Source organism: Alosa alosa, chromosome 8, assembly GCF_017589495.1.
Source record: "Alosa alosa isolate M-15738 ecotype Scorff River chromosome 8, AALO_Geno_1.1, whole genome shotgun sequence".
In the NCBI taxonomy this organism is placed as follows: domain Eukaryota; kingdom Metazoa; phylum Chordata; class Actinopteri; order Clupeiformes; family Clupeidae; genus Alosa; species Alosa alosa.
In genome coordinates this window covers 26,903,088-26,974,745 of record NC_063196.1, presented here as the reverse complement: position 1 = coordinate 26,974,745, position 71,658 = coordinate 26,903,088, and the positions used below count along the sequence as shown (strand labels likewise).

Sequence of the window (71,658 nt, the reverse complement as noted above, 5' to 3'; positions counted from 1 at the left end):
AGACATGACCTTTCAGAGTGACAGACAGACACCCCACACACATACATGTACACACACACACACACACACACACACACACACACACACACACACACACACACACACACACACACACACTCGGTCCCCTCCTGTGGCCAGGGTCCCTGCTGCTCTCCGCCACACCTCCTGGGGGGAGCGGAGAGGAAGAAATGGCAGCAATCTTCACTGTGTCTGTCACTGTCATCTGTTTCAGTGCCCGGACTGCAGTCAGACTGTCAGCTTGCGTCAGAGGGGAGAGCAGTTCACCAAGTGATTTTTTTTTTTTGATCAGACTCCCCTCACTTTATGTCCACAAGCTGAACAATTACTAAGGCTGAGGATGACCTTGTGGTGACCCTAATAGTCTTCTGATGGTGAAGACTATCCGAACAATTGCACTTCATTATTGTTCCTTCCTTGCTACACAAGTATTCAAAGACAAGTCTTTGAAGACGTTAAGGATGGGAAGAATAAAGACTGGGTAGCCTACTCTAAAGTGACTCTTGAGGATATATGCTTTGTTGTATTACAAAACTCTAACTCTATGAACATGAATCAATGATTTCCATCAGTGGTCCCCTCCACAAAGCAAAAAGCATTGGTTTACAGTACACATACCCTGACTCTGGCTTACAGAACACATCTGTCTCTGTCTGTCTGTCAGCGCTTGGCAACACAGAGAATGGCGTTAATCAAAACAGACTATTCAGTCACATTTTGAAATCTTGCCATTCCACCTGGTGGACGTGGGCTAATCATTTTGTGTTGTCTCTCTGTTCCATTTTTCCATTTTTCCCCTCACTTTTTGCTCCATTCCCTGCTGTTTGATTTTCTTTTAGTTACTTTCTACTTTTAACAGTAATTCCCCCCAGGATGTCGCATTTATGGACAAAAGCATCCAGGGTTTTTCAGGAATCTTGGTCCTCTGGCATACGCAATGCAAATGACCCTGGTGGAAAATAACTTGAAACACCACAGACATATAGCGCTCTATAGCCTAGACTTTATTCGTATATATTGTCCCACAACGAATATTGCTTTGTCTGCATAATCAACAGAGCAATTAATCTAAACTTTTAATTGACGGTCATTCTAATTATTATTCTTCCTTTATTGTAAAGATCACCTCGGTTGTTTAGATTTAGTGCCATCGTGCGGTTGAAGGCAGAAGTACAACAGCAGCGATTAACTGGATTCTGTTTTTTTTTCTTTCAGTCGAAACTACTTGTAGTATACTGCCACTGCTACTTCAATCCATTTTAACAAACGAAATGTGCACAACTGTACAATTCGTTCATCATAACAATCGGTAAAATACATAGGCTACATATTAGATTCTCTGGTAAATCCATAATAATCCTTCATCCGCGCGTAGTCTCGCGCGGTTCTCGCTGCTAAGCAACATTGTAGTTGTGTAGTCACTCCAACCAATCAAATCGTCGGATCGTCTCCATTTAACTCCAATCGCAAACAAGCTTGAAAGGGCACCAATTTGAAACAGGCGTTCCTGTTTGCTTGCGACTTGGATTTACTGCCACATTGCCAAAACAATTGCTTCAAACTGAAATTAACGTTAGTTGTCAAGTGGTTGAGGTAGACTCATATCTGCAAAGAAAACTGCTTTAGTTTGCCCTGGGAGGATATTGGACATTTTAGTCAACCTGCCTAGCAGTTTATGCTAGTTTACCTGGTTAGCGTTAATGCTAAGCAGCAAATGGTCTAACTTCGACGTTAATCATCAGTCATTGATTAACTAATCCCGATTAGGACCAGTTAACGTTAAGGTAAAAACTAAAATGCCTTCCCGTGTTGATGATTATGAGGTATTGTACACAATAGGATCTGGATCATATGGAAAATGTCAGAAAATACGGAGAAAGTCCGATGGAAAGGTAACATTCACGCTTCAATTGGCTAACGTTATGCTATGCTAGATATGATATATAAACGATCCGTAAAGCTAGTTTAACACGCAGGTAACTTCGCTCCTAGTTATCAAGCTGTCGCTAATGCTCTGTGCTGTCAACGTTAGCACGTAGAAGCTCACATCTTATTAACAGCGAACTGGCTCCTAGCCAAAGTGGAAATTGAGTCTGTCTTGCCAGAAAGCACACTCGCAATTAAACCAACCATATGATGTTTAATAAGCGCTCATTTTGGTTTGCCTTTACTGTGCTCTCTTGCCGGATTCCACTAGATTCTCGTTTGGAAAGAACTGGACTATGGTACCATGGCGGAAGCTGAAAAACAAATGTTGGTGTCAGAGGTGAACCTGTTGCGGGAGCTGAAGCACCCCAATATTGTTCGCTATTACGACCGCATCATAGACCGTAGCAACACGACGCTGTACATTGTAATGGAATACTGCGAGGGAGGAGATCTCTCCAGTCTAATCACAAAGTGCATCAAGGAGAGGTAACTGGCCAGGAAATTGGGTACTGCAGTCTTGTATATAATTGTGGCAACACTGAAACGCTATTCTACATCACTCCAAAGCATCACCTAAACCTATAGTTCTGAAATTGCGTTGTGTATTAATTATATTGTTTATGACCTGTGCTATTATTGTGTATGACACTGACTACTTGACCCTCCTGTAGACGGTACCTAGAGGAGGAGTTAATCTTGCGGGTGTTGGCACAGCTGTCCTTGGCTCTGAAAGAGTGCCATCGGCGGACTGATGGGGGCTGCACCGTACTGCACCGCGACCTTAAGCCAGCCAACATTTTCCTTGATGCCAAGCAGAATGTTAAACTCGGAGACTTTGGTCTGGCACGGATCCTCAACCACGACACAAGCTTTGCCAAGACATTTGTGGGCACACCTTATTACATGTCGCCGGTGAGACGCGTTCTGTTACCAATGGCAGGCTAAAACCAGGGAGTGATTTCTTGGACCTCCATTGAAGGGAACAAACCATAATGGGCACAACTATTTTCCCTTTCTGCACAGGAACAAATGAACAGGATGTCATACAATGAGAAATCTGATATTTGGTCTCTGGGCTGCCTGGTGTATGAGCTTTGTGCCCTTTCGTAAGTATCCTTGACCATGATAAATTTATACACCCAAACCGGCATATTTTGTTTGTTTGTTTTGTCTGCCTTCTCCTAATGCTCTTGTCATTACTTTTTCTCAGTCCCCCTTTTACTGCATACAACCAGAAGGACCTGGCAGAGAAGATCCTGGAGGGCAAATTCAGACGGATCCCATACAGATATTCAGAGGAGCTCAACACGTTTTTGTCAAAGATGCTCAATTTGAAGGTCTGATTCTTCTGCATGGGAGTAATAGATTAAGTTTCCTCAATGTTTGTACTCCCCTGAACTGGTATTATTTACTTTAATTAAAATTCCTTGTGTACACCCCACTAAATTGTACATAGTACATTTGATGACCTCTGTCAACAATGTGTTGTTCATACAGCTGGATACGGCATGTTTGTTCAAGTCATCTTGTCATGCTGTTTTGAATCGTATAGTAGTATCAAAAGATCCTTGATTACTTCAACCCTCTCTGGTAGCATGAAACATTTGTGTATAGACTGAAATGTGAAGACCCCTTTTTTTTTCCCCCCCCTCTCTTTCCTCTTGGTTGCCAGGACTACCTGAGACCCTCGGTGGAATCCATCCTCCAAAGCAGCTTGATTTCCGAGATGGTCGCTGAGGAGCAGAGGAGGGCTCAAGCTCGGAACCGGCGGCGGTCCGCAGTGGGCCAGGGCAACCCTGAACGGCCCAAGACTCCGGCGGCCCACGAGCAGCGCGGCTCTGCTGGAACAGGAGTCGCTGCAGGGGCTGCCATCGCCGCTGCCTCGTCAGAGCTGCGTCTGAGGGTCGAGGTGCTCCGCGAGCGTGAGGTGGCCATCAAGCAACGTGAGGAGAGACTGGAGAGTGAGTATTCTCCAGTGTGAACGCTGAACTTCTGCGGCATGTTATGTGTGCGCTGAACTTCATAGGATTGGTATAGAAAATAGCTGCCATCGACGCAAAAAACGCAATTGGTGGACACAGGCCCTAATGCAATATTACTATCCTGTAATAGGCTGACTCGTGGTCACTTATTCTGATATACCTACAGTCTGCGTAAAAAAAAATGCCTCATCATTTGCTTATTAAATCTAGGGATGGTGTTGGTTTCCTCAACGGTCAATCCGGGTGGTTCCAAAAGCACAACATGTTACCGGTCTAAAAGTAGGTCAGAGGCTGCAGTGCCCACCTGGACTGCTATATTTATCAGCCTCCTAAACAGTCTATCAAAATCCTGAGCTACAGAAGGTTCAAGTTTTTCTAAGGTGTTGACCGTCTAGATCAGACCACTGCTGAAAAACTGTCCACCGCTATAGAATAAAATGGTCAGTTCTGCTGTCATGTGCTGCATGCCACTTAAGTTAATTAGCTTCTATGGCGGTGATGACTAATCCTAGCCATCCATTGCAGTACACCGTTACCTAAGGTACGATATGGTCAAATAAACGCAGGAAAGCCAATGCGGTTGGGAGCATAACAAGTTACTCAGCCAACACATTATAGGAGTCCATCTAAAATTAATAATCTGAAGTTATTACAAATAGCCTAAAGGAATACACAAGATCATACAAACAGTCAGAGAATGAACATAACTGTTCCAACGATGGTGACTACACACAGAAGAGTGTGGGGAAAACACACAGAATGTCTCCACAAGCCTTCTGCCAACTTCCCTTAAATACCCAGTTTTAGCTAGCATCAAATGGAAGTGATTGTTTACATTGATGGGGATCACGAGGTGAGTTGGTGATAAGACTGAGGATACATTCACACTAGACCCTTTTTTCCAGACTGGAGTGCGTCGTTGGTTTGGTTATTTTTGATAATGTGTGAATGCCGTCTACCAAGCTTGCAGTGGTCTGGGGTACAGTTTGCTCGAACTCCGGTGCGGATCATATTGGTAAATGGAAGCTTGTGTTTGACATTTTGGACCCGGGGACCCAAACTAAAATGTACAGTAATGAGACCAGCTGGGGCAGGGCTAGAGGGAGTGGCAATGGGGTTTGGTCCAGTTAGACGGACTGTGTGAAGGAAACCTGAGACCATTGTTCCAATGAGACCATCAGAATTAATCAATCAAGACAACAAGTGGGAAAAACACAAAGTTACAGACCGAAACACATGGTGCAAATACAAGTGTCAACAGTGATTGTAGGCCCACAATAGTCCCACTCCTTAATGAAGCAGAGTAGCTGATCAAAAGTTTAAAAGAACTTTAGGACCCTTATAGCATGTCCTAACCGGACGTGATGCGAGCGAACATTAGCGATAAAACCTGTTTAATTCCATTGTTTTCAATTGGAGTGTCCTGACTGCAAGCGACGCGAGCAATGTGATGCAACACAACGTTTTGAGAACTTTTGTCGGACACCCCGTGTTTATTTTCTTTCTGTCGCTGGCGTTGCTCTGCTATTTTGAATGAGGAATATGACTCAATAGAAGGGCATATTTAACGGATTCAGTGTAGACAGATAACACTTGCTACAAGAGTCACTTGCTCGGATCCAGTTAGGACACGCGGTTAGAGTGTTTTCTTTTCTGCATTGCTGCACTTTGTGTGTGTGCGTGCACCTGCAACAGAAATGAATAAAGCTTGCCAATTTCTAGGTTAATGTTTTTGGCAAGTTCTATAATACCTTTTTGATTGTTTTGTGTGTATTGTGAAGTGAATAGTTTTAACCTTTTTTTCTTTTTGTTTTGTTTATGTATTCAGAAAGAGAGCAAGAGCTCTGCGCTCGTGAGCGGCTTTGTAACGAGAAGATGGCCAGGTATGTCCCGTGGATTCGCTTCAGTGACTCTTTAAACCAGTTATTCCATATCTCCTAATATATTTTTCAATGGTCAATGGCTTTTTCCTGCATTCAGACATTATGTTTTGCTATTATGTTTTATTTCTCAGGGCAGAGAACCTACTGAGGACCTATAACCTCAGTAAACAGCAGAGGGCGCACTCTCCTTTCTCCAGGTCTCCAGGTATGGAAGGAAAACGTGTGCCACTGGACCCATTATACTTCAACAACTGACATCGGCCTTATTTTAATGCTCTGATTTTTAAGTCTGTCTCTTACCCTGTGTACATATGTAAATAGAAAAGTTTTTTTTTTTTTTAAATGCTTTTCTACTTGTAAATAAAGGAAACTGGTATATTTTGGTTGGGGGGGTACAGCTTTAATTGAGCGTACATGCTGGGATTATACAAGTATTGAAAAGCTACATTTCAAATGATGTCCCAATGAAATCGTATACATTTTATTCACATCTGGGTATGTCATAAGTGTGGAGTACTAGGTATACATTATCCAACTGTAAAATTGATGGAAATGTGCTGTATGACTCGAGCTGACCTGTGCCGTTAAGAATCCATTGTACTAGGTGAGGGTGTCTGTTTTACACCACCAGGTGTGAGTTTGTAATTAACTGGACAAGTGTGGAGAAAATGTCACTGGAAAACTTAGACTGAACATTACATAACATGCCGAAGTGGTTAAAAGGACACTTTTATTCTGTTTTGCGGTCTAGATGGAGAGGAAGAGAATATCTCTCCAGGAAAAAAAAAGGTTCACTTTGCTGGAGACAGCAAGGAGAACCAACTTCCAACAAAAGGGAGGGAGAAACCTCAGGATGTGGCACTCCGAAAGAGGCTGCAGGCAGCCAACTTGCGGGCCGAGGCCTTGGGTGAGGTGGAGAGGACCCTTCAGCTCAAGAGCCGGCAGATTCTGGGCATCCGCTAGCCGCGAGTGTCCTCCCGAAACCCGAAGACGACTTTCAAGTGCTCGCTCACAATGGCTTCAGTCCTTAATCGATGGGCAGGGTGTGGTCACAGTCTGTTTGGAACGCCTGTGAGAATATCACCATTAACACATCCAGTTGTCTTGATCATATCGATTCTTTCCCATTCAGCTCCACAACCTCAAGCAACTAACACTGAGAAGATGATCTTGCTGTTACAAAGCAGAGTGGTTTTAGTGTGTCTCAGGATTATGAGGAAAGGATTTGGAAATGTCTGTTATCCTGGAAAGACTGTAAATAGCTCTAAATTATTTCAAGTGCCATAATACATATTTTAGGTTAAACAACTGTGTTTATAAGATTTTTTGCTGCAGCTATTATTTAAGTTCAGTGTGTTAGTAAATGTAACATTGTTCTCTATGACTGTAATATACAGTACATACTAGGTCCTGTTAAGCTATTTGTATGTTCATTGACTGAGAAGAGTTATTTACGAGATTTATGAGTGTTTTAATGGATGCCAATCCAAACTACTGAGAGGCCTGAAGTTTTGTTTTAAAATGGAACACTTGATTGTTTGAAGACTTCCCTTTTCAAATGCATTCTTGGTCCAGGTCTAGTCCCATGTGACATTATTGATGTTTCCGTGTTCCCTTTTTTTCGAAACCACATTCTTGTGTTGTCCTTGACTTTCAGTTCAGTTATTTAGAACATTTCCATCATGTGACGAAATCGTTTCAGTTTTTTTTTTTTTTTTTTTGTCGTTGGTCCATCTACACACGGCCCACTTGAATTAATGCTAGTGTTGATGATTTATAAGGAAGGGATGATTCATAAGGAGCAAACTTCATTGGGGTTAACCTGAATGGGTTTTGAGGTTTTTCTTCATGCCTCCAAATAAAAGGCAGCTAGAGAAACTAAATCGTTGTCTTACGATTTTTTGTTTTGTTTTCTAACATTTATACATTTAATAAGGGCTGAAATCAAAATTATATTGATTTCATAAAACTGGCCCTGTACATGGCTCCCATTTCTTACAGTGGCAGTGGAATATATCCTGGGAAATTTGTCTATTTTAAAGCATCTAATGCAAAGGTAGATTAAACAAATTTTGATACCAAATAAGGTTATGTGCTTAAAGTCTTTCTTTAAAGATTAACTTAACCTTCACTTTATTTAACTACAATGATTAACAGTTGGTAAACAAAACTAGACACCCCGGAAAAAATGTTCGTTTGGAGCTACGTGGTCCATTAATATCATTAAATTAAATATTATTTAAGTATTTGAAAGAAAAAAAATACTACAAAACGAATGACGCGCCTTGACCACCAATCACAGAACGCTAGGGCGTGTCGTGAGATCCCTTGTTCCGTGTGGAAAGTTTAACCGGCTCGGGTGCAAAGTTTCAACCCGTCTGCAAACCGATGGGCTTTAGAATATGCTCCCAAGACGTTGTGAATTGCAGGTTATAAAAGCGTCGTCGCTTAATTTCTCTACTAAGATAAATCATAATTGAGCTGAAGAGAATGACGATACATTCGTTTTAATTTTAAAGACGCTGTTTAGAACAGCATATCGCTAGCAGACTGGAAGGCAGTTGTCCTGTTCGCTAACGTTAGGTTTTGATTCGCTCTCATTGTTGTGTGGCGACGTATCGTTAGCTAGCACAGGCTAGCTAGCTAATTAGCTAGCGGAGGATTTAAGAGTTCCGCAGCGACAAAATGGCTTGTGAACCCAACCGTGTTCGGTTGCTATGCATGCTGTCACTGACATTTGGGTTTTTTATTGTGGAGGTTGTGGTCAGCCGGATGACCGCATCCCTGGCGATGCTCTCGGACTCATTTCACATGCTATCGGATGTCATAGCGCTTGTGGTGGCTTTGGTCGCTGTCCGCTTTGCGGAGAAGACACAAGCCACAAACAAAAACACTTTCGGATGGATCCGTGCGGAGGTGATGGGAGCCCTTGTCAATGCAGTGTTTCTCACAGCACTGTGTTTTACCATCATCCTGGAGGCCGTTGAGCGTTTCACCGAGCCACACGAGATCGATAGACCCCATGTTGTCATTGGTGTCGGGGCGGCGGGGCTTCTGGTTAACCTGCTAGGGCTGTGTCTCTTCGGACACGTCGGAGGGGGACATGGCCATTCCCACGGAGGCCACTCTCACGGAAGCAAGAAGAATAAAAGGGCGAAATTGTGCAAGTCGGAACGGCCGTCCGGCAGTGGCTGTTCTGGCGAGGAGACCAACAACTTGGTTGGAAATCACAACACCAGTCCGAACGGCGTAAATGCCGACAGACATGGTAAGCTGGTTCCCGTGCTTTTGATTGTAACGTTGCTGATCGTAGTAGCTGCTGTCGTAGTAGCCTACTCTATTGCTTCTATGGTGTTAATGTTTCAGTGGTCACCACAATGATTAACCTTAGATCGCACCTATGTGATCCATTTGTTGGCTGTTTTCAAGTCTTCACACCTAGCTTATGTGTCCCAGTGTTGTCACCTTTCCGCTGAAATAAGATATCATCACCAGGCTTTTTGCGCACGCACCCAATTTCTCTTGGGCAACGGGCGCAAAAATGAGAATATTCCTTGGGGTGAAGGGCAGATGGAAGCGGGCGACGTAGCCTAGGCTATCTTCTTTAGTTCAGCAGAGTCCAAGTAGAATGCTGTGCATAGCGAGCCCACTGCAAATGTGCTGTGCGTGAATGGCTGCGCTTATGTCGTTTTGATGTCTAAAATTGTCTTGCCATGTTACCCCCTTTGCCATGCGGAATTGATGAGCGGAGTCTAGTATGAGAGACAGGTGCTGTCATCTGTTGAGCTGGTTAGAAGAATCTAATCCAGTTGCCAGTTTGTCTGTTGTCAGGAAGCAAGCATGTATTGAGACCCCCCATTCAGAATGAACGACATTACTTTCACGAGATAATGGAAAACGTCAAGGCCTAACATTTGTTGGCAACTAAGCACTGTTGATAGGCAGTTATCAGCCTGTGAAAGAACTGGCCTCAGATAAGATTATAATCCCTCCAGTCTCTCCCTCTCATTCATCTGTTCTCCACAGTGCTATGGATCCCAATTAATTGACACTCAGGTGACGATGAGCCACTTTCTGCTGTATTACGAATCCTCTGTGACTCATGCTCGTTGATCTCACATGATTTGGTGGTAAAAGATATGAATGACTGACTCCCGCTGTTCTAAACTCATGACTCGCTTATTGGGGCCATGCCAAAGAGAGAAGGGAAAAAAAATACATCCAGAGGCATTTGTCATTCTACTCTGAACTGAACTCCCCTATGTGAATGTATTACCTTTTCTGAAGTTTTACCCCAGACTCTTCTCCTGTCTGTTCAGTCAATAAATCAAAGGCCCTTGTAATGATGATGATGATGACCAGCATGTGCACATAGAAGACTGGTAGTTTGGTAAACGGCACAGTGTACACGCCTTTGATTCATTCTCCCTACCTCTAGTCTATTCTTGAGTGTCATATGTGAAACAAATGGTTAGAGCACACTCTGTTTTTGCACTGATTCATGTCCTCATGTTTGCTGGCTTGTGTGTGTGTGTGTGTGTGTGTGTGATTCATTTCAGTGACTGTTGTGGTTTGTGTGTGTGTGTGAGACAGGAGAAGGTCATTACCGGGTGTTTTATGACTCTGAGTTTGAGATTGGGGCACTGAGGCTCGGGGAGTTTTTATGTGAGTCCTCGTGTGTTAATGTGCTGTTCTCTGAGCCACCCTCAGCACAGCCTTTTCATCAATACTCCATTATTCTCAAGAGCTGCGCCATAATGTCTGTCCCCCCCCCCCCCCTTGCCCGGGCAAGATGTTTGTTTCTCATAGGTGAAGTAATGTAGGCTGGGTTTCAGAGGTGTTGTGAAATGGCAAAAGCAAAAGAGCTCCTCACCAATTCCAGCCCCAGGGTGTTTTTTTCATGGCAAGTGAGCCCAGCTCTTTGTTTCCCGCCCCCTTCTAGTTCTGACTCTCATCCGAAAGACAACAAACTGTCTGGATCCGCTTAAGCGATATGTTGTCGCATTGAGGTAACCATAGGAACAGCTTTTTAATCCAGCTATGAAAGAACTGGTTTGATACATATTATTTCGGTTAAAAAGCACATCGGTTTATTTTGTGCCCTCTCTGTCCATTCAGGGAAAGTAGTTCGTTCAAGCCAGCTTCTAGGTCGCTATTTAAAGTTTCCTCCATTTTGAACCTTGAACTAAAATGTTATGTCATTGAGAAAACTGTGCTGATTGGTCAGTTTCTCACACGATTCTCACACGTTCACATCTAAGGGTGAATCATTTTAGTCATGGCAGCGGATGGGTGGATTCCCTCCTTCCTCCCCTGAAAATGAGTGCTATACCTATGGCTATGAACAATATAACTTGTATAGCCTACTAATAATAAGTAGTATGCTAAAGACAATATAAACCTTGGTGTATGTCATCTGTAATGTTAACTTGGAGGCTATATTTCAGACCCTGTATGCACGTATCTGGATATTTTTGAAAACAGATATTTTTTTTAAAGAATTCTGTCCACACAACATTCATTTAAAATAAAATATCCGTTTAATTGAACTAAAACACTGTTTACTTGTGGACAAAAGGCCCAAATACATAAAAAAAAGAAAAAAAAAGTCGTTACTTTTATACAGGGTCTGAAAGAGAACAGATCCCTTTTGTGACCTTTTTACCTCTAACCTCTCACCTCTTCTGACCCCTTATGGCAGAGACCTCACGGAAGGACAGCAGGGAGCTGCAGCTGAACGGCAGCACGCCGTACGAGGAGCTGGAGTCGGCCATGGCGGAGGTGGATGACTCGTCAGCGGCGCAGCTCAACATGCGCGGCGTCTTCCTGCACGTGCTTGGCGACGCGCTGGGCTCGGTCATCGTGGTAATCAACGCGCTCATCTTCACCTTCGTGTGGCAGCCGTGCGAGCCGGGCACGCCCTGCATCAACCCGTGCACGCATGGCCACTGCTCGGACCACCTGCACCTCAACCACACGCTGGTGGGCATCGACGACGGCCTGGACGCCAACGGCAGCCTGCAGATGGGCGGCGGCGGGGCGGTGGTGACCCGCGCCGGACCGTGCTGGGTGCTCTACCTGGACCCGGTGCTGTGCGTGACCATGGTGACCATCCTGCTCTACACCACGTACCCGCTGCTGAAGGAGTCGGCGCTCATCCTGCTCCAGACGGTGCCCAAGCAGATCGACGTGAGCCAGCTGAGCGAGCGCCTACGGGCGCTGGACGGCGTGCTGGCCGTGCACGAAGCTGCACATCTGGCAGCTGGCGGGCAGCCGCATCATCGCCACCGCGCACATCAAGTGCCAGGACCCGACCGCCTACATGGACGTGGCCAAGCGCATCAAGGCCTGCTTCCACGACGCCGGGATCCACGCCACTACCGTGCAGCCCGAGTTCGTCACCATGGACTCGGCGTCGCGCGCGTCACTCTGCGAGCTCTCGTGCCGCACGCAGTGCGCGCCCAAGCTCTGCTGCGGTGCCGCCGAGGAGAACAACGGCAAGAGGCCGGCAGACGGCGGGAACAGCAAGGCGCTCGCCGAGGCCACGGCCACGCTGGAGGTCATCAGCGAGTCGCTGGAGAGCGCGGCCGCCGGGAGCACGGGGCAGATCCAGATTTCGCCACGGTCCGAGACTGACCCAGCCGCCGCTGCCGCTGCCGCTGTGGTCGTTGCGAGAGAGGTGGAATCTTCCCTGTGAAGATGCTAAGACAGCAAGAAAGAAAGAGAAAGAGAGAGAGAGAGAGAAAGAGAGAGAGAGAGAGAGAGAGAGAAAGAAAGATGGAAGAACGGGAAAAGATGATGCCTTTGTTAACTTGATGGAGGAACAGGCTCAGTCAGTGCGGAGATTCTTGAAGTCACTCGATGACGTTTCTCTACGTTTCACCAAAAAAACCACTGGAAGGCTGCGAAACGTGTCTGATATCACTCACTAGAGAGAGAGGGACCTCTTTAGGGAGACCTGAACACACACACACAAAAAAACACATGCTCACTCGCACTTGCTCGCACATCTCTCTAGATATGCTTTTTTTCTGCCAACGTTTATTTCTGATGATGAGCTTGAGCTGTGTGTGTGTGTGTGTGTGTGTGTGTGTGTGTCTGTGTGTGTCTGTGTGTGTGTGTGTGTGTGTGTGTGTTTTGTGTGCCGTGCCTCTGCATGCATGTGTTTTTCCGTGTGCACTGCGTTGTGATGTGATGTGATGATGACGTCAGGTTGGTGTTTAACGTGTGCCAAAGCTTCTTCTCGTGCAAAGCGGGGGTGGGGGGGGTAAAGATCCTTCATCTTTTTACGAGCCCCCGCCCAAAACAAAACTCATGCAACTGACTAAAGCACAGCTATGCCCACTCCACTTTTCCAGAACTCAGAACTTTCTTTTCTAAAAGTATTTTCCCCTTCAGAATATGCTTGACGCTATCAAGCCCCCCATCCCTCCCTTATCTCAAGATTGTTTTAAGACACAAACAAGCTATATTAATAATTTATGTATTTAAGTTATTAGTAACAATCTCTTACTCTTTCTGTAGGCTTTTATATGAATTTAGTTAGCAATATTTTTTGAGCCATGAAATTGGAAAAAAAAAAATGTATTAGCTTTTTTTCTGTTGACTTTTTCATACACAAACCATACAACTATGCTGTACAGTTTTATTTTTAGTCAAAGAACTGGACATTTCAGAAACACTATCCTGCCTTTCTTTTGTGGATGGTCTTTTTCACAGGACTTCTGATTAAAACAAAGAACCAAGGTCATCATTAGCTACTTGCCTTCCATGGACCGCTGCTTTGATGAAGCACTGGGTAGGCTGTGCTACTGCTAAAACTACTGGACATTTTTCTTCTCGGCAAACCTCAGCTGTTCTTTCAGAAACATAAAAAGTGAATTACTCAGATGCCTTGCAAGTCTCATTGTCACTTGTCTCGTCTATATGTGTAAAGTAAAGAAATGTCTAAAGAAATGTCACATGTTAATTTCATCACTATGCTGGTCTGGAGCGGGGCACTTGGGAAGCATTTGAGTGTAGGTGGAACTGTGTTTTTGAAAATCTACAGGGATTGGTAGTGCACTGGGTGTTAGGGTGGGAGGTAAATTGTCCACATTGCTGGAACATTGTAACAACCACTTTGCTTGACCAAACTGAGGTGTGTTTTGCGTAAATCACTAGGCAACAAGGGATCCCAGGTTCACTAACAAGCATTGTCTTCGTTGGAGACTGTTTTCCTCTCAGATATCAAAACATAGCAAAGTGGTAATTATTTGGTCTCAACTTTCACCCTTGCGAGGGATTCCAAATATCATTTCAGTTTACTACATTCATTTAATTTCATGTTCCCACAATAACATGTTCTAGTAATCAGCTGCCCAAGTGTGATGGACATCTATTGGTCACCTACCCCACAGCATTCAGCCAGTGGCTCCTGTTGTCCAGGCTAGTGAACTCTTTTCAGTGTGAACCAACAGTCTGCTATCTGGAAGGCTGATCACTCATTCACTTCTCTGGTGCATGAAGCCTCAAAGAGTCTTGAAACCAGCAGCAGTGTGATCAGGCTCATTTAATGGTTTAGTGGTACCCTTCTCATTTCCTCGTGTGGCTGAGTAGTGTTGTTCAGATGGTGACCGATAGATGCATTGTGGGTAGACATTAAGAGTGAATGTAAACTATGACGGAAGACCTAAGATCGATGCAGATTGGACCTTTCTCACTTCCCCTGTGTTGGTGATTGGTTCATTTTTTGTACTATTATTTTGATGTCCCCTCCTAAATCAATGGGATGGCCCTTAACAATTTTTACAAATACTGTCATCTGATACGATATATGTATATATATTATATTACATATACCAGTCAATATGTGTCATTGTGAATTAAAGAGGACTGTTTGGTACAGTTGTTAAGTGTACATGTCTTGTTTTCTTAGATGATATGTAACCTGTGATTGTATACCATTTCCTTAACACAGATTTGTGAACGCACATTAGTACATGAAGCTTAACAAAAAAACTATAGGTTTATTTAGTCACCCAAATCTTCATGGAACATCAATATAGTCTATCTTTAATGTGTTATCTCTGCATATCTTTCACCAAATGTAAGTGTCATACATTGAAACTTAATCTTCAAAGATAGCAGGAATATCTCATAAAGATAGCATGAGCAGTTCAAAGATGACTGTAGTAATATAATGACACACAATGTCGTCAATATCTGCAGTTTCCTAACAACAAAAACAGTTGAGAGAATAGCACCTGGTCAGTCTTGGAAACACCAGATCCTTCTGTGTTAGCGACCAGCTTGTTTGGGTCACAAACAGGCTAGCGTTTGGATTGGGCAGCTCCATAGCAGCTAACTGTGCAGCCCAGGTCCAAATATGTGGAAGGGGCTGGCTGTCAGCAGCACTGGGGAGACAGGGCTGTGGGAGAGTGTGTGTGTGTGTGTGTGTGCGCGTGCTGAGTTGTTCTGGCTTGCTGGTCACGTACACAGGCAGCAGTGATCATGTCTGTATGTTTCCAGTTGTGCTGTGGTGAGCCACGTGGATAACACTAATTACAGCACTATTATAAAGCAGCCATCTTAGTGAGTGACATAATGGACAAGGCTTTGTGTGTGTGTGTGTGTGTGTGTGTGAGAGAGAGAGAGAGCAAGAGCAAGGAATTGTGCTTCTTCACTGTAGAATAGATGTATGGGACTTCTTTGTGTGTAGGCTTTTGTATGCGTTTTTTCAGAAAAGCTTTTTGTGTATGTCAACTCAAGTGTGTGTGTGTATGTGTGTCCTTGTGTGCTATAGATGTGTGTGTGTATGTGTGTCCTTGTGTGCTATAGATGTGTGTGTGTATGTGTGTCCTTGTGTGCTATAAATGTGTGTGTGTTCTTGGTCCTCCCTGGCTGTCCCATGGTCTGACCCCTGCTGTCTGTAAGGCTTTATGTAAGAGGGGCAGTGCTGCATTCCATAGCCCTGAACCCCTCGCTCGGCGCTGTCCTACCTCATTACTGTACACCAGCACACACACAGGCACTGGGGTGTGTGTGTGTGTGTGTGGGGGGTCCCCAGTGTTCATCTGGATAAGTTTAGCTTAGCTTAAAAATACTAAGGCCTAGTTGGGAGGTTGGGTTGTTTTATAAATGAATTACAGAACGGAAGAAAGTGGATGTTTGAGTGTAGTTTGAATGACAGTTTGTCACATCTGTATGATAAAAAAAGAACAAAAAGGAGTTGAGTGTTTCAAAGCTCTCAGGCTTCTTCAAAACTGAATGTTTTGACATCTGTTTGGATCAAGCAGGTGAAGTGACTGAATCTTCTGACCTAGGATGAAGAACAATGTGTACCTCTACCTGTAACACATGTTCTACACTGCTGTGCTAAACAAAATGACTGCACTGAGAGCTACTTGTCTTTCACATGTGACCCTGTCATTAAATGTGGGAAAATATAGGGTGAAATGAAGGATTAAGCATCTTTTCCCTGATTGTAGGCAGGCAGTACCCATTAAAGAAAAGTGCAAGGACTATGGCCACTGTGTGGCCTCACCATTTAACTGTACTGCTATTTAAAGTATATATATTTTAAGAGCTTTTTTCCTGCAAGACAGTGAAGAGATGGACAAGAGGCGAGTAGGGAGAGAGACGGGGTGGAAATGACCCGGGCCGGACTCGAGCCGGGTCCCCGTGGGCACTTGGACCCGTATATGGTACGGGCGCTGTAGCCAGTTATGCCACAGCACCCCCCAACTGTACTGCTATTTACCTCACATAAAAAAAGTCATTAAGCTGTCTGTGAACAGTTAATTATTCATTATTCGTAGTTACCCATTGTTGGGCTCTAAAATGTGAAATAAGCAAAGGCTAAACCTATGATTCATTGAAGCACTTGTTCTAAGAGTGATAATAGTTTAAATTCAGACGTTTTCTGAGATGGTGCATGTACAGTTGTGCTCATAGGTTTACATATCCTGGCAGAAGTGGCAAAATATTGGCCAGTTTTTGGAATATGTGACTGAGAGTGCAGAAAACCTTTCTTTCTCTTATATTATTGAGCCACTTTGGGGAGATCTCAAACCTGTAGTTCATGTAAGACAACCCAAGAATTTGTGTAGCCTGGAGGCTTTTTATAAGAAGAAGAGGCATCTCTACCGTCTGAGAAGGTAAAGGTACTCATCCACAACTATCACAAAAGACTGCAAGCCATAGCTGATGCTAAAGGGGGGCAATACACAGTATTAAAAACTAAGGGGTGAACTGGGTAAACTTCTGGACTGGGGTCATCTAATTGTTTTCTTTACTGCTCTGTTAAATTATTGCACTATTCTGTCATATCTTATGGTTTAATTTGAATCCCATTAAAGTGAAAGCAATGAGTTTTGCTTGATCAGATGAGTTTTCTTAAAATAATGGTACACATTTGACAAATTCTGCCAAGGTATGTAAACATATGAGCACAGCAGTAGCTGCACACTCATAACATGTGCGATAAGGTTCAGTGTGGTCTTGTTCCGCTGAGTTTGCTTGCTTTGAGTCCTCCTTTCCGAACGGCATATTGCCCTGGTCAAGTCTCCTCCTCCCCCATTGTCCATCTCTCTAGCCCAGCTCTGTGGTCAGTCATCCCCGCTAATCAGGGGGACAGATGGTGTCATTCTCCATCTTGCGACAGACCCCCAACACACATGGATCCTGGCGATGACCCCCCTCCCCTGGCAACCGATTAACGTTCTCCTATTGTGTGAGTTTGTGTGCGTACATGCGTGTGTGTGTGTGTTTGTGTGTGTCATGTACAATATGTGCAATATCGAGGCTAATGCCTGTCACTTCACATGTGCACACACATTAATCCGACTACATGTACCACATAGCGGTACATAATATGACCACCACATGGTGTTGTGTGTACTATTAGATGAAAATGAATCACGCTTCTCTCCTTATTTTACGGATTTTACATGCAGCAGCATGCAGCGATTATGCATAATGCATATTATGATGGGCCTATATCTTGATAATAGTAAATGTGTCCATTTGTCCAATGTGTCATGTAATAGAAAATGTCTTCATATGTTAATGTAATAATACTGTAGGTGTCATATTTTGCAACCTCTCACAATTGAATTCCACTTGACCAGTTGATAATGTGAATACGCACACAACCTGAGTCACTCAAAGGAGGCATCGGGAGAAAGGGGACCTTGGGTAAGAGTGGGGGGTGGGGATGCGAGTGCAAGTATCCTCCATCAGCAGAGTGTGACGAGGGAAGAAGCCTTCCTTAAGTGTCATCCGCCTGGTTTGGCATTGTGCTGAGGCGGCACTTTCAGGCGGAACATGGCTCTGTTGGTTGACACCGTAAATGATGAACAGAAACCTCTGTGTTCACAGGACCCTTCTGTTATGGGGGTCAGACTTCACAAGCCTGTGACTTGTCTGGTGACAGGGGTTAATCTGTCAACCACCGTTTTATTGTGATGTACAGACAGGAAAGGTGCATTAGAATACAACACTGGTAATAACACACTGGGCCAAACATGACAAACGAGCCAAACGTGTTACACACAACACACAAGTATGCTTATACTGTATATCCGTACACGTCCACACATATATAGACTTGTAATACAGCATTTATACCCTTAGGCAAATATTTCAACTTCAACAGTGTTTAAATGTACTGTTGAAAGTGTTATGAATGAGTACTGTTTCTGTCATAGGTCAGGGGTCATCTGATGGACTAGTTTTACAGTGAGAAAGGAGAAGGGGGGGAAATGATGATGAAAGGGAATGACAATGGACATACAGTATATTGTATCAAAGTGTCATTTCTTCAGTGTTGTCCCAGGACAATATAAAATAAAATATTTGTAGAAATGTGAGGGGTGTACTCACTTTTTGTGAGATACTGTATCCATATATATATATATATATATATATATATATATATATATATATATACGACTGTATCCCTATTAATTTTATAATTCCAACCCCCTCTCTCCCTTAACAAAGTAGGATCACATGACAAGGCTATAGCCAGAGGAGGCTGCGCCTGTCATGAGGGGGATTATAGGGGATGGAATGTTCAGTGATGGTCCTGTGGAGCAATGCTGTATTCTCCTCAGAGATATGAATGTCACAAACTTAAAGTTGGCCCACCTAAGCAATTAACATTTCAAGTGTTCTTAAGTAAAGTTTTAAGTTATCTTGCTAGTATTTACTATGGATAGTACTATCACTGATCCCCAGACCAATGATGACTTTAGGCGCATATTGTAATATGCTATATTGTGCATGCAAGATGGAAATTAGGCTTGTAAATTATAAAGCATCATTATAAAGGACAGTTTATACAAAGTAGAACATTATTTTGTGTTTCACTCAAAATTGTGTCACAATACAAATACAATACAATACAATTCAAATCATTTTAATTTCACTCACTTTCACTCACACACTGTTTTTCATCCAGGGGTCTCTTTGACCTTGATGTGTGAAAGCATGCCGATGATTAATTCTACACTAATTTGGATACAAATGTCAAAGTAAAGTGTGTGTGTGTGTGTGTGTGTGTGTGTGTGTGTGTGTGTGTGTGTGTGTGTGTGTGTGTGTGTGTGTGTGTGTGTGTGAGAGAGAGAGAGCGAGAGAGAGAGAGCGAGAGAGAGGGAGAGCAGAGATAGAGGGAGGGTGTGAGGAGAACGGAAACAGTGTTACGGAGGAGTTAATGTTCTACACTCTCACTGTATGGTTCAGTCTCCAGTCAGACTTTGATCAGCAGGTTCTTGGGAGTCCAGCAAGCCACACGGAATGCCTCCACTGATAAATCAACTACCAAGTTGACTCCAAAAGCTGATTAATGTGACATACTGTAAGTTCATGCTCTGTGTTATATAACTCATTTCGAGGTGATGAGGAAAGGCCAATGAACCAACCTAGTCCCCTATGCTATGTAAAAGTTATGTCTTCAATGTAATAATAAGTAAAATTATTACATTATGCAAATTATTACATTAATAATAAAAAATCCTTCCATTTCTATTACTGATTGCTCATATTAGCAAATTGTAAATGCTGTTTCCAAAGCTCTTTTGTCATTTTGTTGTCTATATTTTCCTAAATTAATTTATATTTTTGTCTGTGTGAAATGTTTATTTAATTTTTTTTATTCTGGGTCGCAAATAACTAAACTTAAGAGCAAATGTTTTAATGTACAATTAGACTGTATTGCTGCCCTGTTTAGTGGTATTCAGTTCTACAGAGTCATATCATGAGCCTTTGCCTCAGACATCCATGTGCCTTAATGTTACCCCAAAGTTGCCCCAGTCTGGGGTTTTATACATATCTTATAGACTGCGCTTCTTAATCATCCTTTCCAGTTCCACAAGATTATGAAGTTACTAAATATAGCCAAACCTCACGATTTTTAAACATTATTTCAGCTAGATTACACATCAGTCTGAAAAGCTCTCAGTAAACCTGAGGCTATTTGTAAAAACCATCTGCCAATTTGAGCGGCATCGAGAGACGGAGCCCTGGAATGTTGGGAGAGTCCAAAGCTCCTGCTCGGAGCCAGGTTACTCGACCTTGGTCTTAAACAACAATGTCCCGGCGAATGTGGCTCCATTGTCAGTCTGTGGAGACTGCTGGGCTGGCGTAGTACTGGGCACATTCCTGGCGTCTGGCTCCACAAAGGGGCAAAGCAGGCTGGGCCGTCCCTAAGCCTGGGATGAATAGAACGACCAGAAAGTCTCTGGCAATGGAGGGGAGACCAGCCAAGGCAGTTGCGTAGAGAAAACATATCAATATAATGATTGAGGATCTGTTTCTCATTTACAGCTGCATAACGTGCCAAATAAGTGAACTGTTAGTGAGTGCATAGCCATAGTAATAAAATAACCTTTAGATTCGGGTGAATGAAACAGGAAATCAAATCTGTCAAACTCCTATGCATGACAAATCAAGCATTTCTGTAATGCAGGTGGTCTATGGTGAACCAGATTTGTGAGTTTGTTGTATGTTTGTCGGCTTGTTTGTTTTGCTTGCCTGTTGGTTTGTTTGTTTGTTTGTTTTTTTGTTTGAGATGACCTACTAGGGGTGTCATGAAAGTGGCTGACTTGTATCAGAAATAGGATTCCTGCATTAAAATATCCTCCTCCTTCTCCCTCCCTATCAGGACTGTGAAAAAACTACGCTCAGTGAAGGAACACCAGCAAATGGGACAAAATGGATTGACGAAATGTAGCACAGGACACCTAAACTGGATATCCACAGACAAACTGTCTCCCTGCGTTGGCGAAATGCTAGGCGAGTCTGGCATGGATCCAATCAGGGTCGGTGCCAGAGCGAGCTGCTTCTTAGCAGGATGAACCCAGTGTTCTGGAGACCAGTGGAGGGTATAAGTATAAGTATAAGTATAAGTATATACTCTTTTGATCCCGTGAGGGAAATTTGGTCTCTACATTTATCCCAATCCGTGAATTAGTGAAACACACTCAGCACACAGTGAACACAGTGAGGTGAAGCAAACACTAATCCCGGCGCAGTGAGATGCCTGCTACAACAGCGGCGCTCGGGGAGCAGTGAGGGGTTTGGTGCCTTGCTCAAGGGCACTTCAGCCGTGCCTACTGGTCGGGGTTCGAACCCTCCGGTTACAAGTCCGAAACGCTAACCAGTAGGCCACGGCTGCGGCCACGGTAGTCCTGGCTCTCCACTATGCCACTTCACAAAACCTACAGAGTGCCCCAGAGATCATACGGTAGGAAGATTATAATCCATATTAGAGCTGGTTCCACTGAGGTTCCTTGTCATAGAGCTTTGCTGGGTTCAGCAATAAGAGGGCAATTGATTTTCGAAGCTTAGACTCCAACCAGGTTCATTTCACTTCCATGTGACTGTGTGGCCAGCAAGCATTTGTGCACTTAGAATCCAATGAGTAAATCCAAGTCCATAATTGTATAAAATACTACAACTGACTTAGACTAATAGGCTCAGCATCTTGCTTACAAATGTGCACTGATAAACTGTTTGATCTTAAATAATCACCTCATAATCACCTCACTAATGTTTTCTTCATATTAATCCAGAGGGGGGTGTTTGCCCTAAGACAAAGGTAATACCCACAGGGCCTAATACTCATTGTTGAGGTGAAATGTGATTTTGTGTCTTACGGAGTCAACCATACTCATGGCCTACTTTTTAGCACAGATAATCTGAGCTTTGTTGACTCAAGGGATTTTTGAATGTAATTTGGGACTTTTTGTTTTCCTTCTTGTTAACACTTCCCAGCCTTTGACAAACAGTGACATTCTTTCCAAATATTAATACACTGTAGTCACATTTTCTCACATTTCCCATTACACTATTAGTTGCAACTTCTTTGTTTTTTCTTTTTTATGAAAAAAAAGGTCAACAAAAAGAAGTAATGTGGTGCTTTGAATTGTTAAACCTCTCTCCAGAACTTTAAGAAAAGGGAGTGATCACAGATACTCTATATATGGACACAAGTATTGGGATATTTATATCTATCCTATAACTGTTTAGAATGACATGCCATAAAAGTTCATTTTGAATGGCCAGGTGTCCTGATACTTTTGTTCATAATAGTGACCTGACCTGACACAAATATGGATCCACCCCATCTAAAGATGACAGCCACCCTAAACCCCACTCAGGGGTGTAGTGGTAAAAAACGAGGTGGATAAACTATAAATTCTGTGATCAAGCGGACCACAACATGGTAACTGGTAAGGTGGAGGACCACGGCATACCAATGTATTAGAGCCTGATATTATCAGCCGATATTATGCCGATATTATCAGCTGATATGAGCTATTTGGCAATCTATCGGTATCAACGTTTATAATGGCCAATAATTGGGGGCCAAGCAGCGAAGCTTCTGTCATTGAAGTCAATGGCAGCCCATAGAACCGTCTGGTAAAAAGTTGTGAAACACTAATTAGGCACAGTGCCATGATTAATTTCACCAAGTTTCATGTCGGCACCTTGAGCGCTCTAGCGCCACCAACAGGCCAAAGTTGGACATGCGTTCATGCACGTATCTTCTAACCCGTTGACCCGATTGTCAAAAATGAGGTATCATTGGAACCCTATTTCAATATATTTCTGCACAGAACCACTTGCGTCAAGCTGGGTCATGGTTGCAGCATGGTTTGAGCCATGCCTGAGGCACGGATATGATGGAGGCAGTGTGGCTGCTCTAACCTGTTAACATGGGTGCTGAATGAGGGTGCCCAATAGGACTAGGCCTATTAGCAGAAATTTGGGGGGCAATTGGCCAATTTCTCCTCACTTTTAGACACAACCTGTTCGCCTTCTCAGAGTCTGGTTGGTGATCTCCCTATTTCTGATACTTTATAGAACACATGTAGCCTCCATTTAGGCTACCCTTTTAAACACAAATGATGATTATCGACTGGTCTTTTCAATGTATTTCTGCACAGAACCGCTCGCATCGAGCAGAAAAAAAGCCCTCCCTGAAAGACCTGAAAGACCCGATGCCCTATTATTGGGGGCCAACACCAAAGGTGTAAGACCCCATTGTGTTTCTATGTTTTCTTATGATTATACTTTCTTCTGTAAGTCACCGTCTGGTAAAAACTTGTGAAATTTGGCACAGTGATTGGAGACAATCCCATGATTCATTTCACAGGGAGGATGTGGGTCCTTAAAAAGTCTTAAAATCACTTTTCCTAAAAATAAAGCCTTAAAAAGTATTACAGTTTTTCTTAATTGCTAAAACACAGCTGTCAGGAGCACTATATCTCTGAGTCATTGGCACACACATACACAAACACAAACACACACACACACATAAAAAACACACTGGCCAACATGCCGTAACATACCAGAATCAACAATCTATGCATACAGTACTTACGTACACGTACAGGGAACACACACTTGTGCAACTGTTTGTGCAAACGGTTATTGTTGCATGGAACAGATAACACATTGTTTTGTATTGGTTATGATGGATTATGATTTGATTGCGGTGATATAGTTACCTAAACAAACCTTTAGGGTGAGAGTGAACATGGCCAGGAGCCAAAAGATTCTATGGAGAGTGCTGTTTGTGTCAGGTCAATGGGTTTCATGAATGCACCTTATCTGTTTGAGATCACCTTGATAGTCCATCAACAATAAACATTAAATCAAACTTCCAGTGCACTCAATACTCTTGATATACTATTTTATAGACTGAATTCTGCAATATGTTTCTTTTCTAAGCTATTTTAGTGAGTTGCTGTTCACATATCCTGACAGGCTACATGATGCATACTTGCAGGTGTAATTCTTATAGAAGGAGAGGAGCTATGCAAGTCATTGTTTCTGTTGCAGCTTTCTTGCAGGGTGGCAGATATCCCTGAGCCATAGACTATTTAACCCTTAAAGGTGTAGGTTTTTGAACATTCTAAGTTCCGCAACAATTGAAGGTTCTAAAATTCTATGTTGAATTCAATGAACCCAGATATTCTTTAGAATGTTAATTTCCCAACATTCCCGTCACACCGGTGTGATGGTACTCCTGGGTTAGGAACTCCATGCTCTCAATAACTTATCATTTCCCTACAGTCTCACCACACCCACCTAACAAAGTGTTGTGTGTCACTGTTGATGTGAAATGGCAGTGTGAGGGGAACACAATGGCAGAAGCACTGAGCATTGTCACTGTGAGAGGCTGGTAAAAGCTGACTGAGCTAAGTTCTATCACCTCAGTGTCTGACAAGAACAAGCATTCAGCTGGTAACACAAAAAGCTACATGTTTGAAAGGCTTGTGAACATGCATTGATTCTGCTGTGCTTGCCGTTTCAACAGCTACTAAAAATAACCACCTTTGGCCTTGATAAACTACACAAGTTAATTACAAAATGAAATCAAGGACCTATAATTTTGAATGTTTTATTAAAACCACATGACCATAGGATCATTTCCTTTTCTTTTAACACGAGTTGGTGTTGCAACACCCTATCAAAACAAGGAAATAAAATATGACATGGTTTCCCTTGGGATTGCGTCACGCTGCGTGACTGCAAAGCCACAACGCCGGCTTTGTCAGTTTTAGAGGAAAGGGAAGATCTGCCTTTATGTCATGTGTCATCTCCTTCATTAGTCCTCTCGCAGCCCGATTTAACTATCACGTATTCCGTATCGCCATGGCAATCGCACAAATGTCAGCACGGCCCAGGGAGCGTGACACAGGCTATGCGCCAGTCAGCGTGACACAGGCGGGCAATAAACAATTACATCGGACCTTAGTGAACCAAGGGGGCCTCTTCTCAAACAAACAGTGGTGTTAAAAATAATCTAAGAGGTATGGCATAAAGAGGTGCAGATTGTGAGCTCAATTTTTACTCAGTTACTATGGGTCTCATTCCTGATATCTATTATGAGACATTCATGGGGTTGGGACAACTTCTTCATGTTCTATAGCCTAACAGTTCATATTTATGATTATTGGGGGGTTGTATTGACTGGTTTTGATTATGGGGGGAGGGGGGTTTACAATGCTATACCTTAACTCTATATCTTTTGGAAGGTAAGTGTTGGACTAGTGTTGGAAGTGTCTTTTGTGCAACTGTGATATTTGTTCAAGTATTTTTCTAAGGGTTGTCTAAATATGAGACTTTCTGGTTAGCAGACGTGTGTCCATGTCGTGTTAAAATCCATCAGCGGCCCACAGATCACATGACTGCATACACAGGGCATTGTGTAGGCCTGTGCAGAATTGGTTTGGCTGTCTTGTAATGAAATATTTTGAAGGGCTGTAAAGGGGGAAAATTGCGGTAAGGGCAAAGAAAACATTCACAGAGGATATACTATACAATATATGGGTCATTTTATTGCTTCATTTCATAACTTGCTCTCTCTCTCTCTCTCTCTCTCTCTCTCTCTCTTCTCTCTCTCTCCCTGACATGGTGAATTCAGACTGGGGCACTGGCCTTGGCTCCAGGGTCTCTGTGAAGAAACTAAACAGACAGACGGGGTAAGAGAGAGAGGGCAGCACAGAGAAGGGCAACAAGCTGTGATGCAGATTCAAGCACCTGATGACAAACTCTCCCATCTGCCCATTTTCAGACGACGAGTGTTGTGGAGGGACGTTTGATCACTTAAAGGAAAACTCCGGCAATTATTCACATAGATTTCTCGAGGTCACCAAGTACTGTCGGTACGAAAATAAAAAAAACGGTGTTTCCTAGCCCAACTTGCTGCAGACATTCATGTTCTATAACAGTTCATATTTATTGATATTGGGGGGTTGTATTGACTGGTATTGATTATACAATAGACTGTCATAACTATTAGAAATACTGTACTCTTTTGTGCAACTATCTGTGATATTTTTTCAAACATTTTTAAGGATAGTATAACATATAGAGCAGCCAGGCAGCAAATAGTTGAAATAGTTCAACGCCCTTTGACCACAAATAGGAGGCCTTTCCGTTACAGTGACCATGTTACTTTAGTCATCTGGTTCGCAGATAAGTATTACCTGGAGTGGGAGATATGGGGAGAAAACAAACCAATACTGCCCTGCACCTGCGTCTGTGTGTTTGTTTGTGTGTGTGTGTGTGTGTGTGTGTGTGATTGTGTGAGATTACACTCGTACCGCAGGCTACTCTGGGTAGGGAAACCTACTCTGCTTCCAGGAATAGCATAGCACTGATTCACTACATTTGGACATGTGGCAAAAACAAAAAAAAACACTGTCCATAGATCTATCCATAAATTACAGGAACGTCTGTCTGTCTGTGTCTATTATTCGCATATCTCTCAAACCGTTCCTCAGATTGATGCACAAACGTGTCAGGTGTTTTGTTACGGGCACCAATAAGTGCAGTGCCAAGTTTGACGTTGTTTGGATAAGTAATGCAAAATATATCATTAAATATATCGCTAAAAGAAGCAGACGTTGGCTTTCTTCGCTCTAGCCACTCCCCCTCTCACAAAGTGCAGGGCCAGAGACAGAGACAGAGAGGGTAAGCAAAGTTTTGGCAGCACTGAATCAGGGCACAGTACGGGTCAAGATGCAAGATATTTGGATGATTATCATGTCTGACCTCAATAATAAAGATTAGATTAGATTAGATTAGATTCAACTAATCTAATCATAATTATTGTAAAAAATAAAGACTCCCTGTATGCAGTATGCTTGCATAAAATGGTTTCCGCGGATTTTGCAACACCATGCCAACAAACATGTGTAGGCTATGCAGTGGCTATTCAAAATGACGTAAACATGATGTGCAATAAATTGACACTTCGAATAGCCCAGGCTATGTTGGACTTGAGACTTTAAATAAATTATCGATAATTCCGACTGCAAGGTCCCAAATCGAAACGAGCGAATTTAAGGACATTTTAGAATGCCACACAGCTAGACAACGAGTGGCAGACAGAGCGACATGTCACTTATGCCACCAAAGACTGTTTTTGAGTCACATCGTTGCAAATTTCATAGGATGATGCATCATTCTACAAAATGGTTTGTCTTCTCTATCAGAAAGTTATTCAATAAGCTTAACAATAAACATATAGCCTTAACCCAAAACAGCTGTTAGGCTTATGTCATTTTGATCTGTAAAAATGTCACATGCCTAAATTCTTCTTACTGCACATTAAATATAGGCGACTATATTATTATTCAGTATTCATTATTGAATGCTTAGCTCGAATGATGTTTTTCCCTATCATCCTATATTTAAAGTAGATGTACCTGTGGGCCTACGGGTTTTCTACAGGAATGGCATGTTTGAACGGGCACTGCACTATTGTTTAACTAGATGTACCGCAGAGCGGTACAAAATATGACCGCCGCCCAGTCCAGCACATTTTTGCCACAAAAATAAGTCACACTAGTCAAATTGTGTTAATTTCCTACTTTGTTCCTTTTTTGTGTGTTTGTAATTGAGTGTGTGCAGAGTGTGTGGTTGTTTTTGTGTATATGTGTTTTGTGTGTGTTTTTTGTGTGTGTGTGTGTGTGTGTGTGTGTGTGTGTGTGTGTGTGTGTGCTTGTGTTTGTGTGCATGTGTGTGTGCGTGTTTGTGCGTGTCGTGCATGTGCATGTATGTGTGTGTGCATGTGTAGTGTGTGTGTGTTTACGTGTCTTTGTGTGTGTGTGTGTGTGTGTGTGTCAAATTAGGGAACCACCTACTCTTTGCGATAAGTGCCATGGGATCTTTAACAACCTTGGTGAGTCAGGACCTCAATTTACCATTCATGCAAAGGAAAACATCTCCTGCAGTACAGTGTCCCTGTCACTGCAATAGGACATTGGGATTGATATTTGTTTGGTAGCTTTTGTCCACAGGGAAGAGTGCCACCTACTGGCCAGCCACCAACACCACTTCCAGCAGGAACCTACTCTTCCAAGGAGGTTTCTTATCCAAGTACTAACTAAGCCTGCTTAGCTTCAGTAATTCAGCAAAGTCAGGGTCTGGTCTGGCTACTGGCTAAAAACAAAAGGTGAAAGGCATATATGATTCTAACTGTCTCACTGAATTGCATTATACACACTCAATTCTCACTGGCATCTGCTAGACAACAAGTACCAAAACATGATTAGTTCATAGATTTCACATGTAAAATACATTTTATACAACCCCACCCCCATCTTGCCTGTTCATAATTCTGAGAAATTCTTGAATTGTGTGCATGTGTGCGTGTGTGTGTTTATGTGTGTGTGTGTGTTTGTGTGTGTGTGTGTGTGTGTGTGTGTGTGTGCGTGCATGTGCTTGTAGGTGTGCCTGTGTGTGCATGTGCATGCATGCGAACATATGTCTACTGTGTGTGTATGTGTCATAGGTATGATTACTGTGAATATATGTGTGTGTGTGAATATCTGTTTATGCACATGTGTGCATATGGAATGGGTTAACATGACCCCTGGAGGCAAACATACCAAAAATTACCAAAAATATGCAAAAATTGGTCATCCTAGGCCCTACGGTTCTCAAGATATTCACAGAAAACTGTTGGTGTACGGTCACTAAATGTACACATAAATTAATTTATTGTATGGCCCCCCATTAACAAAAGTCCCGAAACTTGGCATGCATTCAGAGGGTGTCATATTGATCCTACACTTTCAATTTCGTGCAGTTTTGACCATGTCAGCCAGAGATATTGTGATTACAACACCTAATTTTTTGCTTTTTAATTTTTAACTAGGTGGCGCTATACATGAAATAAGTGGTTATGGAATAAGTTAACATAGCCCCTTAAGATCAACATACAAAAAAAGGTGGTCCTCCTAAACCCTACGGTTCTCAAGATATTCACAGAAAACTGTGTCCGCCCTACCCTCCTTTTCGGGGTCCAGTCCAGCCGGGGGCTACAGATCAAAACGAAAAACAATGGTTCCGTGTCATCCTTGTGGGGTTACATGCCCACCAAGTTTTGTGCACCCCGGTCTTTCAGTGTTCCGGGAATCCTTGACGGAAAATTGGCCATGCGAAAAAAAAAAAAAAAAAATCTGACTAGCTGTGGATAGTGTGGAATGTTCAAGTAATAACACAATCCAATGTGTGTCTCAATTGTCCCCCGCTGACCACCTCACACATTTCTCAATTCACAATGCCATAAAATATGCCAGTTTATAGGACACAGAATAATAGTTGCATTACCCCCAACACTGACAATAACGTAGACAGCAAATTAAGATATTTTTTCATTTTGTGGAGCGGCACCGGTAGGCTATCAAAAGCAGATTTCGATTTTCGTTACCACCGTGTAGTCAAGCCTTAAACCATACCCAAGTAGCCTAAATCGAGGTAATGTTTAATTATGCATGATTTATTTTGTTATTGAATTCGTAGGCTGGGATTCCTCTCGGTAACAATTATGTTTAACGGTAGCCTCCTACTTTTTCAGAAGGGGTGGCAGGCAGGCTACTGACAGAGCAATGTACAGTGGCAGAGCGATGCACAGTGGCTGAAAGTGGTACTAAAGTTTCACGCAGCTTCACGCCGCGCAATGCGCGACTGAAGTGTCCATTTGAAAGCAACGCCCACAACGCTTCGCAGCGGTCATAATTACACAGACACACAAGCATTCTTTCCTCTCAAGCACATACTAACAAAGGAGGATCTAATACCTGCCACACATTTTTACGATCAGGATGACAATTCAATGACAATTTAATCCATAAATCATCCATTAATCCTATATTTTCTTCTGAATTTGTTTTCTGGGAACTCAAGGGCTGTGGCTCAGAGGCTTGGTTGGATTAAGAAGCTCTATCTGTTTTTATACTAGACATGTGAAAGTTATGCTTTAAGTGTGTTGACAACCAAGCCTTCTCTCTTCTGTTGGGGTTATGCAGGAACCTGTCACCCATACTGGTAAACACAAGTGGCAATAATGAAGTACAAATAGAGCACAAATGTCATTGATTACAGTTTTTTTCAACTGCTTGCACACTAAATCTTTGCTTGTCACACAATTTTCTTGTCTTTAAAACACCATAACCCCACACCAAATCTGCAAAACCATACACTAATCTCAGTGTTTGACTCAGTTTTCAATTTCCTAGAACAGATTAGATAGAACACCACACACACTAGAACAGATTAGATAGAACACCACACACAATTCTCTATTTAACACACAAAAATCTAACAGGAAGTAACTTGATTTTGTTTTTCAGACACACAACCTATCAAAATGCCACACTTATTCTCCACTTATTCACTCTCAGTCTTCAATGTACAAACACTCATTACTTTACTGAACACCATCCGATCATTGCCGTATAGGCCTATGAATATAGGTATACCTTTCAGTCTGATTTCAAAATACCGGTTGAAAAGTTCAGAACCAATGAAGACACTTTGAAATGAAAATGAAAATGGACTTTAGTGAATGTTCAACAAAAAGTCGGCGTTACGTAAAATGTTTTATTTTTTATTTTTGAGGCGAATGTTTGCTTTAGAGATGTGTTTATGACATTTTGAATGTTTTGTGTCGTTTTGCTGGAGATTTGAGGCATTTTGCATTTTGTGTGAGCAGTTGTGGGTTTTGTGTGTAGAGGTCTGAAAAATAGACATAGAGTTTTGAAAATGTGTGTAAACAGTTGTAAAAAACTGTAATCAATCTTAAATCAATCACAGGAGTCTTAAAGTCCCCTCCTGTTGCATCCTGCACATTTATGTAACATGAATGCTGACAGCCTTAGTCTTGTGATCGCTGTGGAGTGTGTTTTTGTGTGTGTGTGTGTGTGTGTGTGTGTGTGTGTGTGTGTGTGTGTGTGTGTGTGTGTGTGTGTCTGTGCACGTGTTATCCACTCATATGGAGAATGAGCCCATAAAATACAGTAAACCTACTGCAGCTCTCATTGCCAATGAGCTCATGCTCTGGATGGCAGGGTGGAGAGTCTGTCCCTACTGTTGAAATCAGACCTTGGGCAAAGGCCAATGCAAAAAGGGATGTCAGCACATGTGTTGGGCCCTGCTACTTGCTACTATGTGTGTGTGGGTACACGCACGTGAGTTCACACGCACGTGATCGCACTTTGTCAAGATTCCCTTGACCATAACTGTTGTTTCCTTCCCTTACGTGTGACAGGCATTTGAAATCCCCTATTGGGAAATCTTGGTTATGATTACCTCTGTCTCACTTCCACCATAACCCCACTGGTATGTCTGTTTTGGTATAAGGTCCCATGTCAGCGACACTGATGTTCGGAAAAAAGCTACCCTGAACTTTCCTCGCAATTTAGTATGTAGGCTACCCTGGAAATCCAGAGTTTGATCCCAAACCATTTGAATTGTGCCCGCAAGATACTCTGGCCACGAGCAATGATCCAAATTTCTTCTATCTCTCGAGCAAGAGGGACCAATCAAATCGGTGTAGGCGGGACAAAGGCGAGCTACACTGATGACTGACACTGATGAATTGTTGTGATTGGTCGTAGCGTTATCCAACTGCGTGCAGTGAGAGTTTCAAATGCATGCTTGGTGCCGCCCCTCGAATTGGGCCATTTTCATAATTCGTGGCCAGACCCTTAATCTGAAAGATTCCAGGGTCTGGTTTACCAGGCTATATGTAGGCATGTGTTACACTGTGTGAATGGCTTTGATCACTTGGGGAGAAAGCAGAGAATTCTCAGCAATCAGGACTCTCCACATTGCAGATGTGCTAGTCAGGTGACAAGTGTAAGAGTATACAACCACCAGCAGGTGTCATCCTTACATCCCTGTGAGAAATAAATGTCGTATATTCAACCATGCATACAGAAAAGTCAACATTCAGACACATTATTGTGAGATTAAAAACTAATATGTAGAGAGTGAACCCAAAACAAACACAAACAAACAAAAAAACATAAACAAACAAAAATTCAAATAAAGACTCTGAAGTCAAGGTCCTCATTTAGGCCCGGATATTCAGTGGCCTGCAATTTATAAATCCAGAAGGTTTCTTTCTGATTTAACTGTCTCTGTCTATCACCTTTCCTCAAGGTCAGTGGAATGTGATCAATCCCACAGGCCTGTAAGGTGGACGGGTCACTACTATGATGTTCCATGTAATGTCTTGCCATGGGATAGTTAATGTTGCCAGTGCGGATTGCATATTTGTGTTCAGCCAGTCTATCTTGTAGTCGTCGTTTGGTTCTTCCTACATAGAAAACATTGCATGCAGGGCACTCCAGTCTATAAATGACAAAACAGGTTTTACAATTAATGAAATGGTTAATATTGAGTTGTTTTTGGGATACAACATCCTGGAAAGTTTTGGTCTGCATCACATTAGAACAATGATTACAGTGGTGGCATTTGTAACAACCCTTGGGCCTGGTGCCCATCCATGTTTGTTGGCAATCTGGTTTGAGGTAGCTGTGGACCAGTTTGTCTTGCAGAGTAGGGCATCTTTTAAAACTTATCAAAGGTGGTTCAGGGAAGACCTGGGTCTGTAGGCCATCACTCTCAATAATACCCCAATTATTTTTTATAATTCGTTTAATTTGTTCAGCCTCTGTGCTGTACTTAGTGACAAATATTGGTCTTTCTTTTGTCTGTTTGTGTGTGTTTCTTTTCAACAAAGATGACCTGTCAGTGAGTTTTGCTCTAGAGTAGGCATTCTGGAGTGTGGTGTTCTTATATCCCCGTTCCAAAAATCTTGTCATCATCTCTTTAGAATTACGATCAAAAACCTCATCTTGGTCACAAATTCTTTGGACTCTTTGGAACTGCCCAAAAGGTACATTCTCTTTAAGCCAATTGGGGTGGAAGCTTTTAGCATGTAGAATGGTGTTTCTGTCTGTTGGTTTCCTATATATAGAGGTATGTAAAGACCCTTGTTCATCTTTAAAGATAGTAAGGTCCAAAAAGTGAATAGAGTCTTTAGTATATTTCAGGGACAGCTTAATATTAGGGTTAATGCTGTTCAGAAATGAATGGAATTCTTTTAACTCTGTTTCTGACCCAGACCAAAGTAAGCAAACATCGTCAATATAGCGGCCCCACCACACAATATACTTTAGAAACACATTCTTTTCACAGTTTAAAACAAAGTCTTCTTCCCATTTGCCCAAGTAAAGGCCTGCATATGAAGGGCTATAGCACGCCCCCATGGCACACCCTTTTATCTGTTTAAAAATCTTGTCCTGGAAAATAAAGATGTTATTAGTCAATGTCCATTTTGTCAACGAAAGCAGAAAGTCAGTAGGTGGCATCTCTGATGCTGGTCGTAGACTCAAGAAATGTGAGAGTGCTTCAAGCCCCTGTTGGTGTTCAATGTTAGTATACAATGCTTCCACATCCATTGGGACAAGAAAAGTTTCAGTGCCTACATTTTGCAGTTCTTTGATCTTGTTTAAAACATCAGATGTATCCTGAACATATGCAGGGAGGTAAGGTAAAAAAGGTTTAATGAAAAAAGTCAATGTACTTAGATACTGATTCAGTGAGGCTTTCATTTCCTGAGATGACAGGTCTACCTGGCGGGTTCTCAACACATTTATGTATTTTCGGTAGCATATAAAACTATGCCATTCTCGGATTTTCATTCAATAGAAAACTACATTCAGGCTCTGAAATCCAGCCATTGTCTTTTACCTCCAAAAGTATTCTTCCCAATTCTTGTTTGAGTGGTTCGATTGGATTGTAAGGCAGGGGCTGGTAGAACTCTGTATTATGTAACTGACGAAATGCCTCTTTTACATACATATCCTTGCCCCACACAACAATAGCACCCCCCCTTATTCGCCTTTAATTACTATTAAAATTAAAAACTGTGTCTGAATATTGACTTTTCTGTATGCATGGTTTAATATACGACATTTATTTCTCACAGGGATGTAAGGATGACACCTGCTGGTGGTTGTATACTCTTACACTTGTCACCTGACTAGCACATCTGCAATGTGGAGAGTCCTGATTGGTTGACTTATTATTTTAAAAAACCTCTCCTTTCCTGTTGAGAACTGTTTGACTCCCTGATGAAGGCTTGTTTGCGAAACGCATCGGAGTTTTTTAAAGGTTTAAATGTAACCAAGCCAATAAAATAAAGGCTTTTTAACCTTTGATAATTGAGAGTGCCTTGGAATCCCCTGTTTTTTTCATCTACATTTTCCCATCCAAAGAGCACCTCAAACAAACAAATTTGAGTCCAGGAAGCGCTCCTAGTCAGACATTATTAGTCAAGTGCTGTTTGACGTAGGATACAAGGATACAAGGAGGTTTATTTGTCACATACATCGCAATACTAACGTAAAACATGTAGTGAAATTTCATTTGGTGTTCAGCTTTTTCTGTGCAAGTGTGAAGAAAGAAAGATCAAGACATATTTCTAATAAATAGCAACAGAGAATAAAAAGTGCAGTGTGTGTACAGTCCATGTGCAAGTGTGTAAAAAAAAAAAAAAAGGCAGTTTATATAGTCTTGTGTGATGTGAGGAGTCCTTTACAATACTTTGGGCCCTGGTAGTCTTTTTTTGTAGGTCTCCTGCAGTGTAGGGAGAGGTGCTCTGATGGTGCGTTCGGCAGATTGCACCACTCTCTGCACTGCAGTCACAGGCTGTACAGTTCCCATACCAAGTGATGATGCTACTTGTCAGGACACTCTCCACAGCTGAAGAGTAAAAGGCCTTCAAGGTGGGTGTTGATACTTTGAACTTCCTCAGCTGACGTAGGAAATACAGTCTTTGCCTTGATTTCCTCTGTGTGCTGGGTGTTAACAGTCCATGTTAGATCGTCAGTCAGGTGTACTCCCAGGTATTTGAAGCTTGTGACTCTCTCCACTGGCAGCCCACTGATCTTTAGTGGAGTGTAAGCTCTGCTCTGTTGTTTCCTGTAGTCCACCACCATTTCCTTTGTTTTGCTGACATTCAAAGTGAGGTTGTTGGACTGGGAAGTGCTGTTATGAGGAAGAGAAGGAGGAGACCTACAGTTCCTTAACAGAACATTCTAGAATACATCACCCAATACCATTCAGCTAACCCTGTATTCCATGCATTGCACACTAATTAACTGCTCTATTTTATGGACAGATATGAACAGACAACGAGTCTTGTAGGCATTTAAGTGTAGTGAGGCATCTATAAGTGTAAGTGTAGACATCTATATCCCCTCACACACACATGCTGAATAGTTAAGAGAGGATTATGACCTGATTCTGCTCTGTTTCTTTCTTCTACCCCCCTCCGGATTGTAGAACTCCGTCTCAGCAGGAGAGTTTTGTTCATGAAGTCGTTTCTGTCCACGCTGATTAAACTCGACCCTCTTGATCTCCCAGCACTCTGACGCACGCAGACACAAGGCATTGGCCTGGAACTATGGCAACATACTTCCATTATGATATCTAACACGTTGCTGCAGACTAGATCTGCATTCCAAAATGCTCATGAAGGCATATAAGTACACACACACACACACACACACACAAACACACACACACACACAAACAACATACAGAGATATATATACAGAGAGAGAGGTGGATTATAAATCCCAACGATGGTAAGTTTACTTTTACTGTTGATATGACGTTAGATGGATGCGCATTTAGTGGATATGTGAGATGTCCTATGTGTGTGTGTCTGTGTGTGTGTGTGTGTGTGTGGGGGGGGGGGGTTCATAGCTTGATGGGAACAGAACATTGGCATTCAGGGTGTCTGTAACTGTCTTCTATATTTACCCTTACACATACTCAGGGATGTAGTGGTAAAATAAGAGGTGCATAAACTCACTGTAAAACATTACCGTAAAAATACAGCCAAATTCTAACAGTACGGTACCATGATTTCGAAATACAGTAAACGACTGTAAATCTTTATCATTTTTATGGCAATGTACCATTATTCTTATGATTCATTATTCTGGTGATCATATTTTATTTTCTTTACCCATTTCATTTATTTTTAATTTCTTCTGAATTTTTACAAATACTCATAATAGAAGACTACAAACCGATTGCGCATGTGTGAAATCACCACAGTCTCGTGGCTTTCAAAATTTGTAGAAGATAATGACTGGCGAGTAAGAAATCAACATACCGATTTGCATAAAATGGTTGGCGGGTTGGTGGAGTTTCTGTACCAACAAGAAATGCATTCAGATTTGGCAAAGTAGAGAACTGCCGCTACTACTCACAGGAAGAGTTGAATAGAGCATGATCAGACGTTTTCGGCACACTCTGGGATACTGATGTAAGCAACTCTGAGTTGTGGTTTCTGACAATTGAAGGCTCTCTGACAGCTTGTTCATTTCCTGTGGAGCCAGTGTGTTTGAACCTGCTGCTATTCTGAATGTAGTTAGTGTCTAATTAGTGCCTTTCGTGCAACTAGTCTATTTAGTTGCGATCTCGATTTTTTTAAAAGAAGTCGAATTTCACACTAGTGATGGGCAACGGGAAGCTTTGACAAAGTTCGAAGCAATGTTTTATTATAAGCTTAGAAACGAATGTGAAACCTGACTCTACAGTGGCACCTAGTGGCTACTTTTGTGAACTACATGCTCTGGCCAAAGAAAACTAAAGCTACCATTGCCAGTATTTTACCGTTACAAATAATTTACAGTAAACTACTGGCAGCTACAATTGCCAGCATGATATACATGTGGGCTGAACTTAAAAATTAAGCAGTTAGGGATTATGGGTAAGTGTTACTTTATTGTTTATAATGTTTATTTTTTTCTCATTACTCTTTATTGTGGTTACTTTGAATGTGTATGTCATAGAACAACTGCTGAGCAAAATGACTGTGTAGGGATTTTCAGAGTATTGTCAGGATTACTACTGAGGAGAAGACCATTATTAAAATATATGGATATTTTAGAGAGTAGACATACTTCTTTTGTGCAATGTGAAATTGACTACTTTCTCAATTAGCATTCATCTGCCTACTTGGCGGTGTCACATAGTTGGGCACTCAATGCTTACTTGCATTATGTGTCTGCAGGGGCGCTGTGTGGTACCACACCCACCCCCATATTAAAAGCTGTAACTGGACCAATAGCTGTAAAGAGGAAATTAACATTCACAATGACGTCACACAAACTATGCACATTTGTTCCCTCCTCCAGCACAAACAGCACTTTAACCCTTTGCAGACAGCACGTCATCAGTACTGGGGTACCGAAATTAGAGCGCGTGGTCCACAAAGGGTTCAGCTCTATGCACAGGATTAAGATGTTGTCGATGGTCATCTACTTGATGGTTTGTGGCACCAATAAACAATTACATGACAACATGACAACAACAATATAGCCTTTCATGTCACTGTCATTTAGTTGTATTTTATTTCAAGATTAAATTTCAGTAATATGTTGACTGGGGTAATTTACTGTGAAATAGTACCGGTAAATTACTGTGATATTACTGTTTAATCTACAACAACAGTGGATAACTGTAACAAATATTATGGTAGTGTACAGTACAGAATAGAAATGTACTGTAATAGTATGATATTGTGACATTATCAGCTATTACTGTTGTTGTAGATTACAGTAGCTACACTAGAATGACAGTATCATGCTGGCAACTGTAGCTGCCACTAGTTTACTGTAAATTAACAGGGAAATATTTTACAGTATGATTTCTGTGATCTCGGAGGTGGACTGTGCCATGCGGTATCAGATTTTTAAAAAAGCCATTCAGAACATGCTTGATGATGCGGTTATTGTCCAATGTTTATAAACAATACCAGTGGCATTAAATGGTTCCTAGAGTGTTGATGAGTGTGGCGAATGCGGATAATACAGTGTGGTTTTAGAATGTTAAAGTTGCAATTGGTGAATAAACTCTTCTGAGAGGTGGATTAACTCTTTTTCTGAGATTTCAGAGGTGGATAAACTGTGTTTACTTGCGTTTAGCCTCCACTACATCCCTGCACATGTATTTATAACATGCACATGCTTACACTCTTCCTCCCTCCCTCTCTTTCTCTTTCTCTCTCTCTCTCTCTCTCTCTCTCTCTCTCTCGCACGCGCGATAGGAGGCTTGTCACATCTTGTAAGAGATGCAGTTTGGATGTGCAATACACAGCAAGGACAAAATTAATACAATGTATTGTATTCCAATATGGCAACACAATGAATCATCAAGTGTACTTGGAAATACATAAAAATACAGATTTTTTAAGTGTGAATTTGCTTTTAATTGGGATGCTGTTGGTCTCTCTCTCTCTACCCAACTTTGGTTAGGGCAGGTAAAGTTTTTCTGAGTTCAGTTTTCTGTATACAAATGTGTGTGTGAGTTCAGAACTGAGTTCAGTTTTCTGTCTAACACTAAGTCAATATTGCGGAACCAGAAGCACTTATAATGCATTGCCATTATTGAGATAGCCAATTGCTTCAAGAAAAAAAAAAACCATCCATGAACCGCTGTTTAGGATGGTATGGAACATTTAACAGTCTTATCAGTAATAGATGATCTCATGATATGCACTCTGACTTGCATTACAGTAAGACTGTGGTTTTAGGTACTCAGACAAACTTAGAATTTAGGAAAGTGGTCAAACATCTTCACCTAGTGGTGTTTTGGCACATTACAACCTGTCTGTCAATACCTGTAACAGTACGTACATTTCCAAGAGGTATACCCGAGCAGAGAATTCCAGAGAATTCCGCATAGTGGTACAAAATATGACCGCCGCTCAGTCCTGTACATCATGTACAAAATCACGCTTGCCAATGTGTCTCCATCTCCTACTCCATCCCCTACTCTTGCAACTTTTGTGTATGCTTGTATGTGCGTGCCTGTGTGCATGCGAGCATGCTTGCACGTGTGTGTCTGAGCGTGCCTGTGTGTGTGCATGAGTGTGTGTCTGTGTGTGTATGCGTGTGTGTACATGTGTGTGTATATCAATTTGTCTCCATCTCCTATAGAGCCCGACCGATATGGGATTTTGAAGGCCGATACCGATTTCGATATTTGAGTTTTTCAAAAACTGATAACCGATATATCAGCTGATAGTCATTTTTAACAAACACAATGTAAAAATGTTCTCCCATAACAAAGTTTTAATCAAGTTGGGGCATTATGTATTTGGATAGGCCTAACTATCGAGTTTCCTAATGAAAGACTTTTCATATACAGTATTTTTTTTAAGAAATAAAAGAGTATAGAATAGTAAGAATAAAAGAGCTCTTTGTTCTGTTATAACCACATTGCCACAAACTACATTGTGAGCAATTTTCTTAATGACTCTCCCTCTAGCAAGCAAAACATTTTACAAGTACGATCAGTTACTTTACTTTACTTTTAGCCTTTGTAGCCTAAACCATGCTCTTCCTTACTTCAAACACCTTTGTTGAAATGCAAAAAATTGAAAACTGAAACTGTGGAGTAGTCTGGGTGTTTGGGAATGAATGTTACCTCAGATGCTCACATTTATTTTGTGTAGACTTGTTGTGATGTTAATGCAACATTTTACAAAGCACTGACAGGCCACTGGCCACCAAGGACTGTGAGCGAGACAACAGCAGAAAACCCTATTTAACAAGCAGAAATGTCCCAGCCCGGTGTTTAGGGCCCCCGGGGACCAATTTTTTCCTTAAAAAAGTCTAGTGGGGATATATACATAATGCCCACCAAGTGCCCCGGTGTTTCGGTGTCCTGGGAATCGTTGACCAAAAATTCAGGAAGTAGATGATGGAAAAAAACAACTTGACAATCTTTATATGACTATGATCCCTATACGCTAGCAGCGGTCATAATTATCATTGTACAACACAATTTTGTACTATGAAATGAACACTGTAACACTAAATAAAAGTTGTGCATAAAATATCTGACCTTGAAGCTATATGTGATGTGCCACATCAATCAAAAATCAGAGAAGGAATGCAATAACCTTTGACAACAATAACCTTGGTCACATGACACAGTTCATTTTGGGCCTTGGGGAAATTGAATGAATAAGAGCCTGTTTGCTTAGAGGACTGAAAAAGCTATTGAGTTAACAGATCTGGGCTTGGTTCTCCACAACCCTGATGAGAACAAAATAGAAAAAATACAATGCAATTGCAACTGTATGTTCTGAAAGATGAAAATGCATGTTATTTTGGCTAAAGCACTTTTCTGTTCTATTCTATACCTAAGTGTCCTAAAATATGCATAACACAGAAAAACATGACTTAAAATATAAAACCATTTTTCTTGTGTTAAATTATTCTTTTTAACCTCAAGGAAAGCTTGTCCTTTGAAAGACTAGGCCTATACAAGGTTTTCAGTATTCATATTCAATTATAAATATTTTGACATTTTGTTTACAAAAAATTGTTTCTTGAGGGAGGATATCATGGTGCTGTCACCTTGTAGAATTGTTTTGACAGGGGAATTCCATGGGGACAGGGGAATTAGCACAGGCACAGTGGCAGGTACAAGAAAACATAGGTCATGTGATCAGAAAGCAGTTACTGCAACATTCCTGGGGTAGGCTATAGGTCAAACCATGATGGGCTTACAGGTGTTTTCACAGAGTCATTCACGTATAGTGGAGCCAATCAAGTTGACGACGAACACCAACAGAAGATGACGTCACTTTTATCGGCGATAGCCTATTACATTTGGCGGATTTGCGCGGGCATCTGTTTGGATTAAGTGATGATCCTACCTGTCCATCTGTCAGTGCCTCTGAATCCCACGGGCTTCAAGTGCCTCTGAGCACTGCAAACACTCAGACTAGAAGTTCAATGAAAACGTAATGGGGAAGGACACAGAAGTTTGTGGGAAATGTGCTCGTCATTTTTGACAACATAGGCCTATCACAATAGTCGTACCATTTTCTTGACATTGAACAAAGCTTGCGAAAAATAAAGTCATAGAAACACACAGAAAGAGATAAAGAGTGGGGAAGGGAAAGATGATTAAATCCGAAGGCAGGAAGGCAGTCTCAAGATAAAAAGGGATTATAATCTATCAAATGAGGGAGGAGGAGATGTGAGGAGTGATAGGGGAATATAGCCTAGGACTAAGAGGAGAGAGGGCAGACACTAATGATCAGATTCCTTGCTAGGTGTCCTTGTGACGCCGTGCTCTTCTCTTCTCATCCCTGCAGAGACTTATGGACTGGTCAGAGGCTTAACCCTTAGAACCCGATTGACGCAAAGTGCGTCAAAAAACACACCCTCTCTTCTCTGTTACATTGCTCCGCAACCGTTCATCCTTTGAAACCTTTATTGCGTGACAGAGGAGAAGTGGGGCTTTCCAACGAGACCACGCACTTGTCTGTACGTTAAAGAATGAAAATTTAAAAAATCTTGAAATTAAATCAAATTGCATCATATTTACAGTCTATACTTCTCTGCATTCACCTGCACACCCATTACTCTCGTTTGAATTACTCGCGAACCCGTGATCGCATAGATATGGCAAGCATATCAGATGAAAGAGGAGACTCCGGGCTATCCATCGGTACCATGTATATCGATCCTTCTGGCTTATGAAAACAGACAAAGTGACTGCAAAATAATAACGTCATGTACACAAACCAACACTGCACACCCATACTCTCGTGGACCCGTGATCGGATAGATATGCCACGCATGTCAAATGAAAGAGGAGACACAGAGCTATCATTTGATACCAAGTACATCCTTCTGGGTAATAAAACAGACGAAGTGACAGCAAAATAATAACTTCATATAGATGGACTTACCCCACGTTTTTGTCTGTTTTTGTGGCAAAGCATGTTTATAATCCAACGCCATCGTGTGTTTCTCTATGGCAAAACATGTTCATTATCCGGTTTTGAGATCCTAGCAAATTCCTGCATGGCATCCAATTCAAGGCTCACATTGCATCCCAATTTGTTCAACAAAGAAACACCTTTTTGCCTTTACTTTGTTCATGGCAATCCAGTAAAAAGTTGAGAATCATTATAAGTGCACATAGGCACGCAGACTAACACGCAACCTCGGGTCAAGTCAGGTCAGATCAGTTCGTGTCACAGATATGGAGCGCAGAAAAGTCATTTTTCATCACTAAATAAAAAATGGCATTTATTTCCTTAAATCACACACCACATATTTCTGTAAATTGCTCAGCCCCAGAGTAACCCTCCAACATGACCATTATATTGCCCGATTCAGGACAGTCAGCCCTACACAAACATGAAATGCATGTAGAGCTATGAGCTTGCTGTGGTGAGATACATGTCGAAATATAAGAATTGTTATAATACACGTTTTATATTTTAATTCTTTAAAAATAAAAAGTAAAATCAATGCTAGTACTAATACATGAAATGATCTGCATATCTGGATAGCCTTGACTCTGCTAAAAAAAAAACCCAATTTATAATATGTGTGTGTGGCACTTACAATGACCAGAATAAATCCTTATGAATAAAGGTAGTGAAAATGCCCTAAAAACAGCTTAGGGTTCTAAGGGTTAAACCATGCCTTGAAGAAGGATCTTTTGTTTTCTCTTGAGACATAACAGTATTCCATACAATCCAATTCTTGAATGAAAGATTTGCACAAGTTTACAGGTCATATTTGAAAACTTTTAGCGGATTTCCAGAATTTCATTGTGAGCCACAATTATGTTATAAAGAATGCTTGCCTTGAAAACCTGTTCCATTTTATCTAAACCCAAAGTAGAGGAGATATGCTAAAAAAAATAATGCTATAAAAAAAATGGCTAAGCACATCAATGGTGAAGCAAGCTGTTGCATGTTCCCAAAGGGAGTTAGTGATTCAGACTAGGCCTAGCAAGGGATGAAAAGCTTACCCACCCACGCGAGACACAGCAAATTAATAAGACACCCACCCAGTCATGTGTGCATACAAACATAGGCCTACACACACACACACACACACAAACACACACACACACACACACACACACAGCATCAGCTTATACATTGAGATTGGCAGCAAAAAGCAATCATATCATCACTTAACACATTTTTAAAAGGTTAGGCATAGCCTACACTAATGTATAGGGCCTAACCTGAATTATAGAGCTTAACTGTGATGTTTGATCAAAGAGCTCAACATAGGAGACTGCCATCATACTGTCTGAGATTGATCGTAATTTCATTCAAACAAAATGTGAAGCCCGTTCTCTCTCTCTCTCTCTCCCTCTCGTTCTCTCTCTTTCTTGGCAGGGCTTACTATGACCAAATGGGCTTAGGCGCGTCTCTATGGCAACAAAGCACTACCGAGCGCGCGTGATGGGCGGGATGGAGAGAACGCCTGTGTACAGTGTGCACTCCCCTGAGATGCGCGCCACCCAGCCTTCGGGAGCGAGTACCGCTTGCACCGGGACTTAACAGAGAGGACAATCAGAGAGAAAGAGAGTCCAACAGCTACAGGAGGAGGAGGAGAGAGGGAGGTGGTTAATTTTTAAGATGCACTCAGAGTTGCAAGCAAACCTGCTCATACTGTTCACATAACGGTCGATTAACGTAGGACCATCGTCTATGCACGATTTTCTGGCGTGTTTAAAATAAAAAATATTGTTTATCTACATCGTTTATCTACATGTTCATCCCTTTAGCGACGTCCAGGTAAGCTGTAAGCTGCTTTATTTTACTATGGCGCATATGAACACAAATTCTATTGATGCTAAATAATGGAAATCGTTGTATTAGGAAATGTTAATGCTCAAACAGGCAGTGCAACTTGAGCAAGTTGCCAGAACACTCTCAAGAACTTGCTTTGATCCTGTCAGATATCGAGTTAACTATGCATTCAACACAAGCTGTAACGGGCGTTTGAATGCACCTGTATTTCCAGCTCAAAGACTGAATATGTATCTTTAAAATAATCTGGATTTTTATATCTTTTCATCTCTGTTTCATGTGCCTGTGCGCACAAACGATTAATTGAAGTGCGACCTGAGTCATGCGTTGCATTCACATCAAAACAAAAGCGTCAGCTACGGGCTGGATGTATAATAGCAAGGTCATCCATAGCTGTCGCTGTGAATATTAATGAACTGAACAGGTCATGGTTTAAAAAAAATCTGAATGATATGTGGCCTTAAGGAACCTGTCATTGCCCATAAGAGATTATTAAAAAACTGACATCTTTGATAAGTCTGTCCAACAGGTATTGTACTTGTCCACAAGTAAATAAGCTGACATACAGCTATGAGCATTCATTAGGCCTATATAATAATGGAAAAAGACTGCAGGCATGGCACTAGGTGAGATGTCGCCACAACCTGGGATTTAATTGTCTTGGTGTATCTAAATCCATGCCTTGGGAACTTAATCCTCAATCTTCACCTGTCTTTCACAGTCAAGCTCTTGGCCTCCTGTGTTTTCAAACAGCCTGGCCTCCCTGACTGACCCAGAATCACAGTAGCCTCATTAAGGGGGACAAAACATGGGGCAGATGCTTTGTGGAAACTAAATCACCTTTGACTTTGAACATCTGCCTCGCAAGAGAGAAAGAAGAACACAGCAGAAGTCAATGTTGTGCTTGTCTTCTTTGTTTGAGCCTGAGGCGGAGAGCGACTGGTTGCCTGGCTCTTCCTGTTTTTCCTTTGGGAATATTTTTAGACCCTTGACTGTGGGGAGGATGAAGAGAGAGGCACCAGTCGCAGGCACAATCAGACATCCAGGGAGAGCGATGGCAGAGAGAACGGCTGCTCAGCTGCCAGCAACAGCTCTGGAGGTTAATGAGCAAGGAGAAAAGCTGTGAGACTGGTTTAAATCATTTCTGGCATTTTCTCGCCCTGGCTTGGACAGCTTATGCCCTCCATGACACATTCTCATGGCCTTGAGCCTTCAAAACTGAGCCATAGCGAGAACAGAAACTAAGGCTTTTCATACTGATGCCTTTGTGTTCAAAGATGACGGAGGAGTGGTGGGTTTCAGAACAAACAGTGTTCAGTTGACCTAAGCATAATAAGGGCTTACTTTGAGCTTGCTGTAGCCTACACAAACGTGCTTACAAAAATCATGACTCGGTTAGTCTCTGTTAGGATGTATGGTTAAGATAAAGCCAGAATGAGATCCAGACTCTCCAGACCGGATGTATAGATTAGCTGTTGAGTTCAGGTTAATGATCGAGGTTAATTAGCTATTGCAGTGACCTTTTATTTTGACCCCAGCCTATTGTATCTCTCTCTCTCTTTCGCTCTCTCTCTCTTTCTGTCTCTTTATCAGAAACAGAAAGTCTTCAAAAGAGACCCATTACTTGGTGATTTAAAATGTTTAATATTGAAATTAACCACAGTGATCTGACCCTGATTTTTCTCTTTCTCTAAGGCACTGGATGATAAGTCAGTAAACCTCAATCCCCACAAACCACCCCACAAACTGACCCTCAGCCACAGACGCTCCGGACACACAGACCCCCGTCCCTACTCAGCGTCCTCCGCTGCTCGTCTGCGTCTGTGTCTCCGTCTGGGCCGATGGCGTCGTGGTTTGGCTGGGGGGGCAGCGAGCCGCAGTACCGGAGCCCCCGGCGGGAGCCCTCGGAGGTGGTGACGGACACGCTGATGCTGGAGCTCAGCTGGCAGCTGAAGGAGGCCGAGAGGTTGCAGCGCGAGCGTGACAGCGAGTACCGGCGCCTGAAGACTGGTGTGGACTACAGCTGGCTGGTCAGCACACCCCGCAGCAGCTTCGACATCAGCCCCGGCGAGCGCCACGCCCTCGAGGAACTGTGCGCCAAGGTGCCGCCGGCGCACTGTGGCGCCGTCATACTCCGGTGAGTTCCGTTTTTATTCACCTTCACATTTCTCTCTACCGTTGACTGTCATCATTCTCAAAGAACACAGAAAAGACTAACAAAGAGGTTAAACTCTTCAAGAAGAAGTTCGGGGGCAGGTAAGGATGCTCAGTTAAGGTGGACAGTGAGAATTACGCCAAACTGTGGTGGCAATACTCCAATGAGCAGGAATAGGTGGTAACTCATGGGTGAAAGTTTCTCTAAGGTGATAATCATAGTCTTTTACATTAGGGACGTGTTCAGACAGGCACAGGAACCGTATATAGTTCACAGGTCAGAGGGACATGCATGTACACATTAGATCAGGCGACAGTCCGGGGTGGGTCTGAATGTCAAAAAGCAGTTACATTCAGGTGAAGCACAAAGACGTGTAGAAGCACAAATAAGTGTAGAACATTCTCAGGTTAAGCAAAAGACTAGACGAAGAGTACACCAAGATTCTTCTTGCGCAGGTGAGTTTAATGAACAGTTGAGAGGATCCATTAAAGTAGAGGGCATGTGTAGGTGGTGGTTATTTCTAGGTCAGGCCATGGCCTTTTTACAACTCTCAACCTCACCTCAACAATTAACTCTCCTGTCAGCTAATAGTGTGTCTTGCGGCTGCTTTTTGAAGTTGTAGAGCTTGTTACCATCCAATGTTTTAATTGAGAATTTGCCTGGTGTGAATAGGGAGTCCTGTAAAGAAATACTTAAAAAACAAAATCAAAAAAAGTTGAAAATGTAAAGAGGTAGATGGTTTAACTTCAGATTCACAAAGGGTATAATGAGACTACATTTTATGGAGATTTTATTATGTGTTTACATTAAAGTTATCCTGACAATCTTAAATTTTTAAATATAGCTGCAAGCAGCAATGTGGGGGCCAAGCAAATAAGCAGAAGTTGGGATTGGACTGGACTAGACTAAGATAGACTAGACAAGGCTGGACTGGACTGGATTGCATTGGATTGAATTAGATTGGATTGGATTGGATTTGATTGGACTGGACTGGACTGGACTGGACTGGATTGGACTGGACTGGACTGGATTGGATTGGATTGGACTGGACTGTATTGGGATTGGGATTGCAGAGATATGAGCCTACTTCATGTGATTGTTGATTGGATTGGATTTAATTGGACTGGATTGGGATTGCTGAGATATGAGACTACTTCATGTGATTGTTGATTGGATTGGATTGAATTGGACTGGACTGGACTGGACTGGACTGGACTGGATTGGATTGTACTGGACTGGACTGGACTGGACTGGATTGGATTGGATTGGATTGGACTGGATTGTTCTGGACTGGACTGGACTGGATTGGATTTGATTGGACTGGATTGGGATTGCTGAGATATGAGCCTACTTCATGTGATTGTTGATTGGATTGGATTGAATTGGACTGGATTGGATTGAGATTGGACTGGACTGAATTGGACAGGATTGGATTGGAATGGACTGGATTGGATTGGATTTGGATTGCTGAGATGTGAGCCTACTTCATGTGATTGTTGATTGGATTGGATTGAATTGGATTGGGATTGGGTCTGGAGTCCATGTACAAAGTTTGGTTTCAATCCATGAAAGCATTAGTAAGATATGAGACTAATTCATGTCATAGTTTTCCCTAGTGGTCAAAAGACACCAAATGTATTGTAGCTATTCAGGATGTGTTCATGGGTCCACGTACCAAGTTTGGTGTTGATACGAGAAAGTCTTGCTAATTATAGCACCCCTAGTGGTCAAAAGTCACCAAATTTATTGTGCGTCCTCAGGTTGTGACCACAAGTCCACGTACCAAGTTTGAGGTTGATACAAGAAAGTATTGCTAATTATAGCGCCCCTAGTGGTCAAAGTACACCAAATGTTTTGTGTGTCCTCAGGATGGGGTCCCAAGTCTATGAACCAAGTTTGGTATTGATATGTGAAAGCGTTGCTGAGATAGGAGCTAACTTCCTGTAACTCTAGCGCCCCCCTAATGGTGGAAGGTCACCAAATTGATTGTGTGTTCTCAGGGAGGGGTTCCAAGTCCATATACCAAGTTTGGTTTTGATATGTGAAAGTGTTGCTGAGATATGAGCCTACTTCCTGTGATTATAGCGCCCCCATAGTGGTCAAAAGTCACCATACGTGATTGATACGTGAAAGCTTGGCGGAGATAACATTTCACTTCCTGTTTGGAGGCTTTGCCGCCAATTTCGATTGGTCGTCACGGCTGACCTGTTTTGAATAAAGGTCCAAAAAGCAATGCGTTTCTGAGGCTTGGTCTGAAGATCATCTGTGTCAAGTTTCGTGAAAATTGGATGAAGTTTGTGACCTGTGAAAACTTTTAAGTGTTTTTGATAAAATCCAATATGGCGGTCCAATCAATTATGTTAATGTCAAAAGTTGATATGTGACAGTCTAAGGACCTCCCAAAGTATTAACAGAGATCACTAATATGTTTTAATTTCAAACACATCACCCCATTCAGGCCAAAACATAGTTTTGTTAATTATAGCGCCACCTGTAGGTCAAAAGTCCTGAATTTTATTGAGCCTCCTCCTAATTGGGTCCTGAGCCCATGTAGTGAGTTTGGTTTTGATATGTGAAAGCCTTGCCGAGATCTGAGTTCACTTCCTGTTTGGCGGCTTGCCGCCAATTTTGATTGGTCGTGACTGGCGACCAGTTTTGAGTATGGGTGTCAAAGGCAATGCAATTATGAGACATGGTCTGAAGATCATCTGTGTCAAGTTTCGTGAAAATTGGATGAAGTTTGTGACCTATGAAAACTTTTAAGTGTTTTTGATGAAATCCAATATGGCGGAGGTCCAATATGGCGGAAAGTAACGTAATACTTGAAAATTTGTGAAATGGAATATGGGAATGTATGGAATCAATGTGCCAAATTTCACAACTTTTTACTGTACGGTTCAATGGGCTGCCATAGACTTCAATGGCAGCGGAAAGATGTGTAATAATAATAAGAAAAGGTAGAATCACTATGGGTTGCCGCGCAGCTACGCTACTTGGCCCCCAAATAATGCCTGTTCATCAGTCCTCCTTTCATAAGTGTTGTTTAATTTGCATAACAGAGCAGATGGAAATGAGTACAGCTCAATCTTTCAAAAAAGATCTTTTAGTCAAATTGTAATAAATTAGTAACAATTGGATGGGAGCCCTGCCATTGATGTTTTATTCTGGAGAGCCTCCCTGTCATGAAGAGGCAGCTGCAGTGCTCAAAGCAATTGTATAGGTGCTACTCAAGCAAGCTGTGAAGCTGGCAGAGATTCCACGTTGCCCTCTCAACACAGCACGCTCCAAAATCAATACCGGAGCACTTGTTGCCAATTCTAGATTTGGCTGAATAGGCCGTTGCTTAATGGCTCTTCTGTTGATGTGAGTATTTAGAAAAGGACACGTTGCGAGTCGGAAGGTGAATCTAGTAAGTCCAGATGATTCCATAATACCAATGCTAATATCTGGTAATATGCCAGCACCACCCCCTAGATTTCTACCACACCAAATCCCAACTGCTTAGCAAACATTTGGGCGAAAGGCACCTCTCAGACTAATGCGATTGGGGTTTCTGGGTGGCTCTCTGAATTTGATTTAAGTCCAGGGTTGGCACTCTCCCTGCAGATGCCAGTGTGTTAGGGCTGAGCTCTAATTGAAAATCACACTTAAAGCCTCCGGGAGTCAGACCTGTGTCCCTGGCACATTGCCCTTATACCTTGGAGAGGAACCGTACCAGATTCAGGACTGGAATATATGCAATGGAACAACAAAAGCAAGTAAATATATCACTTGCATTGTAATCAGATGATTTTATGCTAGTTGTCTTTCACAACATTTCCTACATATATATGTAAACTCTTTATCTCAAATTTAACAATGCCAGTCATAGCAAACTAGACGTAATGAAGTTTGATAGGTGATAATGAGAAAGAGTGACGAACCACTTCAGCTCATCAAAGCACCTGAATTTGAGCATTGATGAATGATAACAGTAATTTGGTTAAGGAAGATGAGACACATTGGAAAGGAGAATATGAGCTCTTTCAGAGAACTGATTCGGTCCCTTTACTCCAATGCCTTGCAGAAAAAGTCAAGATGGGTGTGATTAAAGAGCTGGGAGAGAGAAAAAAGAGATAAAGTAACAATAGGTCCAGATATAAATGGCCTGTGACCCCATTTGAGATAAGCCAACAGGCAACAGCACTGTGTGAGCTTTACTTGCTACCTTAACATGTCTTCTTTCCAAGTACTTGTTGAGCAGAACATCTCTATTCACTCTCTATTACATCTCTTGTAATCAGAAGGAAAGGAAGCCAGGTTGGAGAAGGTGTGGAGAGAGAAATAGAGAGAGAGAGAGAGAGAGAGGGGGGGAGAAAGAAAAACAAGCCTGGGCACAAATTGCCTGGATCAGGTGAAATGAAAGCAAAAAGCCTGTGTGGGCCCGGTCTATTGGATTCTGCTCTCACCTGGGGTGGGGGTGGGTGGATGGCTTTGGCCGAGATGGCCGTTCCCCCTACTGCGTTGTTCCCCTGTCTACTCCACCAGATTGCCTCAGGCACGGCCATCCGCTGATTAGACGGACGCTTGAGAGCACCCTCTCATGACGTCAGTGGGTCAAGAGAACAAACAGAGAGCGAACAGTTGCTGTGCTGAGGTTGCTTATCGTGAATGGTTGTCAGAGAAGAGTGGGAAGTGAAAAACCCCAGGCTGAAATCTGGAAGGCAGCTGAAGGGTCAAGGCTCTTACTAATTTTGTTTCAGTAGCTTTTTCATGTGAGTTTTGACCAGTGACCACTTGAATAGGAAAAACCTGAGTGAAGGTGCTGTTGGTCAGAAAATAAATGTATTCGTGGGCAGGGACTGGATTAAAAAGATAAAATGGGACTGCGATGATGGAAATGGGTTTACTCACATCAGATGAATAGATTCATTTGCATCACACAAAGGATAGAAATGGCACTCACATTTCTTTTTAGCTGAAATTTAGGGTGACCAGACGTCCTCTTTTGCCCGGACATGTCCTCATTTTGAAACCTAAAAATGTGTCCGGGACCGGGCGGAATTTCAAAGTCGTCCGGGATTTTGTTATTCTAGCCTCAAACATGTTTACAGCGAATTTGCATTGCTCGCTCTTTCATTCATGCATATGTCTTTCATTCACATACTAGTCACGGCCTCCCCCTACAGTTCGCTTTGCATTGAGTGGAAAGTGTAGGGTGTAGAGCCTGACCAGCTACCGTCATTGGTCGATAGTAATCTAAAACATTTAATTGGTCAGTCAGTCACCTCAATAGCGCAAACGTCCTTGTTTAGTGTAAGTTCACTGACGAATTAAAACGTAAATTTCCATGTTTTTGTCTCGGTCGATATCAACATGAAGCTGAGTGCCAGACCTGGCACTTACGCGTCGGTCGCAAATAAAGGTGCCACCGACCTACAGGTAGGCTACACAATGTTCAGCAAAGCATCGAACGGCAGCGAGGGGTGAGAGCTCATCAGCTAAAGTGACAGAGTTTTCCGACCTTAACATTACGTCTCCAAAATAATTTTGATGGCGCATAACCTCATAACCATAGACTGTAGAAAATATAACATGACGAACGGCACTTCTGCCATTGTGTGAGCTATTTATTTAGCTGAACCTTTAAACTGCCTTTAAGGGATAGCCTGCACACTGACATAAGCAGATGTCAATAATCATCTATCTACTGCAGCATATATTCAGGTGAATTAAATATGTTGGCATAACATGAGGGATAGATGTAGGCCTATTTCAAGAAATATCTAATAATAATGGATTGAAAAGAGGTAGGCCTAATAATAGACCAGACATGATTGAATAGATATAAGAAAATGGACAACATATCCACATCAGTCCCCATCAACACAACTTTTTTCATAGGTCAGGACTATTAAGCTCTAAAACAGATTGTTCAAAATTATAGAGCTACTGTAAAATATTAATGTATTTTCAGAAACACCTTGGATCAAATTTAGAGATAGGCTATGCAACATTAAAGATGGGTCGCCATCCAAATGTATCTTGCGAGTATAGAGCTCAACAGCCCCGCTGTTATTGTAATTATTGTGTATTAAAACTTTCATGTTTTCAAAATAGTCTTTTGAGGAAATGAGGATCTCTGATGTAAGACTAGAATGTTGAAAAGTATGATGCAGGGGGCCAATGCTATTAACAGCACGAAAGACTTAATGCCTTTTTTTCAAATATCCATTACAATACAGAGCAGTATTCCTATGAGTCCTGCTTTTAAGAGCACATCAGCTGAGACCTTCAAAGGCTGCAGGTCATGCGTAAAAGGCCAAAGCCTGTGTGACTCATGGATGCCAGTGATAGGAATTAAAATGGCTAATGGCACTAATTAATCTTTTGGATTTGCACTGATTGCTAAAAGCTTATGTCCACTGGCAGTTGAGATTAAAAAAAGAGTGGTTAATTTAAGAGTCATTAATGAACTCTTGAAGAGGTAAAATACTTTAAAGTAATTTTGTTTCTGTTTGACCTGCAATAAATTTTGATTCAGGCAAAGCACAAGAGAGTTGTGATCCATTGTCTAGAATAGATTGTATGGAACCTTTGCTCAAATTTTTGGCTCTGAAGCCAGTTTCCTCATTCCTTTAAAGACACACCAAGGAACTTTCCCTCTGTTGCATGCATGCTATTTGTTTATCCAGCACCGGGTTTGCAAATAACAATGTCCACAGCCAAGGTAGAATATTTTGCATGATTTATGAAAGTACGATGTATTGCGACATCAGAAGCAAGTCAAATTTGTTGTTTCTTATGTCTCATTCCATCGAACTACAGATCCGCTACCCGATCTGGCAAACTTACATAGTGCGGTTATAGCTGATAGAGGGCTGCGAAGCGAATTCAGAAGTGCCGTTCATCCTGTTACGAGTTGATGAACCACTAAAACGATTTTGGAAACATTATTTTAAGGTACAAAAAACTCTTTGGTGTTGCTGTAATGTATATTATTTGGGGCTTTTTGCCTTTATTTTTGATAGGACAGTGAGAGACTGACATAAATGACTGGGAGAGAGACACTGGGTGGGATCGGAAAATTGCCCGGGTCAGACTTAAACCCGGGTCCCCGTGGGCACTTGGACCCGTATATGGTATGGCGCTGTAGCCAGTTGCACCACAGCGCCCCCCAGTTTCTTCATTCCTAACCACAACCATGCTGGTCCCATCCGTATCCAGTTTTTAAAATTTTATCCTCTTTTCTCCATCTTTCATCCACTTCTCCCTCTCTCTTTCCCCTACACCTCCTCTCCATCCCTTCTTCAGGTTCCGCCAGGTTCTGGAGGAGAACGAGCCGGAGGTGCTGGAGGTGCCAGGCCTGTTCCGTTCGGTGTTGCTGGAGTCGCTGGAGCGCGTGCGTGAGGAGGAGGAGGCGCAGCGTCTCTCCCAGCAGTGGAACAGCCGCCAGCGCGCTGTCAGCATGTCCCTGCTCAGCTTCCGCAGCCGTGTCCGCATCAACCCGTTCGGCAGCAGCGCGCACCTCACCTCCACGGCCAACGGGGGCCCTGGCGACGCCTACGAGCCCGAGGTCAAGACTGTGTCCGAGGACGTGGAGAGGGGGCTCGGGGCCGTGCCGGGGATGAGGGCTGGAGGAACTGGACGAGCCCCCCGTGTGTGCAGCATGCCTGACTTCAGGCACCAGGGCATAAATGGCCATGTTGGGTGATGGGAGTAATATGGTGAAGAGAGAGAGAGAGAGAGAGTGAGAGAGAATGAGTGGAGGATGCAAATTGCAAATGACTGAGTTTATAAAATGGAAAATGAGTGAGAGAAAAGTATGAAACTGTCATCATGACAGTATGTACAGAAAGGTATGGAAGTACTGGAGTGTTTTGTCAGAAATGTCCTTTCCTGGTTCTGGTTTGTGGGTGGAGAGAGCAATAAGGACTTTTAGTACCTCACCCCTTTTTTTTTATTTCGGTGGCAGTATCACAACCAACAATCCAATACATAAGCCTAACCCTAGCCATTAACACATCTACTAATAATTACGTTGAAGAGCTTATAAGAGATTATAAGGTAATTACAGGTTTTTTTGACAGTATAAACTCAGTGAGCAGGAATGAAAATATGTCAATATTACATTGGATTGTGTAACCACATAGTGGGTGTAGGATGTGAATCTAGGTCTTCAGCTGCAAAGTTGCTGAAGTCAAGATTGTGTCATTGACCACAGTAAGTCAGGCCAATTCATCAACCAGCGTTACTCACAGAACTGTGCAATTTGTAAAGGCCAGGAGACAGGCAATTTACTCTGCAGTTAGACCTTCACAACCAGAGATTCAGTCTCCACATAATAATTTTCAGGTCTTACGTAAATGTTTTCTTGTCAGAATGTTTCTGTAGCTCAACTGGTTCCAAGGTGCTATCTACTTCAAGGTCATCTCATTCAAGGGTGCATGCATGCATAATGAAGAATTATTCAATGGTAACACTTCAGATAAAAGCATGTACTGAATAGCATCAGTTCAATGAAATGTTGGGATTTATAAAGGCTGCTTATTGTTTCAGACTTGAGGAAACCTTCTAATTTGTACAAAATGTTGCCTACATGCTTGCAGTATGTAACAATAGAATGCTGTGCTTCTTCTTGTCATACATTTGTGTTTGCCTTTCCGGCACTAACGTGTGAGATTTGGAGTGTCTGGGAACTAATCTGTTCTTAATCATTCCCACTCCTCTCAGAAGTGCTTGGAGAGCAATTTAATATGTCCTCTGGAGATATTGGTTTCTTTCAATTTTACAGGAGTTTTTTTTTTCCAGAAAGTAAACATTTGAAAATAAATTGACAATTTGTTCAAGCCATGCTTTGTCCTCAGAACAATATAACATTGTTCCTAATTCTAAAGATATTGAAATTGTAGACTGAAACTGTGTTCCTGGGACTTCATGCTGCAGAGGTCTGCGTTATCAGTAATAACACACACCATGTACTGTAAATTAATAAAATAATTGTACACACGTGTGGAAGATGGTTTATTGTGCTGTCCGATTTACACAACCATTTCCAACCGGTGCTGAAGAGTCCATAGTCAACTTGTATATGGTCCTATGAACAGTGGTGTGTTGACCACAGCGGCACCTGTACGGATCGGAGTTCACACCAGCAGGACCAGGAAGCCTAGTATCACAATATGGTTTAAAAAAAAAAAAATGTTGCACCATTTACAACTCCCCGTTTTGGGCTCATGAGTCTGTGACAGATCCACTTTCACAACAGCATGTTCAATCCACAATAGGAATGGTTTTCAAATAAAAAATATATTTAATTCTATTAGACGTACAGGAACTTTGTTATCCTCTAAAGCAATAATAAAAACAGACTAACAAAAGGATTTTCATTTTTAAACAACCGGCTGTTGCATTTAACCTTTGGGGAAATTCCCATTGAAAAGGACGCACATTTTATACCCTGACAAGTCTAATACATAAGAACTGTGTTCTTTTGTTTCAGAGAGAGACATAGTTCACAGCACCCCAGCTGCCACACCATTTGCCCCACCATGTACATAGTAGAGACAGGCATCCAAGACTCCAATGCTTTTTGTGACACTTTCGCTAATCACACACAGAATGCCAATAGAACGATGGCCTTTCCCTGAGTATTTTTGCGATTGGTCACAAGGGGGAGGATCCTGGCCACAGGCACAAAGAGGAGGATTATGGGAGCGAAGCCCACATCTTTGCCTGTTATAATGTTGAATTGAGGAACTCGAGCAGCTCGGCACGATTCTTGTCCATCTGTTGGAGAAAAACCACGAAAGGTTGCAGGGGTGACTATAATGCACAAGGAAACAGTGCCCCTGCCTACAGTGCTTAAGCAGCACAAAGTGTATGGCTCAGTCCAGACTACCTCATTGCCTTCCCGTTTATAGAGCTAGGACTGTGTGAACACCAGAGGTTTTTTTTAAGCACACAGTGGATGTCCAGCTACAGGACTGAAGAACTCTCATCCTAAAGCCCCATTAACACCAAGAACGATAACGATAAACAAATATCGTTCTCGATAATATGAATGACGACGTTCACACATAGACTATAACGATAACGACATGAAGAATGAGATCATCGGGGATCACTTTCAGAGCGATTTATTGTTGTTCAGTGTGAACACTTTTATCGTTATGGTTATAGTCATCATTGTCGTTATCGTTCTTGGTGTGAATGACCCTTAATTCAACAAAAAATATGCTGGATTAGAATGACTGAGCAAAACAGAGAGCGGATGAATGAATACTTACCTGCTTGTCTTTCTTTGACTTCTTCACTTTCATTTTGATCTTCCTCCCTGAGATCATGCTGAATTTGCCCTTCTTTTTCCCTTTTAGGTACTAGAAAGCAAACAGATAAGAACATTAAAATAGAGCACACACCACAGACTTAAAGGAGAATTCCAGTTATTTTTCACCCGTCAAAAGTTCGTACCGACTTACGAAGATGAGTAATTAACACGAAAACGTTGCCTGATGTCCCTTTAACAGAAGTATAGTATTTACTCTTTTGATCCTGTGAGGGAAATTTGGAGTAGCTGACTAGAAAGAGTAGAACTGGAGTAGAAACAAAGAGTAGCTGACTCAAATAAAAGTCTGCTGTATAGTAATAATATTAAATAACAATAATAATATTCATTTTGCACACTTGCATTCATAGAGGCCATGTGTAACTGTTCTTCCTGAGTGTATTGGCATAATGAGAGATCCCAATCAGGGAAAAAAAGGGTCATCAAACCTTTGAGATCTGCACAGGTCCAGAAGGTTCCTCCTCTACTTTGGATTTTTTGTCCTTTTTTCTTTTGTTCTTTTTCTCCTTCTTCCCCTTCTATGGAGAAACACAAATTCAAAATGTCTTCTAAATAACACACCACTCATTCAAATGTCACTCAGCAACCGTATGACAGTGACGGATGACATCAGAAGAATGTGCAGTGTGTCTTTTTTTCATTTCAGTGCAGTGGTCTCATTTTTTCCAGAGCTGTATTACATGCATCTTCATATTCAGGTTCTTTAAAATGATTATAATTTAGTGTAAAAAGAGTAGAGACAAGAATGAAGCTGCATCCTGATAGAAACCTTTTTGTTGTGCTTCTCCTTTTTCACTTTCTTTGGGGCCTTCCTTGACTTGCTGTGAGAATCTGGAAGGGACAAGCAATTGACATGACCACTTTCAAGATGCTTATTTTCCCTGACTATGCTCTCAACCCCTCTACTTCTGACCGCTATTAGTAAAAAATGCGTATTGTGATATTTAATAAATTTTTGTAGCCATACATTGGTACCATCAAATCCCATTTGGATCAGATAAATTCCATTGCATTTTCTTTATAAACAAATTCTAACAGTGTTAAAAGCTTGAGTAATGGTTTTGTGGCAAACCCATCATTGTGTGTCTGGCTGTGATCAGAGCCACCGAAAAGCTCCCTAATCATCAACCAGTCTCCCATGAAGAACCTTAACGTTACTATACTAGAGTTCAGCTGACTAGACTAGACTAACATACTAGATATTTATTTATTTAATTGTAAAAATCTTGATTGGGAACGTGCCTCTGCTGCTAGAACTGCTACTTCTGCTGCGGGAGGAAGAGCGAGATGAGGAAGACGACGATGAAGAAGACGAGGATGACGAATCGGACGACGAGGAAGATGATGATGAGGATGAACTTGATGACGATCTGCTTCGACTGCGTTTCCGCTTGTGGCGGTCTCCCCCTGTCGAACATTGAATGGCATGTTAAAACACAGCTTTCAAACTCAGCAAGAAGGTAAATTGTATAGGTGCAACGTTAAATTCACTCGCCACTACTCGTGGACCGCCTTCGTTCATCTGTTCGACTACTTGACTCGCTTCTCCTTGCCTTGGAATCCTTTGATGACTTGAGTGAAAGCGGAGCATAGATGTCATGAACGTTATGTGAAGTGACCAATGCAAAAAACATCAACTCTCAACAACCTAACGTTAGGCCTATCTACATTCGTTAGCTACTTCGTGGCCTTACTTACAATTTACTTGTTACCAGCCAAACTCAAACCAAACGCATCAGGTCACACTGCACGTACGCTTAAAGTGGCATGACTAACGCGACGCGATCGTTAACTAGTTAGCCTATGTTTTGATAGCTAGCTTCTACGGACTGTTATTTAAAAGAATAATGCTAACATGCTACATCTAAATAAGTTGATAGCAGTTAAAATGTCCATCTCTTTATTCTTACTCTTCCTTTCCAATAACGCACGTTTCCACATTTTAGCATTTGAGTGCAAAAACCCAAGGCTGCATCATGAATGGAAATTCGTTCATTAAATTACTTTAAAGAGAGGAAAAGGAAAGAGACGTAGAACAGCTAAGAGTTTCTAACAGCTAAGTTAACCTAGCAAGCTATCAACACCTATGTTATTAGCTACACTGCCACTAATCTAGCTGCAGAGCGGTACATAAAATACACATCTTACCATGGTGAAGCGTTAATTAGTTTAAACGCAGTGGGGTGCGACAATCATATAGGAATCTACATTGGATTAGTTAAAGTTGGGATATTAGCAGACTGTGTCAGAGGGTTCTGTTAACAACAGTATTCTTTGGGAAGTCAGCGACAATAATGGCTGCTACAGTCCCCTCCCTCCTTCAAAATATCAGCGTTTCCCTCATACCTGTGGAATGATCCCTTTCATTTTACCTTTCATGTCTTTATGATTTATACCATACACAACAATTAGCATACAGGTCAAATTGAATGATCTAAACTGTGTCATCCTACCTAAAAACCAATATAAGAACATCTGGTCATCCTAGTCAAAGAATATCGCTCTGTTTCATAAAGTGAGAACACAGGCTACTAGTTGAGCGTAATCTCACATTTTAAAAGAAATATAAAGTAGCCTGGCTGCCTCGAGGTTTATAAGAAATATATGATTATTATTATTAATATTATACCTAACCTTTCACGTAAAAGTCAATAAAAAGTTACATAATGCTCCAGGCTCCAAGTGATATATTCCCTCGATCAGCCAGTCTATTTAGTGACAAAGTAATACTTTGTCAAAAAGTATTGGCAAATGTTGCAATAGGGCTAAGGGTAAACTCATATGGGAAAACTAAACTGTAGCCTATAGACTTTTATGGACGTTTTCAACTCTATAGTATTATTGCAATATAATGTCGCTAGCTTCACATAAAGACGATAGGTCTGAAACCATATTGTGCTTTATCGCCATCTATTGGCCTGGAGTCTAGTAATTGGCCCCTCGACAACATGGCTTTGAGAGGGAATGACAGAAACACTTTTAGCCTATTATGGGAACTCCTCCTGCCTCTCCACCTTGCAAGGCTAATGAAAATACATTGAATCATCTCAGGGTAGCAAGAGTTACCATTCATTTGATCTCCATCAGAATTATTTCCCTCATAAAATACAATAGCCTATGGTTTAAGTTATCTGTAAAGCTGTGATCCCTGTGTAGACCTAATGCTTGCACTGTAAGGGACAGAAAAGCCCTACAAAGGGTGGTTAAAGTAGAACAGAAATGGGTGCCTTTTCCACTTTTAAATCATATTTGCCCACCTCAGGCATACTTTTTTCTCCCACATTTAAATATAATGGATTGAAGTAAAATAAATGTGACAGTGTGGTAAATCTCATGATAAATGCTCTTATCCAATAATGGTCAAATTTGCTTAGCAATGATTATGTTAAAACTATAATGAACAACAGTTATTCCTGTCTAATTTGTGTGACGAGGTGGTAGGATTAAGCTTGACGGACCTCCTCATAGTAATTAAAAAACAACAATAAACAACAACAAATAAACAATGTAAAAGAATGTCATAATTTCATAACTTGTCATTTTGAGAAAAAAGGTAAATCTTAAAGTAATAATAATAAAATAAGAAATATTTTTTTAACAAAACACACATTGCTCACAATTATTGACAACAGAAGCATTTTCCCCCATCTAATTTCAAACTTCTTTTAAGTTAATTTAAGTTCCCTTGCAGTCGAATAAACAATGGATCAGAAAAATGTTCCTGTTTCTATATTCTGTTTATGTAAGCTGTATTTGTGAATAGCCTAGGCTATGGCGTTTGAAAGATGTCAAAATTTTATATATAAGTAAGGGTATATATACATCCCCGTGATCACTAACTAGACCACCAAGCCATAATTAGCAACAACATAACTGTGCATGAGATGTAATTGTTTATATTCCAGTTAAATGTTCCAGTTTCATTGGGTGGTAGATGGGTTTTAGGTAGGTGAATTCAAAATCATTTGCTGGTAGATGAACCAAACAAGCTGGGGTGAGGGGGTAAAAGTAAAAGTACCAGCACAGGAGTTTGTGTCCTCAAGAAATTAACATGTTGCTTGTTCAATAATTTTGGTAGATGAATCCAACAAGCTGAGGCCAGCACAGGAGTTTGTGTCCTCAAGAAATTAACATGTTGCTTGTTCACTCGTGTTTGAGGTTGTTTCCTAATAGGAGATTTATAATTCCTAAGGTCCTGAAGGCCTGTGCAGAACAGCTATGTGGGATTCTACAGTGCCTATTCAACACCAGCCTGTGTCAGATGAAGGTTCCAGTGCTGTGGAAAACATCATGCCTTATTCTAGTACCCAAGAAGTCTTCTCCATCAGTCCTCAATGATTACAGACTAGTGGCATTAAAATCACACTGCATGAAAGTGTTGGAGAGATTGGTGTTGGCACACCTCAGACCTCAGGTGACCACCTCAATGGACCCACTGCAATTTGCCTACCAACGTGAGGTTGGTGTTGAAGATGCCATCATCTACCTGCTTCAGCGAGCCCACAACCACCTGGATGAAGCTGGTATTGCAGTGAGAATAATGTTCAAAGGATGCAGGTGGAGACATCCATAACATCATGGATTGTTGATTACCTGACGGAAAGACCACAGTTTGTACGGATGGGAGGATGTGTGTCCGAGAAGGTGGTTAGCAGCACAGGAGCACCGCAGGGGACTGTACTCTCTCCATTCCTCTTCACATTATACACCTCGGACTTTCAGTACAACTCTGCAACCCGTCATCTGCAGAAATACTCTGATGACTCTGCAGTTGTAGGGTGTGTGAAGGATGGGGAGGATACTGAGTATAGAGAACTGGTGAACAGCTTTGTGGCATGGTGTGGAAACAACCACCTACTCTTAAATGTGGCCAAGACCAAAGAGATGGTAGTGGACTTTAGGAGGGCTAGGACCAAGTTGAACACTGTCTCCATCATGGGGGATGAGGTGGAGGTAGTGGAAAACTACAAATATCTGGGTGTACATCTGGATAACAAACTGGACTGGAAGTGCAACACTGAGGCTGTTTATAGGAAGGAACAGAGCAGGCTATACTTCTTGAGGAAGCTTAGGTCTTTTAATGTGTGCAGCAGGATGTTGAACATGTTTTACCAGTCTGCTGTTTCTAGTACCATTGTCTTTGCTGCCATCTGCTGGGGTACCAGTATCAGAGCAAATGACACCAAAAAACTCAACAAGTTGATTAAAAGAGCTGGCTCTGTAATTGGAAGTACACTTGAACCCCTAGAGTTAGTTAGGATGTTGCAAAAGCTCCTTAACATTATGGAAAACACCTCACATCCACTGAATGAACTACTGGTCAAACAACAGAGTGTTTTTAGCTGTAGGTTGCTCCAACTTCGCTGTAGCAAGGAGCGTTATAGAAAATCATTCCTGCCCACTACCATAACTATTTACAACAACTCCCCTTTGTGCCATGAGAGAAAATCTTATGCTGAGAGTCAATGCAGTTTACAACCTCTTTAACAGAGACTATATCCAATTGTATTTATTTTTTTAACTTGTATGTATTTTTTATGTGTGATATATGTTTATATTATTAATTGCTGCTGTAACACCATAATTTCCCTTTGGGGATGATTAAAGTAATCTATCTATCTATCTATCTATCTATCTATATAAAGGTACTTTAATACAGTAACTATATGTACTTCATTATCCACCACTTTGTGAGTGAGTGAGTAGCCTAGATTGTGTATGGCACAACATAATTTGGCATTAAAGATCAGGGACTGAAAACAGAATGATTTTCATTTAGGTTCGTTCTGAGCAAAAACATTATTTGATATCATAATATTATAATATAATACCTATATAATATTAGGTATTAAAAAATGCTTGATAGCCTAACTTCAGGCACAGAAAATGTCCTTGCTTTAAGCCTGCAATAGCCTAACTTATGTATGGTGCTACCAACTGCATGACAGGCCATAAATATTTGCCTAGTGTCTCTGGTAGCCTATTTTATTTCACAAATTGTTTCAGTAATTTAGACTACATACTTGGAAAAGGCAGTTAGATAGTGTTGGATATTCTTTTTATCAACTAGTAGTTCTAGCCAATTATGCAGGGGAGATACCGATTCATAACATCTGACTAAATTCATCCTATAAGGGGTCTGGGGAACACTGTGTGGGCAGGTGACTTTCCAAGCCTATGGAGTTTTGAATAATATTCAAACAAAGGTTAATCGGAACGATAAATATCGTTATTAACCAGTTATCTAAAATTGAAAATAAAGTTTTCACTCCGGAAGAACTGAAATTGGTTTTGTTCTTGTTTTCAGTTACGTCCATCCAAAAACTTTGTTTTCATTTTCATTCTTTGAACCATTTCTAATCCCTGCTAAAGATATTTGGCCTTTAATTGTAATGGGGGTTGAAGTAAAAACCTTCCAAAGAATGAAATAATTGAATTAGATACCCATACCCAGTACTTAGTTACTGTCCACCAGTGTGTGTGTTTGCATGTTTATTATTGAGGTGGTAGAGTAAGAATTACATTCTTGTTATGTACATTTTAAATTGTTGTATTATAATAAATCCAAAAAGGATTATTTAAGGAGTCTTTATTGAATCAGATGGAAATGTTTTGACAGTCATAGTTATCATTGCAACAATTCTGCATTAGAATCTTGTTTCAATCCAGATAACCTAATTCTACTGATTACTGACGGCTTATTTTCTATGACTAAATGTTTCCATATTCCCTCAAAACTCACTAGAAGACATCATTTGAGGGGTCATGTTTTAAAAAATCTCTCCGGGGGAGCATACCCCAAATCCTCAGAATCTTGTTTCAGTCCAGATAACCTAAATCTATTGATGGCTTATTTTATAAATGTGTCCATATTCCCTCAAAACTCACTAGAAGACATAATTTGGGGGGTAATTTTTTTAACATACCTCCAAACCCCCCTAGAATTTCTTTTTGACACTATAATTTAAGCACAGACTACACAGACTGTGTAGTGATTACACAGAAAAAGAAATTCACATATAATATATATACCCACACCATCCAAAACACGCTTTACAGAGTGTTAGACAATCAGAGAGAAGAAAAGAAAAGAAAAAAGAGAAGGCCCATGGGTAACAGGAAGAGAGATACATAGTTAGAAACCTCGAGCAGATCAACGACTCAAAGGCCTGACCCATCTGCCTAGGGTCAGATACAGGACAGTAAGGTCTGTATACATGACAAATGCATATGTTAGTCAGGTGATATTGAATGAAATCCGTAGAATTTTAAGTTTTGAATAATGTCCATGGCATCTCTAGAACCGCCACTGGAGGGCAGGCGCGGGACTGAAAAATCAGTCCCTCTCAGACCTCTAGTGTACACATAGAGACACACCAGGAGCGTTGAGCTCATTAGGAACACACACTGGAGTAGTGCAGTCTTTGATCCAGCGCCCGGGGAGCAGTTGGGGGTTGGCTACCTTACACAAGTGCACTTCATCCATGGATGTGGATGTGGAAGAGTGCTGCCCCATACACATTTTCTCTACCAGTCAGGGATCAAACCAGCCATCTTTTGGTTAGGCTACAGACTGATTCCCTGACCAGTAGGCCACGGTCTGTTATCGATGTGATCAGACATAACCATGTTTGTCCAAGCGACTTACAATGACATCAATAAACATTACATTAAAATGAACAGTTTAGGCTATAGTAAAATCTAAGCCTAAGAATACCTAAATTATTAGTGATAGAATTTAACAGAATAATAACCATAAACATACAAATCAAACAACAAATCGCAACTGTAAGGAAAAACTGAAAGAAAAAAAGTTTTGACTGACATGCATGTGTGACTGTGTTGATTGAAGACTTGAATCACTTCACCTGCATGAGAGAAGACTCGGGGCTACATATACGACACCTTACAATTATTATCATGCTCTTTTGAAACCACGGGTAGAACAAAGCATAAATAATTGGATTGAATAAAGAATTAAAGTAAAATAGTGTTGTCATATATTTTAACAAATCATTAAAAATCTGTCTTTGGATACTCTCAACCATAAAGCTGCATATATAATAGGGCACCAAGCATAACAAAAAGACAGACACCAGTATACCAAGCACTTTTGCAGCTTTTCTCTCAGATCGTTTGGGCACATCACTCTTGGAATCTGGATTGCTATTAGCCACCCTGGTGATGGCATTGACATGTCTCTTGGCAATGGCAAAGACTTTGAGGTACAGTACTAACATAATGAAGCATGGCAATACAAACACAACCACAAGATCCACAAAGGACCATATCTTATTCACAATAATGGGGCACTCGCTTGGGCACAGTGTTAGAGCATGAGTGAAGAAACCATTGCAGTACAGAAGAGCAACGTTGTACCCCAGAGAAAACATCCAGTTCAGAGATACTACAAAGATAATGAGGTTCACGGTGATTTTCGTTGAATAGAAAAAGGGATTGCTCAGAGCCAGGTATCGGTCCACTGCAATGAGAGCCACATTATGAACAGACGCACATACCAAATAGAATGACATGAAATTGACAAAAGCACAAATGGTTGTCCCAAAAAGCCAGCATGACTCTATCAGCCAGATGAATTGCAGTGGCATCAGAAATATTCCTACAAAAATATCTGACACAGCTAAAGAGAGGAGAAGCACATTAGTTGGTGTGTGCATTTGTTTGAAGTGACACATCGATGTAATGACAAGCAGATTGCCACAAACAGTTATTATAACAACAAGTATTGCAGACACATACACAGCCACATATGCTGGTGTAACTGCTGTTTTCCCAAAGCACGAAACACAATTGTCCAGAAGGCTGTAATTGCTAAATCTGTTGGTTCCTAGGTATTTTGGCTCAGTGAAGAGCTCCCTAGAAATCGAATATGAAACCAATGACATGATCGGACACCAGTGGAACAGGCCAGTGATGGTATTAAGCTACTCTTTTATATACACCAGTTTCCTATCCCCACCCCCTGTTTCCTATACTGTTTCAGTTTTTTCTTTTTAGCACTAATGCACGTCAGAGTCCTGCAGAGTTTGGGTACCCACATGCAATTGTTTGTGTAGTTTAGTCAATTGTGTGACTAATAGAACTGGTTCATTTGCATACAATGACAGAAACATTCCTTCATTTCCATCACTGTTGTTAATTATAGTTAACACTGTTACCTATATTAAGTTTAGTGATGTGTGTGCAAGACTAAATTATTTGATCTTTGATCTAGAGCCAATTGCGTGGTGATACTTGCATAGCCTAAGCCTCCAATGTTGTGACCCCATCTGCTTGAAGCAGGGCGCTGCTAGAAAATTTGGGCCCTATGACACAATAATTATATCTGTAATGTAATAAATACTTGCATTCATTACATGGGTTTTGGCTATGAAAGATTTAATTCAATAAATACAACATTCAGTTCCATACTGTCGCAGACAAAAGCCCCAGATTTGGGGCAAAGGATCTGTGTACAGCCAATAAGATAGAGGGAGCCCAATGTGAAAACCACTGGATTGTACAACTCTCCACCCATTGACTTAATTTGTATACATAGTTATTATTATGACCGCCGCTAGCGAAGCGGTCATATAGGGATTTCGTTTTTTTTCCCCTTCCTGAATAGACCTCTCCAGAATAAGTCCCGCCTCCGTTACTTCCGTATCCATCCAACTTCCGGTCGTCAAATGTCTATGGGAAATAACATGGCGTTTCGAAAGATCGTACCTGTCAAACTCTGTAGGTGACAAAGTAGAACAAGCTGGTGGGCCGATTGGCCTACACACCTCTGCCATCTAGTTTCCACTGGATTTTTTGATTGTCGGTGCCGTTTAAGTAGTAAACGATTATTAATGCTAACCGGGAGCTAGTTCCGATGTACGCGGGCGGAGGAGGGCGTTAGATCTTGCTCACAACCAACCAGTCACAACCTAACGTGATGGTCATTTTCACGTGTGATTCATGCAGGGTTTCAGTGGTCTATAAATGTTGCACAGATAACCTTCAACTCAGAATATTATTGTGATGAAATGCATTAAAACCACGAGTGACTCACTATGTTAGCAATAAAAATATGGTTGTGTTTTGATTAGAATTTCTGAATTTATTACTTGTTAACTGTAATCACGTTAATAAACTATAGTATGGCTTCTTTAATGCTCAAACATGTATTTAGAGAACACTTTTATTTGGTTTTAGTGATTACTTTTGAAATCAACCCAATTTAGGGTTTTAAAATGCTGATTATGCAGCTTAGAACTCAGAATTGAGCTTGGTAAACAAAATATTCAGAAGGGTGGTTTACCAAGTTTTCCTCAAATTTGCCGTCAGAAGTTATTTCGAAACACCATGTTATTTCCCATAGACATTTGATGCCCGGAAGTTGGATGGATACGGAAGTTACTGAGGCGGGACTTATTCTGGAGAGGGCTATTTTTGGTCAATGATACTCGGGACACCGAAACACCGGGGCACATGAAATTTGGTGTGTATGTAGCCCCACTATAGCCTGACATTGTCATACTCAATTCTAGTCAGAATATGAGTCTGATACTGCTCCATTGGGACGTAATTATGGGGCATGTTTCAACCGATACAGGGGGGGGAATGCCTCTCAATTGGATAGACCTAACCAATCAGAGCAACAAAATACACTTAATTTAAATCAATTCTAAAAACAGTATCCACATAGTGGTGATTAATCAATCAGAGGCGCTTGCAATGACTGAGGCAGGGACTGAGCCTGGGATTCTCTGTGCATAGTAAGGTATGGTAAGGTGCTCTAAGGTGCTCTGTGTGAATGAGTGTCATGGTGGTAGTGCAATGGTGATAGTGGTCATGGTGATAGTGCAAATGAGTAAGTCCAACAGTGCAACAATGCAGAAATAAAGTAAAGTAAAGTCTATATATCTATATATTTAACTAATTAAAGAAAATGTATAAGTGTGGCCACAGTTAGGCTGTGGCATGGAGGGGGGGGGGGGGGGGTATGCATATGTGCTAATGTGCTAATATAGCACGCAAACAGTGAGGCATAAAGACAATGGTAAAAGTGGCTAGTGGACAGACAGTATCCAAACATGGAGGGGGTGAAGAGGCAGACAGACTATGCAGAGAAGTCTATCTTTCCTCTTCCCTTAAGTGAGGCATTGAACAGTTCAATGGCCCTGGGGACAAATTACTTTCTCAGTCTGTCAGTTGTGCAAGGCAGTGAGCGAAGTCTCCAGCTGATCAGGCTCTTCTGCTTAACAATAGTGCTGTGGATGGGTGACACTCATTGTCAGATGTTGATCAGTTTATTCAGGGTCCTTTTGTCAGATAGTGAAGTGATGCACTCCAGTTCAGCTCCCACTACAGAGCCAGCTTTCCTTACCAGCCTGTCGATTCGCCCCGCATCCTTCTTCCTTGTGCTTCCTCCCCAACATACTACCGCATAGAAGAGGACGTTGGGCAACAACAGACTGATAAAACATCCTGAGGAGCTTACTGCACACATTGAAGGACCGCAGCCTCCTCAGGAAGTACAGCCTGCTCTGCCCTTTCTTGTAGAGTGCATCACATGTGATGTAAGAGCGAATCAGGTCTGTAGTCATTAAAAGCTCACCAGGGGTGTGGCCTCCTCTTAGGGACAGGGGTAAGACATGATGTCTTCCACAGTGTTGGAACTTGTCCAAGGTGTAGGCTCAAATTGAAGATGTGCTTCAGTGGCCAGGTCCAGGTGGCGTCCACAGTTCAGCAGCACAGGCCTTGAGTAGCCTTCTCACAGCACCTTCCCTGCAAAGTCTCCTGTCAGGCCCAAGCTGCTTTATTGCTGGTATGCAAACAATCTAGTGCTTTAGTTGGACTGTCACTTTGATCTGTTGTAATGGGGAGGGTCTGTGTAAAGGGGGGGTGCATCTGGGATCTGTCTGTCTGATTGCTGTTGACTGAGGTGCTTCAGTGGCTGTCACCACAGGCCATTGTTCGTGCTTTATTGATCGCCATGGGGGGTGTAGGGGTGCAAAATCCAGTGATGGTGGGGGTCGCTGTCACCTCATAGCCTGTGATGATGGAGGGTGGGGGTGTTGCCTGGTATTGAGGGGGTGTGGGGGTGGGGGGTGGGGGGCTGGGGGATGGTGGACAGACCACCGCCATTGGAGCTGGAGCAGGGCAGTCAAACCTGTTGTAGAAGTGGTTCAACTGGTTCGCCCTGTCCAGGTCCCCCTCCACAGAGCTGCTGTTCTTCTTCAGGCCAGTGATAACCTTCATGCAGTCCCATGTCTCCTTCAAGTTGATTTCCTGCAGCTTCTGTTCCACCTTCTTCCTGTAATCCTCCTTAGCTTCCTTCAGCTTGAATTTGAGTTCCCCTTGCACGCGCCTCAGCTCTGCCATGTCCCCCTCTCTGAACGCCATCTTTTTCCTGTTAAGAAAGGTCTTGACATTGCTGGTTATCCAAGGCTTGTTGTTGGGAAAGCAGCGTACAGTTCTGGTGGGAACAACAATGTCCATGCAGAAGTTCAGGTAGTCAGTTGTGCACTGTGTGACCTCCTCTAAGTCCTCTCCATTCTGTAACACACTCCAGTCAGTACACTCGAAGCAGTCTCTTCGGGTGTCCACTTCCTGAAGGTGCATGTGGCAACTGGTAGCCTCTGTACTTTGGGCTTGTACATTGGCTGGAGATGAATGAGGTTGTGGTCTGACTTTCCCAGTGGAGGGAGGGGGTTTGCACTGTATGCATCCCTCACGTTTGCATACATGAGGTCTATTGTCCTGTTTTTCCTTGTAGGGCAGTCAACATACTGGTAAAAGTGTGGTAAAAATTTGTGAGTGTGGAATCCAGTGTTATGTGATTGAAGTCGCCAGAGATCACATAAAAGGCGTCAGTGTGTTTGGTTTGAAGCCTTGCGATTGTGGAGTGGATGACGTCACACGCTGTATCCGGGAGAGCTCGAGGTGGAACGTAAACACAGACAGCAATTGCGTGCGAGAACTCCCTCGGCATGTAGTACGGACTAACCGCTAATAACTCCACGCTTGCTGTCGCTGGAGCGTTGTAATATGTCCGTATCCATAGGATAGAATAAAAACACTCCTCAAAGTGTGTAATCCAAAAAGTTGCGAAGTAAAAAGTAAACAAAAGACGCAGAAACAAACACTAAGACACGGAGCTGCTGAGTAGGCTGCCACACTTGACGGCGCCGGAACCGGAAGTGAGGTGTAGGAAGAAAACACACGAACCATCCACACGAACCATCCTTCTTCTCCTATATCCCCTCCGTTTTTAAAAATAATTCTGTTGAACAGTGATATGCTACAAACATGTTAAACAGCTGGGAAAGGCTGTCGCAAATCCCTCGAACAGGTGGTCAATCAGAGATTTCAAACGAAGGAGGGAACATGTCGCAATGCAACAGCGCTGTTTTCCCTTGATGAAAGTGAAACCACGAGTTTTCCCACATCTCAACTTTGGCCAAAGTTTTCAGAAATAATTGTTTTCAGTGATACAACCTCACTGCCTGGCGGGCCATCCTATATCATTGAAATGTATAGTCTGGAATCAAACCATTCACCTCGCTTAATCCAAGGGGCGGGCAGAGAATTGTCTTTCAAACTGCCTAGGCATGCAATAGGCCAGCGCTACGACCATATCCGTATCCGGTCGGCAAAACGGCAAATACATCCTTCTTCGAAAGTAATGACTGAAGTGCATTGTGTTGCTCAACTTTCAAAGAAAAGCACAAGTCCAACTCCTCCAAAGTTGACGCCAACGCCGATTCAAACAACCGCTCTTCGTTCGCCAAAGCCACCTTCCTTGTTGTTCACAGTGCAGGACTGTTGTTATCCTGTTAAGCCCGCCTTAAGACTCTCTAACAAAATAGAGCACTGTGATTGAATAACATCTATGGTGTTAGCCAATAGAAATCCCTATGGTTTGATACTAGACGTACAGGCTGAGCAAATTAATTTGCCGCCACTAGGGTGTGTCTAGATTTCTAGATCATTAAATAATATGAATTTTCAATATGGGGTCTTAAAAGCCATGTATCCTTCTAGCCACAGCGTTTTTGTTTCAAACATAAGCCTAATCTAAGCGTGCTCAGATGATGTGACAGACCAGGCGCTGTTGCTACCTGTCCATCATCGTAAAGCCTGATTTGATTGGTCCGCCTGATATAGGGCGAACATACTTCCACCACAATGAAGCAATGCCAGACCGAACTTCCCGACCTCAGTTGTGGGTGGGACTAAGTTCGGAATGGTCCCCGGGGGCCACCCCCCCCACCCCCCCCCGCTGGGCCCCCCAAACCCAAAAAATGCAGTTTTTCCTAAATAACTACCTGAATCGTGGCACTGAGGATGAAGACTTTTTTATGGTACTAGTGCAGTACCCGTTCAAACATGCCATTCCTGAAGAAAACCCGTAGCCCAATTACATGCCAACAGGTAGCCTGTGCCTGCTTTAAAAATAGGATGATAGGGAAACATCATTCCAGCTTTATAAGCATTCAATAATGAATACAGAATATTATAATATATTAGCCTATAATTAATGTGGCCTCTAATACATGTGTAATAAATTTAGGCATGGCTGCATGTGACATTTCTACAGATCAGAATGACATAAGCCTAACAACTGTTTTGAGTTAAGGCTAAATGTAAGCTTACTGACTAACTTCCTAATACTGAAGACAAACCATTTTGTGGAAGGATGCATCATTGTTTGAAATTTGCAACGATGTGACTCAAAAACAGTCTTTAGCATAAGTGACGTCGCTCAGTCTGCCAGTTGTTGTTGTGTAGCTATGTGACATTAGCCTATCGCTCGTTTTAATTTGGGACCTTGCAGTCGGAATTGTCGTTTGTTTAGTCAAAGTCTCAAGTCCAAAGTAGCCTGGGTTATTCGAAGCGTCAGTTTATTGCACATACTTTTATTGAGTGCTTACTACATACCCGTGTTTGTTGGCGTGTTGTTGCAAAATCCGTGCAATCATTTTATGCAAGCAAACTGCATACAGGAAGTCTTTATTGTTGAGGTCAGACATGATAATTATCTTGCATCTTAACCCACAAGCGGTTCCCGAGTAATCCGTTTTTTAAATTGCGACTGACTATCATCAAAGTGAGACTTAGCTGTCAGTACACGATCCATGGGGTGGAGCTCCCCTGAAACTGGTCCCCTTGGAATTGGAAACAGTGCAGTGCAGCGATAAACGCCCTGAAATAAGCATATTTTGAAATATGCATGCAAAAATCTTCAAAATCGAGAGTGCACACCTTTGTGCCAATAGCCACATACCTAAATCTTAGGTCAGTCTGACAAACAGTCAGCAAGATATCGCAGACACAGACAATTCTTGCTTTATAGATAGATGTTGGTCTCAAGGGCCCACATCAACCTAGTCCATAATCACTCATTTGTGATT

The 71,658-nt window shown here is 41.9% G+C and overlaps 5 protein-coding genes and 1 long non-coding RNA gene across 7 annotated transcripts; 4 read left to right on the top strand and 2 right to left on the bottom strand.

The window, feature by feature from the left end:
• Positions 1-1,487: 1,487 nt before the first annotated feature.
• nek2 (NIMA-related kinase 2) lies at positions 1,488-6,856 on the top strand. The gene is made up of 9 exons (XM_048250676.1): positions 1,488-1,910; positions 2,216-2,433; positions 2,619-2,859; positions 2,971-3,053; positions 3,158-3,284; positions 3,620-3,908; positions 5,758-5,812; positions 5,944-6,017; positions 6,564-6,856. The coding sequence occupies exons 1-9, from the start codon at positions 1,815-1,817 to the stop codon at positions 6,773-6,775; spliced, it is 1,395 nt and encodes a 464-aa protein (XP_048106633.1). The 5' UTR covers positions 1,488-1,814; the 3' UTR covers positions 6,776-6,856.
• A 134-nt stretch (positions 6,857-6,990) lies between these two features.
• Positions 6,991-14,701, top strand: slc30a1a (solute carrier family 30 member 1a). Its single transcript, XM_048250675.1, is given in 3 exon segments — positions 6,991-9,080; positions 11,514-12,058; positions 12,060-14,701. Coding segments are annotated over 3 exon segments (1,578 nt in total). The 5' UTR covers positions 6,991-8,497; the 3' UTR covers positions 12,510-14,701.
• Positions 14,702-24,743: 10,042 nt separating this feature from the next.
• LOC125299757 lies at positions 24,744-26,007 on the top strand. The gene is made up of 2 exons (XR_007194441.1): positions 24,744-25,116; positions 25,731-26,007. It is a non-coding gene; the product is annotated as an uncharacterized LOC125299757 (long non-coding RNA).
• A 17,479-nt stretch (positions 26,008-43,486) lies between these two features.
• On the top strand, positions 43,487-54,915 carry rd3 (retinal degeneration 3, GUCY2D regulator). Of its 2 annotated transcripts, none has more exons than XM_048251172.1 (3): positions 43,487-43,582; positions 45,468-45,909; positions 53,221-54,915. In XM_048251172.1, the coding sequence occupies exons 2-3, from the start codon at positions 45,614-45,616 to the stop codon at positions 53,618-53,620; spliced, it is 696 nt and encodes a 231-aa protein (XP_048107129.1). In that variant the 5' UTR covers positions 43,487-43,582; positions 45,468-45,613; the 3' UTR covers positions 53,621-54,915. The 2 variants fall into 2 exon arrangements, with proteins under 2 accessions (XP_048107129.1, XP_048107128.1); XM_048251171.1 differs by having other exon boundaries at positions 43,487-43,757.
• Positions 54,916-54,917: 2 nt separating this feature from the next.
• si:ch211-22i13.2 (uncharacterized protein LOC553945 homolog) lies at positions 54,918-58,557 on the bottom strand. The gene is made up of 7 exons (XM_048251173.1): positions 58,403-58,557; positions 57,750-57,825; positions 57,497-57,661; positions 57,024-57,085; positions 56,683-56,772; positions 56,196-56,285; positions 54,918-55,695 (listed from the first exon to the last, which is right to left on the bottom strand). The coding sequence occupies exons 1-7, from the start codon at positions 58,403-58,405 to the stop codon at positions 55,645-55,647; spliced, it is 537 nt and encodes a 178-aa protein (XP_048107130.1). The 5' UTR covers positions 58,406-58,557; the 3' UTR covers positions 54,918-55,644.
• Positions 58,558-64,113: 5,556 nt separating this feature from the next.
• On the bottom strand, positions 64,114-65,031 carry LOC125299576 (trace amine-associated receptor 13c-like). Its single transcript, XM_048250901.1, has one exon. It carries the CDS (start codon positions 64,948-64,950, stop codon positions 64,114-64,116), a length of 837 nt encoding a protein of 278 aa, XP_048106858.1. The 5' UTR covers positions 64,951-65,031.
• Between the last annotated feature and the right edge of the window lie 6,627 nt (positions 65,032-71,658).

Coding starts and splice junctions, on each gene's coding strand:
- nek2 (XM_048250676.1), top strand. CDS start 1,815: ATGCCTTCCCGTGTTGATGATTATGAGGTATTGTACACAATAGGATCT. Junction 2,860..2,970: donor CACCTTATTACATGTCGCCG/GTGAGACGCGTT, acceptor CTTTCTGCACAG/GAACAAATGAACAGGATGTC. Junction 5,813..5,943: donor TGTAACGAGAAGATGGCCAG/GTATGTCCCGTG, acceptor TTTATTTCTCAG/GGCAGAGAACCTACTGAGGA.
- rd3 (XM_048251172.1), top strand. CDS start 45,614: ATGGCGTCGTGGTTTGGCTGGGGGGGCAGCGAGCCGCAGTACCGGAGC. Junction 45,910..53,220: donor TGTGGCGCCGTCATACTCCG/GTGAGTTCCGTT, acceptor TCCCTTCTTCAG/GTTCCGCCAGGTTCTGGAGG.
- si:ch211-22i13.2 (XM_048251173.1), bottom strand. Junction 57,662..57,749: donor AAGGCGGTCCACGAGTAGTG/GCGAGTGAATTT, acceptor AATGTTCGACAG/GGGGAGACCGCCACAAGCGG. Junction 56,773..57,023: donor AGGAGAAGCACAACAAAAAG/GTTTCTATCAGG, acceptor GTTTCTCCATAG/AAGGGGAAGAAGGAGAAAAA.
- LOC125299576 (XM_048250901.1), bottom strand. CDS start 64,950: ATGTGTCACTTCAAACAAATGCACACACCAACTAATGTGCTTCTCCTC.